This window comes from Ictidomys tridecemlineatus, chromosome 10, assembly GCF_052094955.1.
Source record: "Ictidomys tridecemlineatus isolate mIctTri1 chromosome 10, mIctTri1.hap1, whole genome shotgun sequence".
In the NCBI taxonomy this organism is placed as follows: domain Eukaryota; kingdom Metazoa; phylum Chordata; class Mammalia; order Rodentia; family Sciuridae; genus Ictidomys; species Ictidomys tridecemlineatus.
The window spans coordinates 99,749,826-99,808,578 of NC_135486.1; the positions used below are offsets into that span (position 1 = coordinate 99,749,826).

Here is a 58,753-nt window from a genome sequence, read left to right on the forward strand (position 1 = left end):
CACGCCGGTAAGTCCCAGGTAAGGTGGGACCCGCTGTTAAAAAGCGGAGGCTCCTCTATACATAAAGAGGGAGCATTAAAAGGTACCTGCTCCTCTGTAAAAAGAGAGGGCGTTACATCTCATAGCAATTGCACTCTGTATTTTCGTTTTTGTTTTCTGTGTATGTTCGTTTTGTTTTGTGTACTTTCACTTTCGATTTCTGTGTTTTCTTGTGTTGCGTTATGGGAGCTGTGACTTCAAGTCCACTCCTTCTGGCCCTCGATGGCCTTTTACGTTCCAAGGGACTGGAGGTGAAACGCAGTACCTTAGAGAAATTTTTACAGAGGGTAGATACAGCTGCACCGTGGTTTGCATTTTCAGGCAGCCTCACTACACCCAGCTGGGATAAATTAGGCAAAGACCTTGACTTTGCTCGTGAGCAGGGCATGCTAGAGGGCGGGGTGATACCCCTCTGGAAGATGGTCCGTAGTTGCCTTACGGATGGCCGATGCCAAGAAGCGCTTGTTAAAGGGCAGGAGGTTTTAGAACAATTGCATGAGGAAAAATCAGAAACAACAGAGAGTGAAGTGTCTCAGGAAGAGGGGAGTGTGCGGGGCGTGGAGAACGGGAGGAGACTGTATCCAGATCTCAGTGTGCTGCGCACGCCCCCATGCGAAAGTGGGTCAGAGGTAGAAGATAATGAAGAGGAGGAGCTGGAGACGCTGTCTCGGCAGCTAGGGAGTTTAGGTACAGGGAACAGAGATAAGCAAGGGCTCAAGAACAGACAGCCTCCCGATCCGCCTCCGTATGGCGGGGGTGTTTCAGGCTGCCGCTGCTTTCCTCTGTTCCTCAGGGCTGGCATATCATTGCTATTGACATTAAAGACTGTTTCTTTTCTATTCCTTTGCATCCTAAGGACTCACAGCGTTTTGCCTTCACCCTTCCCTCGTGTAATCACGAGGAACCAGATCAAAGGTTTGAGTGGGTCGTTTTACCACAGGGAATGTCTAACAGTCCCACGATTTGTCAGATGTATGTAGGGAAGGCACTCGCACCTCTCAGACAACAATATCCTTCCATCAAGATTATTCATTATATGGATGATGTATTATTGGCAGCCAAATTACAACAGTCAGTTTATGAGGCCTATAAAGACTTGGTGAAGTTGTTAGCTCAGTATGGATTACATATTGCACCTGAGAAGGTTCAAACAGGGGATTCTATTCAGTATTTGGGAGCGACGATTAAATATGACATATTAAAACCACAAAAAGTTACTATAAGAACTCAAGATCTCCAAACTTTAAATGATTTTCAAAAACTGTTGGGAGATATTAATTGGATAAGAGGTTATTTACATATTTCTAATATCGTGCTCCAGCCTTTGTATGCTATTCTTAAGGGTGATCCAGATCTTACTTCCCCTCGTACCCTCACTAAAGAGGCCAGAGCGGCCCTTATAAAAGTAGAAGAAGCTATACAACATGCCACTCTATGCAGGCTCCAGAGTGATAAACCTTTCCAGTTATGTGTGCTTGCCACTATGCGGCAGCCTACTGGAGTACTGTGGCAAGATGGGCCTTTACTATGGATCCACCCACATGTATCCCCAGGAAAATCTTTAGAATACTATCCTGATGCTGTTGCAGCGTTAGCACTTAGAGGGATTCAACAGAGCATTCAATTTTTTGGACAAGCACCTTCTTCTCTTATCATACCCTATTCTAAAGCTCAGACTAATGTTTTGTGTGCTACTCTGGACAACTGGGCTATTCTATGTTGCTCGTTTCAAGGGCATATTGATAATCATTACCCTTCTCATCCATTACTCCATTTTGTTAAAGAGCATCCCATCATTTTCCCTAAAGTAACTTCACCCACTCCAATTCCGGGGGCTGTTAACATTTTTACTGATGGCTCTAAGTCTGGAATGGGAGCTTATGTGATTAATGACTCTCCCCCTGTCCAGCATCAATTTGCTCCTGGAAATCCACAATGGGTAGAACTGCAAATTGTCATTGAAGTTTTTAAACAGTGTTCTTTTCCTTTCAATCTCATTTCGGACTCCATCTATGTGGTGCAGGCGCTCAAAATTCTGGAGGCTGTAGGAGCTATTAGTGACACCCATGCTGTGTCTGCTTACTTTAATCAGCTTCAACAGCTTATCCGTAGCCGTACTGCCCCCTTCTATCCAATGCACATTCGGGCTCACACCTCTCTTCCTGGCCCGTTATCACAGGGTAACGCCTGTGCTGACTCGGCAACTAGAAGCCAGTTGGTATGCTTGGCCTCCTCCTTAGAAGAAGCTAAATTGTTTCACCACAACTTTCATGTCAATGCTATGACACTGCGCAGACGTTTTTCCATCTCCAGAGCAGATGCTCGTCAGATAGTATTACAATGTCCCCATTGTGTCACATTTCTTCATCCTCCTACTTATGGTGTAAACCCACGAGGATTGAAGCCATTGGTCGTCTGGCAAATGGACGTAACTCACGTGCCTGACTTTGGTAACCTCAAATATGTACATGTTTCTATTGACACATACTCTGGAATTATTCATGCTTCTGCTTTGTCGGGAGAAAAGGCACGTAATGTTATTACTCATTGCTTAGAGGCATGGGCAGCATGGGGTGCACCTGCATCCCTTAAGACTGATAATGGACCTGCTTATACTGGCAGACAGTTTACATCCTTTTGTTCTGCTATGGGAGTACAACTTGCTCATGGGTTGCCTTACAATCCTCAAGGGCAAGGCATTGTTGAACGTGCCCACCGCACCTTAAAAGAAACCTTAGAAAAACAAAAAGGGGGAATAGGAGTTGACCACACTCCTAAAGAACGCCTGTCCTTAGCTCTTTTTACCATTAATTTTTTGAATTTGGATATTCATGGCCGCTCTGCGGCCGATAGACATGTGTCCCCTCAGCCCTCTGTGACTGGCTATGTTAAGTGGAAGGATGTTCTTACGGGCCAATGGAACGGCCCTGACCCCGTGCTGACATGGGCACGAGGATCTGTATGTGTTTTTCCCCAGGATCGCACGGAGCCGCTGTGGATCCCTGAACGCCTGACAAGAAGAGTCTCGAGATCTACTAACCAGCAGCAGGAGGTGCCACAACAGTCCCATGATGAGGAGCTTCATTCTGATGAGTTCTCTGGCTCTGATGCTGGTGCCAACGGTACAGATGGCACCAATGCAGTGGTGGGCAGTGGCACGGGCATGGCCAATGCCAATGCCAGTTCATAGTAATTCTAGTGTCCTCCCCACTCCTTTTTCTACCTCATGTGAGATGTCTGCTCCTTGTACCTCTCCTAGAGGGGACATGGAAAATATTTTTAATCAGTCTCAAGTTAATCTCACAGGAGTTTTTTGTTTCAGTCTTGGGAACACTAATTGTATTAGCCTTAAGACCAAAAATTTGACTAACTGGGAGGACCCATTGCGGTCCAGTCGAGTCTCAGGGAGTATTCTCAGTGCTGTATTGAGCCAAGTAGTTTCAGGGAAGCAATCAGGCTCAGGGACCCCCGCAACTAGCTCTGTTTTAAACATAACTACTTTAGCTATTATCTCCGAGGTATTAATCCCAATGCCTCCTTCTTCTAATAGTACTTGCTATGCCACTCATTTCAAGGCCACTCCTTACTGTACCCCTAATTTTGGTTTTCCCCCGACATTTACGCCTTGTCAGGATCATTCTTGGGAGAAACATCAAGTTGCTAAAGGTTTCTCCTTTTCCCTCCCTCTGAAGAGATATGTTTATAACTTTAACAACAATGCCAACTCCTCTACAGGAACAGGTTGGTCTTGGTTTCAATGGCTCATTTCCAATGAGAAGGGGGCTTCAGCCGATATTTCCGCATTGGCTCAATTACTAGGAGCCAAAAGTTGGCTGGCTAATGTTTCTGACACTACTAAGGAGAGTGAATGAGGTAATAGGCTTACATCTGTTTCGTTCAACTCTCTGTTACATTATGCCACATTGCCTCCTGCAATGGTCTGTATACAATCCCCGTTCTTGTTCCTTTTAGCTAATCACACCTCGTCAGGGATGCTGGATTGTTCTCATACTACCTGTTTCTTATCTGAGTGTTGGAATGGTTCTTGGACTGTAGCAGTAATTATGAAAATTCCAACTTTTGTCCCAATCCCAGTCACTGCGGATCCAGATAAATTTCCTATTGTAGAGCTACTTAGAGTCCGCAGAGATTTTGGAATCACAGCAGCTATAGTGACAGCCGTGGCGGCATCTGCTGCTGCAGCAGTTACGGCCGGAGTAGCCATGGCCAGTCAAGTACAAACTGCTGCCACTATTAATCAAGTTGTTCAACAAACGTCCACTATACTTGAATCGCAAAATGTGATTAATCAACATATTTTGTCAGGGATTTTAGCTACCAACCAGAGAATAGATTTTCTTCAAGCTCAGGTAGAAGAATTGGCTGACATAGTACTTTTAGGCTGCATTGACCAACGTGCACATTTATGTATAACCTCTGTCAAATTTAATGATTCCAGAAATGCTTCCCACATCATTGGTGGATATCTGGCCGGAAATTGGTCCATGGAAGCGGAAGACATGATCCAGTCTCAACTAACCCAGATAGCTGTCTTGAATAGTACCCGTGTCGATCCCGTGACTCTGGGTCAATTCACCAATTGGATATCTTCTGCTTTTTCCTTTTTTTAAGAGTGGGTGGGAGTAGGCATTTTTGGTGCACTGTGTTGTTTTGGTATGTTCCTCTGTTTGTGGTTTCTCTGTCGCCTTAAGGCTCGTAGTGCTCAAGATAAGGCTATGATCATACAAGCTCTTGCTGCTTTAGAAACTGGCAACTCGCCACAGGTCTGGCTTGCGCATCTTAAGCACTAAACTTTTGACATGGTCATTGCACCCCAAGTTATTATAACATTGCACTGGGATTGACATGTCTTTCCTCGTTATTCTCTTAGTGTCAGAAAGCCCTTGCACTCTGCCGGTCTTGCTACCATTGCACGCAGATGGGTTTCTCCACTAGTGCCTTTGACATGGTCGTTGCACCCCAAGTTATTATAACATTGCACTGGGTACGACATGTCCTTCTTTTGTCTTTCTCTTAGTGCTGGAAAGCCCTTGCACTCTGCGGGTCTTGTTGCCATTGCACGCAGAAGGGTTTCCACACTGGTCTTTATCTATCACTTTAAAGTCCGTGCCTTTCTTTCAGGGTGCTGCCAACTTGTTTGTAGTTGTACCTCTGCATGGCCACAGTTCGACCTCAGCTATTCCCTCTTACTCACCATCGTCACGATACAGGATGCGAGGCAAGGCACTGCACTTGAGTGATCCATTGAGAAGAGGGACCTCAAGGGGAGCATGTCCTATTGCATGCGGGTTTGACGTGTCTCCACCCCACCCCACGAAAAAAGGCGTCGGCTGATATGGTGTCAGGTCTGGGGAAGGCGCCCCCTGGGGCTGGCCCATACTATGCAGCCACTTTTGCACAGTGGGATAGGACCTCTACTCTCGCCTGTATTGTCTTAGTGAAACAAAAAGGGGGAGCTGTGGTGAGCCGTTCCTGCGGACTGTGGTCGCCATTACATGATGGCGCTGGCTCCGTTGTGGTCTGTGAAGGACAACTCCATATCAAAGAGAGTTGGCGTGTTCCCAGCTCCTTATCAGAGAAAGTTGGCGTGTCATTTTCTAGCACCCTGTGAGAAGGGTACACGTGGCAGCTTTGCATTGGGGTTCGAGGTGCTTTATTAAGGCTGGGAGGGGCATCCAATGATTATTCTGGGGATTAGAAGAATCATTAGAAGAATATCAAGGGCCTGAATAAACTGCTGAAAGAAGATTCCTGAGTCGCGTCTTCCTTGCGGGCAAGGGGGTCGAGACAAGAGATAAGTAAAAATTAAAGATTTGATTAAAGAAAACTTAAAAGCCTTTGTGAGTTAAACAAAAAATTCTCCTAGCCAAAATAACAAAACCAAAAATATTAGGTGCTGAAAGCCATTAGCCAAGTAGGTATGACAATGTCCTTGCCAGCGTACCCCATGTTGCTTAGAGGAAGGACTCGTGGAAATGGACTTGCCTTGGACATTTGCAGTGACATTGCATGTATGTTTGAGAAAGGTGACCCTGCTCAAGGACCAGGGTGGATCTAGGTTTAGGGAGGATCCTACTGGATTAGGGGGGATCCAGGTTTAGGGTGTATCCTGCTGGGAATAGGGAGTATCCCGATCCTTTGGTTTAGGGCGGTTCCAGGTTTAAGGTGTACCCTGCTGGGAATAGGGCATATCCTGCAGCCTCAGACATGCTGGTTCCTTGAGTTCCTGTTGAGTTCTCGTGGGATTCAGAGAGTATTTTGGGGGGTACAGAGCTGAGTGGAAGTGTGGATTTTCCCCAGAATGTGGATTTCCCCAGAACATGTGTAGAGTGCCGGTGTGAGTTCGGGAATAAAGAATTGCTGTTTGAATCTACAAAGCTGTGAGTGGCTTGTGATTTTGTGCCCAGCCAGACTGCGGCTATTAGGAAAAATGTTGGGGCTAGGGATGTGGCTTAAGCATTAGTGCACTCACCTGGCATGCATGTGGCCAGAGTTCGATCCTCAGCACCCCATACAAACAAAGATGTTGTGTTCCCCGAAAATTTAAAAAAAAATTGAAATTCCCTTTCTGTCTCTCTCTCTCTTTCAAAAAAAAAAAAATTGCAGCCAAAATGACAAGATTTCAATAGTGCTTTATAATTCACGGCCCATACAAATAGAAAAAACAAAAACAATAAACCACTAAGCAAATTCCTTGAGTTTATTATATCAAAACATTGAGGATTTGAATAAGTAAACTCAGCAAGTTTGATAAATTAATATAAAACCATTTGATAGTTACAGGTTTAGATTTTTAGGTTAAGACCTTTTTTTCTGAAGATAAAGGTATATATCTGCATTAAAAAAATGAAACAATACTACTTAAGGCAAAAGTTAAATATATCAATTTAGGTTATACATATACACACATATATATTATTCAGTAAAATAAAAGTGACAAAATCTTTATTGGTTACTTCAGCAGAAACTATGTATGTATGTCTATTTGGCATGTAGTATTTGCATTTAATAAGTTGAAAGGAAAATAAAAAGTTCATGGTATTGAAGACATAGGAGTGCATATTTGCTAATAGATCTATTTATACATCAAGAGTTTAATTTGCTCAAAATTTTGACATGACTAATTAAATTATCAAATATCTTAAAATTCTTCTTTCTCTGTCCCCACACATCCTATCAAAAAGGTAAGCACCCAAATAAGCAAGTACTTAATAAATGTCAAGTTAATTGGAAAATGATGTAATGAAATAAAACACAGTCCTTTAGAAAACATTTTATTTTCTTGGCACACAGAGATATAAATGACATTTGCTCACTAGATACAGCAGCATAAGACTGATATCAGAATGGATTACAATTCATATTACAATATTGATACATATGATAAGTCTCATGTTTCCTTAATTACCTTTGAAAAGTTACTAAAATATCATAGTACACTGGTGCAAGTGGCAAGTTTCATTCTCATTTTGAAAGGTTCAGATTGATTTGGATTAAAGAAAAACCAAGGATCAGACCATTGTCAAAATGTAATATAATAACAGCTTATCCAGTGTTGCACAGGAATGAAGTATTCTACATAAATGTTCTTCAGTCAAATGGCATTTATTTTTCTAAAGTCTAAAAGTGTTACTTTAACTACCATGGATGGAATAATGCAGAACATGCCTTATTCTTCTTTGTCTTTTCCCCAATGTTTGTGTGTGTGTGTGTGTGTGTGTGTGTGAGAGAGAGAGAGAGAGAGAGAGAGAGAGAGAGAGAGAGAGAGAGAGAGAGAGAGATGCAGGGGATCTAACCAAGGGACCTTGCAAATTCTAAGCAATCTACAAGTGAGCGGCATTGCTAGCTCACAACATGCCTTTTTAAACTTTAAAGCAGACCGTGCATAATATGACAATGTTCTTTCATTAATACTCCTAATTAGAATGCAATATCCAAAAGATTTACCAAGATGGGTATTTCCCCTACAGTAGATAAACTAGCATATCTATTTTTTTAAAACCATAAACTTGTTATTTATTTAGTCACATTTAACTGTCAGCTGTCAGTTCTTGCTTTAGTTACCTATGCAGGTTTTCTGTTACCTTTCTTATTTCCTGTATTGTTAGGGTAGAGCAGCATAGCTACATAAACCTTGGATGAACTAATAGTTCCCTCAATGAAGTTCAGTCTCGCCCATCCCCAGTACTGGGGATTGAACCTAGTGGTGCTCTATCACTAAGCTACATCTCTAGTCCTTTTCATTTTTTATTTTGAGACAGGGTCTCACTAAGTTGTCTAGGCTGGACTTGAACTTGTGATCCTCCTGCCTCAGACTCCTAAGTTGCTGAAATAACAGGTATGGGTTTCTAGGCCTGGCTAAGGTCACTCCATTTACCTTCAAAGTTTAGAGGAGGTTATATATTGAGTAAGGGAGGGAATGAAAAAAAAGGGAAAATCTGGAAATTCTTATTTATAGTGGTCAGATTACTATCACAAGCTTCCTTGAATTTGTAGGACTTAATCTGCTCTAGGTTAGGTACCAGAAAACTAAGCTAGTGAAAACTATTTCTAAAGCAGGGTCAGCTTTGCAAAAGGGTGGGTAGGTAATCCTGCAGTAAACTGCATGAGCCTTTCAGCATGGGCATTTGACATTTGATGCATTTATAGATTTTGGTACTCAGAAGTTGTGCCTTGAATGCCTATCTTTATTTTCATTTCTCAGTATTAGTTAAGCTTGTTTGGTATATGATCTCTTGAGAAAAGTAATACTGCATCATTATTTTATATATAAACATACATATCCCTGAATAATATTAAATAGTAATGAGAGGATTTTTACAACTAGTTTCTCCCAAACAAAAGTATAATGATATAATTAATTTACTCTTGAGAAAAAAAATAGTAAAGAAAAAATTCCATGTAGGAAATAAGTACTATTAAAAAATGAAATTTCTTATAAATATTAAAAACCTTTTCACTTTTATGTCATTTTCAAGTTTAAGGTATCCTAAAACAAAATATGTTTCAAATTATTTTCTTGGATTCAAGATAACTACTGAATTTGTATCTATAGTTTTATTATATTAAGATTGTTGTCAGCCTGGGAATGTTGCTCAGTGGTAAAGTGCTTGCCTAGTATGTATGAGGTCCTGGGTTTGATTCCCCAGTACCAAAAAAAAAAAATAGATTGTTCTCAATACTGAATTCTCAATGTAGGCTTTCATTAACAGAAACCAGTATTTATTATGCTCTGTCAATAGACTTTTGAACAGAAACTAGAGAGAGCTATCAAGTTTTAAAAATTAATATAACATTTTTTTTTGTTCTTGAAAGTTCTCATACATGTGTCCAACAATTTCTATTTTGAAAATGTAAGTCATCTCATATATCAGGAAACTGGAACTTGAGGCTAATTTTACAAAACTGTTTTTAATAAAATCAATTTCTTAATGCTCTACTTTTTCCCCAGTCTATGCATCATTAGCACAAGTCAGTTGTCTTTAATAAACTATTGACATTCATAACATTTGAAAACATATTGATACAACAGTGAAAAAATAATATCACAGTTTGAACATCTGTGTTTCATTTATAAACATATATGGTAGAAATGTTGATAATTTTACATTCATGAAGCACTTCTGAAATATATATTGAATAAGGTATTAAGAAGGCAGTCGTAGGCAGGGTGCCGTTGTGCATGCCTGTAATCCCAGCAGCTCGGGACGCTGAGGAAGGAGGATTGAAAGTTCAAAGCCAGCTTCAGCAAAAGAGAGGTGCTAAGCAACTATTGGAAACCCTGTCTCTAAATAAAATACAAAACATAGGGATGGCTCAGTGGTTGGGTGCCCCTTGAGTTCAATCCCCAGTACCAAAAAAAAAAAAGGTCATAGTATATGGTGAGGACGTTAATTATCCACCAGCCTGTTCAGTATGTATTGTTCCTGAATATATACCACAATTTAAAGATACTTTTCCATTTTCACTTTGGTAGAAAATTAAGATTATATAAGTTTTCTTTTTCTAACTCTGGATTTCAAGGAATACTTAATAAACTCAAAAGAAAATTCTGTTGGTAATCATAATTTTTGTTTTATTCAAACTGAAAGCTATCTTCATACATTAAAAAAGACAAAGATAAATCAATGCTTTTATAATCTTATCTAATTGGGCATCAATATTATATGAAATATTTTTTAAAAACTTGAATATGTATACATAGGCATTTGCATTATGATCTTGCATTGCATAATGAAGTTGTACATTTATTAAATATATCTGAACAAACTATAAATCATAAAGTGTTTCAAGAATAACATCAATTGACCAGGCTTGTGTCTCACAGATGAAAGTACAATACTGGCCATTCTCATTGGTCAGTTTTGGAAGTCCTTTCCAAGGGGATCTGAAAAATAGAAAGGATTTTTTATGAGACATAATCTAACATATTTTAACAATATAGTTAATACTTCATGTTTTTTTTTTGCCTTTTGGTACAGAAACAATCACTTGTAAAAAAATAAACCAGAATATCCTAAAGATGTCCATATAAAGAATTTAGATTAAAATTATTTTTTTCCTATTCCATCCTTAGGATTTATAACTTTCAAATACAAAGGATCCTTTTATCTATTAGAAATATACTAAACCCTCACCATTCCAGGCAATATAGGAATATTCTTTGAGGCTTAATTTCATTATTTTAGAATAAATTATAAGACTCAAGTTGTAATTATGTAGATAGTATTGTGATTTTGTGTGTGTGTGGTGCTGGGAATTGACTCTATGGCCTCATACATGCTAGGCAAGCACTCTACTTTTGAGGTACATCCCCATGTGTGATCTTGATATAACTGTAAAACTAAATAAAATAATAAACACTAGTAATTGTCACTGAGAAAACTGACAATTTTCATTTTACTAAATAACAAATTTATATAGTATATACTTATGTTATAATATTTAGTATTTTATATACATTACCTCATTTAATGCTCACTGTAACTATATGATACAGGAGCTAGAATTACTCCTTACTTATACAGAATTAAGAGGCATTAATAAAGCTTTAAAAATGTGTTCTAGAACACAGAAATATTATTGTATCTAATTTATTCTTAGTTTCAGAATACCTCCTAAAATATGAAGCAAATTTCAAAAAAAATAAAAATACAGAAATCTGTAATATTTCTTTTTTAATTTTTTTTTGGTTGTAGATAGACAACATCTATTTGTTTTTTTATGTGGTGCTGAAAATTGAACCTAGGGTCTTGTGCATGCTAAGTGAGCACTTTACAGCTAAACTACAACCCCAGCCCATAATGTTTCTATCTTAAGTGGGGTTGTGAGAATATATTAATTTCCTTGTTTTTCATTGGAACTCAACTGTGTTACAAATATTCTCCTGTACATAGGAAATATTTCATAATTAAAATAGGAAAATAATTCTATGAGATGAATATGAGTTATTTTTGATAGGTATTATCAAAGAAGCTAGGTATTATATTTATTTTTAATAAAGGTATATGTACATGAACACATACCTTTATTTATTTTTATGTAGTGCTTAGGAATGAACCCAGTGCCTCACATGTGCTAGACAAGCATTCTACCACTGAGCTATGACCATAGCCTGGTATTATATTCCTTAAAAAAATCTATCAAATAGAAATGTAAAATACAGAAAAATTATTTAAATGACTCCAAATATTAAAGTTACTTCAGAGCAAAATGCCAAATCTCTGAAGTTGGATAGTTGGGTAATCTGTAAGTGGTTGAATTATATTCTCCACATTCATGATTACTTATTAGCAGATATGATTAGTTAAGATGAGGTTATACTGGAGTAAGGTGGGCCCTAATCCAATATGACTGGCATCCTTATACAGGAGAAATTTGGACACCAACATGCACACAAAAGGAATGTCCAGTGAAGACTGAAGGTTTGATGTCACAGCTCTAATGCCTTCAGAGAGAGAATGGCCCTGCCCATGCCTTGATTTCAGATTATTGCCTGCAGAAATTGAGATAATATCCTGTTGTTTAACAGCTTCTGTGGAGTCACTCAGTTTGTGGTGCTTTGTTATGACAGCCCTGGACATAACAAAGTTCTACTGATATTATGGAACAAAATGAGGTTATAAAATTACTAAAATTATAAGATTATAAAACTATGCTGCTCACAATTAAATGCGGACACTAGTACATGGAATATATCCACACTAGTATAAAGAAGTCTCCTTTACTGAAAAATTCATACCTAAATTCATTAGGCAGGCAGAACAAAGGGGGTGTCTACAATAAGAGAGAGGAAGAGAAAAGAAGGAAAGGATAGTGTTATGGTTTAGATTAGGTGTTCTCCAAAAGCTCATGTGAGAAAATGTAAGTTTTAAAGGTGAAGTGGTTGGGTTATGACAGCCTTAACCCAATCAGTGAATTAATCTCCTGACAGGGACTAACTGGTAACTGTAGGCAGGGAGGATGTACCTGCAGGAGGTAGGTCACTGGGAATGTGACTTTGGGATATATATTTTGTCCTTGAGGAGTAAAGCTCTTTCTCTGCTTCCTGTTGTGATGTCTTGAACTGTTTTCCTCCACCACACCCTTTTGCCTTGATATTCAGCCTCACCTCAAGTTCTAAGAAATGGAGTTGAGCCCCAAGGAATAGAGCCAGATGTCTATGGACTAAGACCTCTGAAACAGTGAGCTTGCAAATAAACTTTTCCTATTTCTGCTGTTCTTGTCAAGTCTTTTTTGTAACAGCAGTGAGAAAGCTGACTAAGAGAGATTACAAGTACTTCAAAGCAAGATGTCAGTGCTCAAGAAGTATAAGAAAGGAGGTGGAGGTCACAACAGGTGTGGGGATGGTTGAGAGTAATCTGAATTCAAGTGATGTAAGGAAGGCACTTACATGTAGAGGTTGCCTAGTATGGAGTGTAAGACAATATGGGAAGGGCATTTATGTCTCTGGACATCTGTTCAGGGGATGTCAGAGCCAGAGAAGGCACAGATAGTTTGAAAATATAAATATGCAAAAATATATGTTGGTAACAAATAAAAGAAATCTGGAGTGCTATATTAATATTAAAGAAAGTAGACCTTGGAGCAGAGAAGAATCAGTGATAAGGAAGGTGATTTCATAAATGTTTATATACTTAATAACAGTGTTTCAAAACACCTGGAGCAAAAACATATACAACAGCACACAGAAACAAGTACAGCAGGAGATTGCAATATTCCTTTGTCAGTAATTTATAGAATAAGGAGATGGAAATCCCTTAAGAAATTTGAACATCAACCAACTTGAACCAACTGACATTTCTACAACATGCCACCTAAGGATTGCATAATATATATTCTTTTTTTTTTGAGAGAGAGAGAGAGAGAGAGAGAGAGAGAGAGAGAGAGAGAGAGAAAGAGAGAGAGAGAGAGAGAGAGAGAGAGAGAGAGAGAGAGAGAGAATATTTTTAATATTTATTTTTTAGTTTTTGGCAGACATAAAATCTTTGTTTGTATGTGGTGCTGAGGATCGAACCCGGGCCACACACATGCCAGGCAAGCGCGCTACCACTTGGGCCACATCCCCAGCCCCAGAATATATATTCTTTGCAACTGAAAACAGATGAATTACCTAGACAAAAAATTCTGAATCATAACTACTAATAAGTTTATAAGGATTTGAGTAACACAGAGTATACTCCTTGACTACAATGGACTCAATTTTTAAAACAATAATAGAAATAGCTCTGGAAAATTCATGAACATTTGAAAACTAAATAATGAATTTCTAAGTAACCTATGAGTGAAAGATGAAATCAAAGGAGAAAACAGAAAGTACTTCAACCAAACTTGGAATAGAACCATGATTGGACCCAGTTATCCCACCCCTCTGTATATACCCAAAGGATCTGAAAAACAGCATACTACAGTGATATAGCCACCCCAATGTTTACAGAAGCTCAATTCACAATAGTGAAGCTATGGAACTAACCCAGGTGCCCTTCAACAGATGAACAGATAAAGAAAAGGTGGAATATATACCCATAGAATATTACTCACCACAAAGAAGAATGAAATGATGGCATTTGCCAGGTAAATGGATTGAGCTAGAGACTTATCATGCTAAGTGAAATAAATGAATCCCCCAAAATCAAAGGCCAAATGTTCTCTCTGATAAGCTAATACACAATAAGGGTTGGAGGAATAGAAAGCCATTGGATTAGATGAAGGGGAATGAGGAAAGGCAAGGAGGGTGGAAATAGGAAAGACAGAAGACATTTTTTTCTATGTTCATATATGAATACACAACCAGTGTAACTCCACATCATATACAACTACAAGAATGGGAAGTTATAATTCATGTATGTATAATATGTCAAAATACATTCTACTGCTAAGTAAACCTAAAAAGAACAAATAAAAATTTTAAGAAAAGGAAGTACTTCAACTAAATATGTATACAACTTATCAGAATTTGTGGAATATGATAAACTGATACTTTAGGGGAAATGTATAGCACTAAACACCTGTATTAGAAAAGACAAGAGGCAACCAGGGTACACGTCTGTATCCCAAGCTATTTAGGATACTATGGTAGGAAAATCACAAGTTCAAAGCCTGCCTGGGCAGGGGATGTAGTTCACTAGTAGAGTGTTTGCCAGACATGTGTGTGGCCCTGAGTTTAGAAATCAGTATTGCAAAGCAAAAATATTAATAAAAAATAAGCAAACAAACAAAATCCCTTAGATTTTTAGAGAATGAGCACATTTAGGTGCTTGAAATAAAAGCCAGAGAAAGTGTAAACAGAGTTAATAGTGCAGTTAAGAACACAGCCTGGAGGACCTGACTGCCTGGATCTTAGTAAAAGCTAAAGTAGATTACTTGCTGTTTGACTTTGTCCAAGATACTTCACCTTCTTAACTTTGTTTATAAAATGAAGATAATTAATGATAGCTCATATCTGTCTTATTATCTTGTCTATGTAACATATGTTAATATATCAGTCCTTGAAACAATCCAACCTCCAAAGATCCCAACTCACCCTATGCAGATGAGAAAACCAAGCTTTAGAGAAGTTAAACAACTTCCTCATGGTCACACAGTGAGTAAGTGGACAAATGGATAACAACAGTAATATGTGATGGTGGTGGAGATTATGATGATGGTAATAGTAGCAATTTTATATAGTTGTTTGGATTAAATTAGTCATTTTACACACATGCATTTAGAATAATGCCTAGAACAGGGTTAAGTAGTCAATGAATATCATTTGTTGTTATTACCATTAGTTCTACCATGTAAACAAGGGAAACCTAATACTAATGGTACCATAAGGTTTTTCATGAAAAAAGGAAAGCAGTAGCCAGCTCAAAGTAGAGAACTGAAGGGAAGTCATGGGGTCTGGAAACTAGGAGAGATCTGGTTGAGTGCCTTTGCCAGAGTGGTGAGAGCGAAAGCCAGATGAAGGTGGTAATGACTAAGTGGGTGGTCAAAATGGAGAGAGAAAAGAGTTACTCCTGAAGGGGACAAGGGCTGGTAAGAGAGACAGGACCAGGTTTGAGTTGATAACTATATGAAGGGATTTTGTTTTAGAATGGGCTGACAGGTATCTCTGTAGCTTAAGTAGGAAAGATAAAGTGGAATATCAAAGAAGATAATTAATTAATGGAACAAGGTCTCATAACAGGTCTGAAGTGGTGAGATGACAGGTATAAGTAGAATGATGCCAGGAATGCCAGATAGTCTTACTTTTAACAGATAAAAGGGAACAAAGAGAAAAGAAATGCAAAACCCCTAGAAACAGTACAGGGCAACGACAGAGTTGGGTTTTCTGTGAGTATATTGAAGCTAATGAAGACCAGTTTTCATGCAATGTTTGCCAGATACATTGAAGTCTCTTATGTTCTTGAAAGAGAGGTGATACAATTTATACCAATTATGCATAATTAGTCTGAGCAATAAGATGAAGGCATAATCTAGAATTTGAGAAATTAAGATAGATTTGATGAAATTTTTACCATTTTAGAAAAATATGTAATTCTGACACTGTTAATCTGCTAATATTTAGGACAGAGGAGGTGAGAAACTGTTTTTGAAATAACAGTCAAAAGGCCAATTCCAATATTTTAACTATAATTGGAACATTTTTGAAAATTGTTATATATATATCAACTAATTCAAAAGACCTGATTCAAATATTTTTGTTTTTTGTAATTATTCTTTGCTCACCACATTCTAAAAATATGAGCTAAATTTTGAAAATCAAGGACTATTCCATATGTTCAAATCATACAATATGAAATCCTTAGCTTTAAGTAACTTACTACCTAAAGTAATGAAGGAAAGGTAAAATTTCCACAATGGACTCTGCCATGTTAAACAAGAAAGGTTTCAAGCTTCATTGCGATACTTAGAGCACAGAGAAATGAATCCTAAGGAAACCCAACTTACCTAATATCTAATGAACTGAGGACACACCCGTTATAGACATTACATGCCCATGACAACTTACCTCTCAAGATTAAGATAATGTCGAGAAAGAACGTTTTTAACCAAAAACGTTGTCTTTGCACTACACTCGGACCCATCAATTTGGAAAAATATAACTTTGCATGAAGAAAATATCCAAAAGGCCATAGCCATTCCTGAAAAAAAAGATAATTTAAAAGTAAAGTAAAGAAAAAAACTGTGAATATCTACAACTATTTAAAAAATAACTGAAAACTCAGAGAAAAATGAAATTCGTACAGGTCCTTGGTGATAATTGAAACCTCTAGCAAGATTGTAGTTGTCATTGTCTAAGGCATTGTCATATATCCCACAGTAAACCATATCACTGCAAAATAATTGGAACTTAAGTTTAATAAAAGAAGCTCAGATATCATAGAAAGCATTAAAAACATTTCAATAGCAATGTTAAGAAAAATAATCATGTTATCTTCCAATTTATAGAATAAGCTCAGCATTAAAACATAATTTAACCTTAAATAAGAATATAATGAGTCTAGAGGATTTTAGCAATGTGTTCAGAAATAATTAAAAAATACTGACTAATATAAAAAATATTAAATATTCACATATCTTGCCTTCCAGAAGTGAGCTTGTCCATTGGTTTAAAGTCAAGTATTTCAAAAGGTCTCTAATATATGAATAATAATTGATATGGCCATATAATAAATTGAATTACTAAATATTATAGATAAGATTTTACTGGTTATAGATTATAAAGGTTGTTTTTGAAACTTCTCCATGACATTATTTTAAAATTATATTTGGCATATCATCACACTACAAATAGCAATTCAACATACATTCTGATAGTATGTAGAATTTATAACATATTTATGCAGCAAACAATATTACAAAATTATTGTAACAGAAAATACAAGGGCTATGTATACTTGATTTAATTTAAATACAGAGGTTTTTTTTTTTTTAAGATACATGTGGCCACAAAAATAAACTTTGTGTTTTAGTTTTGATCAGTGCGTCTTAACTACTCTGAAAATATGAGAATCTCAGAATGTAGTTAAGAAAAAACACAAAATTTTGCATCTCATGATGGAAATGAGTTCATAGTAAAGTAGGAAAATTCTTCAAAAGTGAGATTCTGTCATCAATTCATACAGAAAGCAAGTTAATAACAACTATCAAGTTTTAAAGAAAAATTATAAAGGAAAAACAGAAGGGTTATTAGAAACTCAAGGAAAAAAACAAAGTTGGAAAGGACAAGAAATACATGATAGCATAAACCCACAACTGTAAAATAAAAATGAAATCATTTATGGATATAAGTAAAAAGAGTAGTATAATTACAAAGAAAAGATGGATAAGACTAATATTGAGAACAGAATTAAATCCTCACCTTTCATCACTATATGTGAATAATACCTAATACTTAAAATATCATAAAATAGCAGCATATACTTTTTTTTTAGAAATGTAGAAACAACTATTAGTAGAAACAATATAAAAAATAATGACCACCTTTGAGGAGTAGAATTGAGGTGAAGAAAGGAAGCAAGGGAATGAATTATTTTTCTTTTTGTGGTGCTGGGGATTGACCCCATGTAATGTTTTCCATAAATTCTCTTAGGTATATGCCCATATGGTCCAAATTGTACAAAAATGCACAGATAGATCAGATGATAATGATGCTTATTTCTAGATAAAGGGGTTTCAAGTAATTTTATGTTTTTCTTTATATATCTGTAACTTCTAATATGTATAATAATCATTTACCACCAGTAAAATGCACATCAGAAAATATTCATGACATTAGTTTTCTAAACTAAAACTATAATTGATTATTGAATACAGAATAAGACAGAGACATTCTGAGTACTGATGCTTAATGAAAGTACAGATGACACTTTTAAAAACTCAATCTGAATGAAATTTTGGAGATGTTATCTATAAGAAAAATTGATAGCTGATGTTAAAATATTTGGATTAAATATAATACTAACAACATTCTTAATACTTAGATTCCAACTTAGTCTGGATCTAAAGTTTTCATGCCAAGGGGACCAAGTAATTTTTTTTCTGCGATCTCCAATGCTCTCCATGCTTTTTCTGTAGTAAACAGCTCAGGGGCCTATTGAATGGAAGGAGACCCTCAGAGTTATACAAAGTTACATACAAGAGGAAGTGAGGGGAAAGGGAAAAATAATACAAGGGGAAGGAATGAATTACAGTAGTGGGGGTAGAGAGAGAAGAGGGGAGGGGAGGGGAGGGGAGGGGAGGGGGATAGTAGAGGATAGGAAAGGCAGCAGAATACAACAGACATGAGTATATCAATATGTAAATCAATGGAAGTGTAACTGATGTGATTCTGCAAGCTGTATACGGGGTAAAATGGGAGTTCATAACCCACTTGAATCAAAATGTGAAATATGATATATCAAGAACTATGTAATGTTTTGAACAACCAAAAATTAAAAAAAATTAATAAATATACAACTTTTTCACATCACAGAAGAATTACTTTCACCTACATATACACATCATCATCTTGAAAAAGAATGAATATATTTAAAAATACAGTGTGAGCAGAATTTAAGAGTAGATGCCTAACCAGATTTAATTCCATGAGGCTAACTTGGAAGCACTGTTCTAGGCCTTAGAAGTTAGGAAAATGTGTGGATATTCTTAAAAAATGTATTAGATCAAGAGGAAGTTGTCATAGTTATTAGGAATATAGAACTCACTTCAACTCATGTAATTTATTCTTTATAATATTTACAAGAGTTTCCTTTAAGGCATATCTGAACACACTTTCTGCTTCTAGGATCATAATAAAATGTAGAACAATATAAAGTCACGTGTAATACAGAGAAGAAGGAGAAGAGGATCTGCATTAATTTTTCACAGATTAATCAAATGCACATTGAATCAAAGCTGTCCTGTGTGTCTGTGTGTTTTTCATTCTACTGTAATTTATAATACCATGTTTAGTTATGTTTTTGACAAAATGGAAACAGCTAGACAGGCATGGAGAAACACAAACCTCTATTTTATTGCCCTCATAGTTTAGGCAGAATTTTAAAAGGAGAGACTCTTGAATCTTTGGCTGTACATAATTTATTAATTATCAATAAAAGAGCATGTGAATTTAAGCTATTTCTGGTAATTCACTACTCCAGAACTTCCTATCTAGCATGCTGAGGCACTGGTTGTGGCACAGATGATTGAAAATACAGACATCTTTAGCTTCCAGGACAACTGAGTGGGTCAGGGGCTCATTGAAGAAGCTGGATTTGGCATAAACAGCAAAATCCAAGCACAGTGTCTTGCACAAATATCATTTTCTATGTGTATTCAGGATGTGAACAATACATCAGGAAAACACTTCACTGATCATCTTCCATTGTTTTCTATTTTTGATACTGATTGGTAAATGTTAAAGGTGATAAGCAGACCTTTTTAATTATAAAAGACTATATAAAACTACCTTGTAAGCAATATCCTTTTCTGCAGTTCAATGAAAACAGTAAAAAATTAAAAATAATAAAAATTAAGTAAATTCTATTACAATTTAGATAGTAACAAACATATCATTTACCACGACCATTACTATGGTAAAATTAGGCCTGAGCTGGTATTCACTCCAAAGACTTGAAGCTCCATAACTGTCTTTGTATATGCCACGTTTGTGAACTAGATTTGGATGCTTCTCATTAGAATCAGAAGGATCTTCTGAAACATGAAACAGTTTTTCAAAGTTGTCTTGTATTTTTCTGTTCCATTCTTCATATGAGACTGTTACAACTTTCCCTGGAAAATGATGAAAATACATGGCAGTTTCAGACATTTAAAGCAATTCAAACCTCTAATAAGAGCCAAAAAGTCATATTTAGTACACTTATTAATTTTTATCTACTAGGGAAAAATAAATTGGCCATTTTTTGAAAATGTAGCTAGCCTAAATTGAGATGTGATATAAAACATTTACTGTATTTAAAAAACTCAGTACTTCCCAAAATATAAAATAGTTCAGGAATAGTTTTATATTGACTACATATTGAATAATATTTCACAAACATTATCATAAATGAAACATAATTAATTTCATCCATTTCTTTTTACTTTTAACAAATGAATTAGAAAATTTTAAATTATTTATGTGGCTCAAATAATATTTCAATTGGACAGAATTTTCTCAAAAAAGATATAAAGATTTCAAAATTGTTCATGAAAATAGAACCTGTTCACAGTCACACTAAGATAAAAGAAAACCACAATAAGGCAGTAACTATGTTGTTTTTCTTGCCTCAGTTTAAACTGCTATCAAAAATATGGTTAGTAACTAGATTTGCTACAATTTCCATAGAGTAGATTAATGATTTTTCTTTCTTCTTGAAATTTATGGTTTTCTAATATTAGCTAACTGCATCAAATGATGAGTACATAGTTAAAAATACAGACAGTATTAGAAGTTTCTTTGTAAATAAAAGGAAGAGCTTACCATGTTTTTTTACTCTAACTTCATGATAAGGAAAAATTTTTTTTGGATAATTCCAGCAACCAACAAATGGCAGATTTACACAAGCCCACAATTTCCACAGCAGACCCATCTCTAAAATTAAAAATAAATTTTATTCTCTAAGTAGGATTTGTTTAGGCATTATTTTAAAAAGATATTCAATAAACAATCCTGATAAATAGTATAACCAATTCATTATAAATGCAACTATCTACTAAGAAATCCTAACTTTATAAGGAATATATAATTTTGCTGGGGACTGAAACCAGGCCTCACCCAAGTTAGAGAAGTGTTCTACCAGGGAGCTACACCCTTCAGTCTAGTAGCAACTATTTAAAAACTATGTTTTAGATAATTCTTACTGAAGATAAAATTTGAAGAAAAGAGCATCTCAGCTTAATATAGTACAAGAAGCTATTTGTTGATAGCTTCTGAAATTAAAAAAAAATGACAAATTCTGGGACAAAAGTTTAAAGAATTATGAAGAAAAAAGATTCCCTTTTTATGAAGTGAAAAGACTATAAAAGACAGAACAACTGATGGTTGCTCATATTTACAAAAGATATGCACAATGAAATATTAACCACTGGGATAATAGATCACAAGACTTGATTTTTAAGTACTTGCAGAGGCTGAAACCATGATAATTTCTGAAAAAAAAAAAAAGAACAGACAGCTTTGCTATATAACATATATCAAAAGGAACACATCTGCATGACAAGGAGAAAGAACGGATGAGTCAGAAAATAGAAAAGAGGAAGAGAGGCAGATTTTTATTGATTTACTATGAAGAATACATCATCAATAGAGTAAAAGATTCGACAAGTATGTGTTTTTAAAAACTAAAATGGTAAATTAAAAGGGCATAATTAGGGGGCTGGGGCTGTGGCTCAAGTGGTAGAGCGCTCACCTAGCATGCCTGAGGCACTGGGTTCGATCCTCTGTATGACATAAAAATAAAGATATTGTGTCCACCTACAACTAAAATATATACATATATTTTAAGACATATTTTTTTAAAAAAGGGCATAATTACAAAAGCACTTTAAAATAAACACTACCTTGCAGTGACTGGAATTCCTCTGTTTCTAGCTCTGTCACTTTCTCCCATTTTATCCATCCATGTGCCACAATTTAAGAGATTTCCTCCATAAATAAATCCTGTATTGTCATCAACCCCTGCAGTTATATTAAAACCTAAAAAAACCCAAACATGTATAAAACAAATGTTCTATAACCGGTACATATTATATATAGCAAATGAAAATTAATATTGTATTTAAAATATTTATACAATTTATAGGAATATAATAAACCAGGACAACTATTCTGAAGATCAACTTGGTAATATCTTAATAATTAGAGACATAAAATTGAACAGTAATTACATTTTTTTCTAAATATACTCTAGGGAAATCCTTACTTCTTTGCACATGGAGATCCTTATAAGAATATTCATCATTACATTGCTTTTATCAGCAAATAAATAAACCATTCAGTAGAGGAATGATTAAATGCTGTTTATATATAGGGAAACACCCTATATCATATAATATTTAAAGTAGATTTATGTAAACAAAAATATCCAAGACAAAATGATTGAGTAAACAAGTCATAAAAAGAGATATATAATAAAAACTTTTTCTGTAAAAGCTTAAAACACAGATAATACTAATGTATACAGCTATGCATGTCTATCTGGTCTATATGAAACTCATAAAATTATACACGTATTTGTGTATAATTTTAAAATACATCAAATATTTATACAGTGTATATGTTATAGTACACTGAATATATACAACACAACATCGATCACATGTAATTCGCATATACTCAAATACACACAAAAGTCTAAAGCATTAAAAATATACATGGAAATAGTGAACCCTGATTATAAGATAGTCATTAATTCTAGAGAGAAAAGGAAGAAAAGAAGAGATGAAGCTTTGGATATACCTGATATGGTTTATTTCTTTTCAAACAAAAACAGAAAGATCTGAAGAAAATATAACTGAATGTTAATATCTGCTTAATTTGAGTACTAAGTTTGAGGTTGAATTTATACCACTATCTGTAATTTGAAATAAAAAATGAAATTAATTCAAAGATATCACAAAGTATGTTCTTTAAATATAAAATCTATTTCTATTGATTTACTGAAGGATAAAAGAACTATAAGTGATTGTTAGAAACTAACTTCGGTTAGCATGGTAGGTATTTGGATGTTTCTGCTAGAAATAATAAATTAATGATTTTAAATTAGTATATACAATGTAATTTTGAGTATACAATATTTGCCAATGAGTGCAGTGAGTTACCTAGAAACTCAAATGTTCATTACATTATGTTATAAATGGTGCCATTATATTAACATATTAATATATTTTAAATGTAATATTATATTTTAAAATCATAAATTATAAAATCATAATCATTTTAAAATCAAAAGACATATTTCCTTCTAATGTTTTTATACAGTAATTTTTTTTATAAATGGCTTATATCAAATATTTTTTATTTACTAGATTTCACATTTGTGTGTCATAGGTATAATTTTGTAATTTTTTTATTCTGGTCAATGTAAATATTTTCTGTTAATTGTAAAGGCTGTTTCTTCTTTTTATGTAATTATAAATGGTGGTATGATCAATATCATCATATAATATGACTTTTTTGTGTGTTTTAGATTATTTCATAGGCTAGATACCTAGGAGCAGATTAAATTAATGAAAACATAAATATTTTATATCTCTTTTTTACTTATATATGACAGCGGAATGCATTACAATTCTTATTACATATATACAGCACACTTTTTCATATCTCTGGTTGTATACACAGTATATTCACACCAATTCATATCTTCATACATGTACTTTTATAATAATGATCATCACAATCCACCATCATTAATAACCTATGCCCCCTCCCTTCCTTTCAAACCCCTCTTCCCTATCTAGAGAGGGAATGGGAGCAGGAATATGGGAGGAATATTTTATATCTCAATAAATACATTTGTAAATTTTCTTTTTCTTTTCTTTCTTTCTTTTCTTTTTTTTTCTTTTTTCTTTTTTTTTTGAGAAAGGGTCTTGTTAAGTTGCTTAGAACCTCACTAATTTGCTGAGGCTGGCTTTCAACTGGCAATCCTCCTGCTTTAGTCTCTAAAGCCATGGGATTACAGGTATATGTCACCATGCCTGACGGGTAATTATTTTTAAAAAGGAATGCCATCACAAATTGGTGTGAATATACTTAGTATACAACCAGAGATATGAAAAATTGTGCTCTATATGTATAATAAGAATTTTGATGCATTTCACTGTCCCATATAAATAAAAAAATAAAAAATAAAATAAAAAAGAAATGCCATCATTAGTATATAAATACTTCTCAAAACTAAACATTTTTGATTTTGTTTGAATGGATCCCTCCCCACAAATTTAAAATTGTAATCCTGGCCTCCAGTATATTTGAATGTGACTTTATTTAGTAACTAAACTTCACAAAGGTAATCAAGTTACAATGATCATTAGGGTGGACCCTAATCCAATCTGACTGGTATCTTTATAAGAGGACATTTGGGCACAGACATACCCAAAGGGAAGATGATGTGAACTACAGGAAGAATGCCATGTGAACATGAAGATCCTGTACTAAATAAAGAGAGAGGCTTGGAACAGATTTTCCCTCACTGCCTTTTTGAAAGTTGCCTTTTCTCTTCACCCTTAAATAGATCCAGTATTTGATGAAAGTGGGTGGCAACTGTTGTGCCCCTTCTCTTTTCTAGGGTGCACTCTACATGTGACTGTGATTTCCTAGGAAATTTGTTGCTATTTGCTGGGGTTTTTTGGGGGGAGGGAATTAATCTCTAACTCTTTCCACTGATAAATAAACCACATGAATTGTGTCTGTAATTAAAAAAAAAAGTTTTCTGTCAGTCAATGTCTTATATACTTAGCACAGATTTGTAACTCAAAATTGTATGGCCTTTTTGGAACACAGCTGTAGACTTGGTACATAGTGGTGTGGTGCCAGAAGACAGATGCCTACAAAATGACTGGCATCCTTTCAGGTTTGAGAATGTGGCCTACTTTATTAATAAGCCAGGGATGTGGAGAGAATACTTACCAACAATGGGAACAGCCAGGGGAAGTCCTTTATTTCTGTTTGGCACATAAAGACCCTCTATCCCATTGAGATTCTCTAATGATTCTCTAATAAAAATCATGGAAACAGTCTGGAGGAGAATCTCTGTAAGTGTTAAGAGGGTTTTTTTTTCTTCCAGCTTATTTTGTTTGTAATTTCTAGTTTTTAAAAATGTTGGATGGAAAAAAATGTTGGATGGAAAATTTAATTTTAGAAATTTTTATCACAAAAAACCTCAAAAAACTAACAAAAAAGAGGAATGGAATTCTGATACACATACAACATGGTTGAAACATAAAAAAATATGCTCAATGAAATAAGCCAGAAATAAAAGGCAAATATATTATTTTTTCAATTATATGAGATGCACAGACTATGATTTAGATGTTCTGAAAGCTGTAAGAGGTGTGGCCTGATGAAGGTGGTTGAGTCACTGGAGACATTACCATTGGAAAAGATCAATGACGCCTTTCAGAGGGGGTTAGGTTCCAAAGAATAAGAATGTCCTGACCTCTAAATCAATGGCTTTCTTTATTGTCATGGGATCTCCCCCACACATAATCTCTCCCACTATGAGAGTATCTGGCATGATGTGATATAACCAAGAGGGTTCTCACCAGAGACCAAACTCAACAGAGATGCTTCAGCTTATACTTTCAGCCTCCAAACCTTTGAGCTAAACAAATCTTTTTTCTGTATTAAGTGGCCTGCCTCAGGTATTTTGTTATAGTAACAGACACTGGACAAACACATTCAAATAGTTAAATTCATAGATACAGAAAGTAAAATAGTTACATTCATAGATACAGAAAGTAGAATAGCAATTTTTAGGAGCTGGGAAAAGGCTAATGAGTACTTATTATTTACTGGGTAGTTTCTGTTTGGGATGACAAAAAAGTTCTGGAGATGGATAGTGATGATGGCTACACAAAATGTGAATGTAGTTAAAGCCCCTGAACTGTACACTTTCAAATGGCTAAATTGGGACATTTTATAATAAAATTTTTAAAACAATATTTTTAAAATGCTTAACAGCCAAAAAATCAGCAATCCAATTAGAAAATAAGCAAATTACACAATTAGGGGAGATGAATGGCAGATAAGTATATGAAAAGATGTTTAACATTAGAGATATGCAAATATTGTATAGCAGTCTACACAACCATTAGCACTTTTTTGAAAACAAAACAAAACAAAACAAAACTCCATAACAATAAATGGTGATTCAGTGTGGATGAAAATCAAAACTGGTCCTCTCCAGATTGTTGTAGAGGAATGTAAAATGGTACAAACATTTTGGAACATTGTCTAGCAATTTCTTATAAAATAAAACAGGCACTCATTATAGGACTGACTCATATACTTGGCCATTCCCTGAGAAATGAAACATATGTGTCATGTAAAAATCTACATGTGAAATATTCATATTAGTTGTATTAGTAAAAAAATAGAACTACTTATATGTCCTTCAGTGGATGAAAGTTTAAATAAATTCTGACATCCCTAAGAGGAAATACTATTCAGCAACAAAAAGAAATAAACTACCAATGCATGTATCTGCTTGGATGGATCTTGAGGGCATTATAATTAGTGAATAAAACCACTCAAAAAGTTATATGCAGTATGATTCAATTTACATAACATTCTCAACATAATTAAATCATATATAGAGAGAAATGATTAGCAGTTGTTAGAGTTCAAGTGTGGCAGTAGAGTGGGTAGGTGTGAACTATAAAGGCAGACACAAAGACCTTTGTGGTGATGGATTAGTTTGGTACCTTGATTGTGGTAATGGTTACATGAAGTTATACATGGAGTCATATTTCACAGAGCTACATGCATACATACATGCAAATGTGAGCATGTATGCACAAACACACAGACACACAGATGAGATAATGTAAAAACTAGAAACCAAATCAGGTCTATAGGCTAGTTAACAGTAGCACACTAATGTCAATTTCCCAATGATACCATACTTCAGTTATATAAGACACCCCCATTGGGAGAAGCTGAGGGAAACTGGGTGAATGGTTCATGGTTCTCCATGTATCACTTTTTTGCAAACTTTTATGAATCTTAAATTCTTTCTAAACTATAAAGTTAAAAAATTGATATGCATGGCATTTGCTATTAGATGAATAGAACTGGAAAACAGCATCTAAGTGAAATAAGACAGATCCCCAAAGTCAAGGGTATACTGTTTTCTTTCATATTCAGAAGCCAGAAACAAGGAAAAAAAGAAAGGGGTACAGATCCCATGAAAATCAGTAGAGCAGAGGGGGAGGGAGACAGGATGGGAAAAGAGAGGAACGATAGAATGCAATTGACCAAATTATGCTATGTATACAGATGAATATACCACGGTGATTTTCATCTTTATGTGCATCTATTAAACACCAATTAAAAATGGTGTTTAAAATTAAAAATGTGTAAGTAAATAAAAGGCCAGTAGAGTAGAGGAAAAGAAATATGGTGAGGTGAACATGGGTGGGGGAAAGAGGGGAAGAAAAGAAGAAGTACTAGGGAGTGAAGTGGAGCAAATGCTTGTGTGATTATCTCAAAATGAACCCAAAATTATATATAACTATAATGCACAAAGAAAACATTAAAATGACATATACATGAAATAATATATGTTTTATAAAAAATAAATATACAATAAATGCATTAGAATAATTCTCTAAAAGAAATAGGGGAAAAATGAAACAATTACCCTTGCATTGGCTGGTAATTATTGTGTGTCATAAAATAAGGAAGAAGAAGTTAAAAGTTTATCAATTTTAACTTGATATACATATATCATTTTTGTAAAAACTGTTTTATAGGGGTATAAGCCAAAGAGAGAGACCAGGGAAAAAATCCTAGTTTGCCACTTAGTAGCTCTTTAGCTCTGGGCAGGCTACTCTTAAGATGTTTTCTCATTTAGTAAAAATGAAAACAAAATAACTTGTTTCAAATGTTCTTTGGAGTATTAAATTGGAACAACATAGGTTAAGTATTTAGTACAATGCCTACCAGATAATGACTCAATTTGTGGCAATTAATATTGATGCTATCATTATAAATTGTAACCAACAATATTATTGTTAATATTGGTTGACTGAATGATATGAAATTTCATATTTTCTCTAGAAACTAAAAACTTGATGAGATCAGAAACAGTCTTATCTTTCTCATTGTTATATTTTAAGGTTTTTCATCCATTACTGCAAAGTGAAAGAATGATTACAAGGTTTAATTTCTCTGCATCAGTGAATATTCACTATAAAGTTAAAGTTCCATACCTTCATCCTTCATGTTTAGATCTATCAGTGGTCCAGCATTTCTTTCTCGGAACTGCATGCCCTGCATGTGTCTTTGCATGGCTTCCTGTATTACTGCAAACAATGGTTGATCCTGTTTGAGACAGAATGGATGTGACCTCTATTAGAAACTACATACTGATCTTCTCCTAAATCCCACAACTTAAGTAATGTGAAAACACATACGTTTCCTTGGAGGGAGAAATAAGGATTGGAGTAGGCCCAGGGAAAAGCAGCAGCTCCTACTACACAAAATAATACAATCTGTCATATGAATATTTAACATTAGTAGTTTTAACTATTTGGGCTTGTGACAAAATAATTTGTAATTTTGCAGGTAGGTGAAATGATGAGCTTGAATAGTTTCTAGCAGAACAATAAACAATAAATGAATTTAGCTTATCATTTATCACCTAAATATTCTTACTCCTCTGCACACATAAGTAATAGTGATTAAATTATGTGCAAAGTGGTACTCTCAAACATGGGAATCTATCATAACTTCAGAAAATATCCCCAGTGAATGTAAAGAGTCCACAGATAATTTTCTTTGTCCATATTAATAATAAAGTAATACTTAGGATGACAATAGGGAGATATATAATTGTATTTTTTAAAATAAGTTGAAGCATGTAAACTAAAAATGAAATTTAGAGTCCTTATATATTTGATTAAACTTTATTTTTTAAAAAAACCTGGGAATAAATCTGAATCTATCATATAAAATTCTTGATATAGTTTTAAAATGTATGAAGCACACAAAAATACTGTGCAACTTTTACCAAATTGTGAGAAAATAAATAGGTCTAAAATAAATACCTACTTGATAATATAAACCCATGTAGGACAATGGAACATAGATAAAGAATTATTTTTTGACAATTTTTTTTGATTATTTCATGATAAATGTAAACATCATGGGGACACAAACATGCTAGCCCTGAAGCAGTTTTCACCACCCCTGAAGTCTTATACCGAACACATGATAACAAAAGCAGATCAGAAATGACAAAAACGTAATATTATTGTACATTCCCTATTGGGGAAAAACACTCAAAAATGTGTATCAGTTCAACATTGTTCATAAGATGAACTCTGAACTACCTGGATTGGTTGCTGAGGTTCTTTACACCTGGTTCACCCTTTCAATATTCTCTCACTACCCTCAGGTGTTGTATACAGAAATTAAAATTAGGCTGAGCAGTATGTCCTAAACTGTGCTTCAACTCAATATGCTTCACTGTACCTTTCATCTTTCAAGTCTTCCCATATTCCCCCACAAACTCTCCTAAAATCCTACTCACATTTTCAGAGGGCATTTGGGTGAAATTCTAGTTACTTTATAAGTGTTCCTCCCTGAGTCCCACCTACTACTCCTCTCTCCCTTGTATGAGACTGCATAGTACTACTTGTACATCTTTGCAATGACCATGTTTATGTGGACACACCATCTCTTCTACCATGTTACAAGCTCTTTAATCAAGGAGCAGTTTTATGTTGACTGTGTATTAGCAAATAAGTTTTAATAAATTCTCTTTACTCATGTGCCAGCAGGCAAAGAAACAGAATCATCTGTTGGATACATTCTGGAAACTGGGCACTTGAGAATCTCTACACCATTTGGAACCATTTTACAATAATCTTGAATACATTGCAACCACCACCACACAGCATCCTGGCAATTGTATCTGGCATAAGTTCCTTCACTGAGGAGATTAGGAATGAGATCATGCCTCAGGGTACCAGCAAACGCTAAAATAATATTCCTAAACAACAGGATTGAGTGGATTGTTTAAAATGAAAACATACTCTTAAAAACTGAAGACAAACATGGTCACTTTTGGTGACTGTGTCATGGAAATATTTTCTCACTTGTCCTTATTTATTTTTATATATATTTTTAGAAAGCAGTCATAATATGATAAGCAAGCACTGAATTAAAAGTAAGAGATTTTGGTTGCAGCTTTGGTTTTTTCTCTAACAATTTGTGACTTTCTCTTTTTTCAACAGTTTTTTCATCTGTGCAGTCAGGAATTGGGCTGGGTGATTTTTAAAGTTCTTTATAGCTATAGATTCTACTTTTGAAATCCATAGTATTTCAAAATCTAAGTAATTATTAGGCATAAACTTTTATTTTATAATGTACCAAAAGCAAAGCAAATATATAAGAAAACAAATGACTAAAAGCTGACTTTAAAAAAAACACTCAATTTTAAAAATTGGTATTTAAAATTTAAAAATAGAATTCTACTATAAATATATTCTACTATATTCTACACCAAATGAGATGGAAGATTTGGGGCATCTCATTTGTAAGATGGAGTTGTGTTCTGGAAAGATGATAAAATTAAGAAGTAAGATGGCTGAGGACTAAATCCTAGCTTTGCCACCTGTATGACCTTGGAATAAGTCATTTAACAACGTCTAGACTTTAATGCTTTTTAACTAAAACATTCAGAAATTTTATTAATTCTATGCTTCAGTTGAATGTTTGTCCAGTAATTGTACATAGGAAAGTTTTGTTTTCTAAAATGCAAAAGGGTCTGTATGCACATGGCATTCCCAATTAATAAAAGGTAAGAATTCTAGCAATCTTGACCATCCAGATAAATGTCAAAAATGTGAAAACGGAATAAAAAGATTTCTGATCCATGAATACCTCTACAAAGGGAGGAAGGAAATCACCCCTCTGGTATAGGTATTCAAAATAGTTGTTCCATTTCACGTTTCCTAACCATACTTCCAGTTGGTGATTGCTACCTAGATGATTTGAAGACAGTTTCTCCTACCAACCTTGCCCTCTCCATCTCCAGATTAAGATTCAGGGGTCTGCCATAGGCACGAAAAATAGGCATTTCTAACAAGTTCTCAGATGATGGTGTTAGTACTGATTTATGGAAAATTCTGAATCACACTGCTGCAGAACTTTCTTTTCAACCTCCAATAAATTCTTTTACATTATTGTGTGACATAAGAAAAGATCATTTGAATCTGGAAAATGGAGCTTGCAAGCTTGCAACAAACAGAAGGAAACCTGCTAACTCTCTTTTTTTTTCTGTAAGACTCAGCAAGCCAGCAGTAACTTCATTATAAAAGACATAAAATGATCAAAAATTTTATCTTATAAAAATAAACTTACAAATTCTGAATATAACCTAACCTATAATATGAATGAGTAGAACTTGGCATATTCAAAGATTTTTACCTCCTTTAAATTTTTATTATATTTTTCAATGAACATTCATAAAAATACCATTGAAATATTTATGGAAAACATACCTCTCAAATGTTGAGACTAGATGGATCAGAAGAAATGTTTGAAGAACATATAGAAAACATTAAGACATAAACTTGCATTGTAACTTTTTAGATGATCTCTTATCTGGCTTCTAGATATCATCCAGTAACCAGCAGTAAACCTTTAAGTGAAATAAAAGTATCTCTTCACCAGCAGCAGAAAAAAAACAGAAGAAAAATGAGGTAAGCCTAACAGAAAAGATAAATGTGTCAATATAAATGTATGATAATCACATATGTCAATCATAAAAATCATATATGTCAATCACAAAAATAAATACAAATCCATGAACTGTATTATCACACAATAGTTACTCTAAACATGGCGTAGAAGAATAAGTTCAAATGTGTCTGCAAACTGTCTAAAATTTATCTGCAAAATGTATGTTTGTTATGTCAACTTTTATGGAATAAATTATATGTATAAAAAATTATATAAATATATATATACACACACATATTTCTTTTTGTAATGGGGATTGAACCCAGGGGCACTTAACCACTGAGCCAAATTTCCAGGCATTTTGTTTAATTTATTTTGATACAGGGTCTCACTACATTCCTTAGGGTCAGCATGCCTTAATTCCTGAGACTAGTTTTAAACTCATGATCCTCCTGCCTCTGCCTCCTGAGTCAATAGGATTTATAGGCATGTGCCACCACCCCCAGAGCAATTCTTTTTTTTAATATTTAGTTTTTAGTTGTAGTTGGACACATACCTTTATTTAATTGATTTATATGTGGTGCTGAGGATCAAACCCAGGACCTTACACATAGCAGGCAAGTGCTCTACTGCTGAGCCACAACCCCAGCCCCAATTCTATATTTTTATCAGGTTATTTTTTTTGCTTGTTTGTTGGAGATAGATTCTTTCTATGTTGTACAGGCATTCTTCAGTTTCAGCTTCTGATGCTCAGAATACAGTGTGTACCGCTACATCTTATTTACCAGATTTTTAAAAGACCCAAAGGAGATTAAAAAACAGTGCTAGATTTTTTTTTAGGTTCTGGGGATAGTACCCAGGGACTCCTGTATGCTAGACCAGCACTTTACTACTGAGTTACATCCTCTGTCCCAAGAACAAGTGGTAGACAATTGATTTCAAGATATCTTTAAACAGACAAAAAACTTTATTTTAATGAATTAAAAGCAAGAAATCAAATATTTAACATATAAAGTAATATAATATGATAATTATAGGCTTTAAAGATTCTACCCTTCCTTAAGGATAATAAATAAATCTAAATATGAAATGATTACCTGAATGATAACCAATTATATACATATATTCCTCTATTATTCTGGAGTTAAACATATTATCAAATTTCCTATTAATTTAAAATAAATTAATACTGTTACACTTTGTATACAATGAATAAATATAATGTTTGTCAACTGAAAATAAATATATTTTGGCTAGATGTTGTGGCACAAGCCTGTAATCCCAACAATCTGGCAGGCTGAAGCATGAAGTTCACAAATTTGAGGCCAGTCTCAACAATGTAGAAAAGCCCTAAGCAATTTAGTGAGATCCTGGCTCAAAATTAAAAAAAAATAAAATAAAATAAAAAAGGGCTAGGATGTAGCTCCGTTATAAAGCACCCCTAATTTCAACCTTCAGAACTGCCCCCTCAAAAAAGGAAAGGTAAAAATAAATGAATTTTTAAAAACTGTTATACTTTCATAAAAATTTTTGCAGATGAAAACGGGATTTTGTATGCTAAACAGTAAACATTTGTGGTAATTACAACTTTTATGTATAAGATATAAACAGGATATATAATAGAAAAAATTCTAAAATTTTACTTTTAGATGGATTTGAGTTTCTTTGTTTTTTCTTTTTTCCCCTGTGATTCAGGGGATTGAAGAAAGGTCCTTGTACATGTTAGGCAAGTGCTCTACCACTGATTTACATTCCCAGTTTAATTGGGTATTTTTATAAAACATTTGAACAAATATGATTGCTAGCTGTTATTTGTACTGAAAAAAATAGTCAAAAAATGGTGAAGCAGCCAGGTACAGTGACACAGGCCTATACTCCCAGAAATTCAGGAGATAGAGGCAGAAGGATCACAAATGCAAAGCCTGCCTCAGAAATTTAGTGAGGCCCTAAGCAATTTAGTGAGACCTTGTCTCAAAGTAAAAATTTAAAAAGGGGTGGAGATGTGGCTCAGTGGTTAAGCACCCTAGGTTCAATAAAAAATATTAGAACAAAGGCAACATTATACATATTTTCTCTGCTATCTCCAAAATGATGGTACAGAGTTTCCCTAAACACACTGTGTGTTTTTTTTATATGTTTTTTAGTTGTCAAAGAACTTTGTTTATTTATATGTGGTGCTGAGAATTGAACCCAGTTCCTCACTCTTGCTAGGCACAATCCCAGCCCACACTCTGTATTTTTAAATAATGGTTGATATACATGATTGATGGCTACAAACTTTGATGATGATGACAATGACAGCAGCTAACATATATACATATATATATATAGCAGTCTGTGTCAGAAAGCATTTCTATAGTTTAAAATACCCATTCAACATTTTGTATGAAACGTGGATAGAGAGATTCAAAGGTGACTTTAAATTTGTATATGCTAAAATATTTACAGTCTGTCTTTGTTAAAAAAATGCTATAAAATCTGTATCAATGATATGTGGAAATATTTATATTAACTTTTTTATTTGTTCTTTTTTAGATATACACGAGAGTAGAGTATATTTGGACATATTATACATACATGGAATATAACTTCCCATATAACACACTGATAATGTCTAAAATTTATCTGCAAAATGTAAGTTTGTTATGTCAACTTTTATGGAATAAATTATATGTATAAAAAATTATATAAATATATATATACACACACATATTTCTTTTTGTATTGGGGATTCATTCTATGGGCTTCCTATTCCCATCCCTGCTTCTGTTCACTTCCCTTTGTCTAATCCAATGAACAAACTTTTATTCTTCCCTCCCCACACACCCATATTAACCTTTTTATCTCTGAAAGTATACAGCTTATAGATTATATATCTTTGGAATAATTTCTGCTTTGTCAATTATTATAGACGTTTATAATTATAACATGTTTTTCAATAGTATCACCAAAGAAATGAATTCCCAGCCATTTTAAAATGCACCTCCAAAAAAACTACTTGCAAATCTGAGTTTATTCTAATTTTGCCAGTAAGCATTAGGCAAAACATTCTATGCTAGAAGAAAATACCAGAATTAATATTTACTTACTATACTATACTTGGTATGTAAGTGTATCAGGTACCATTAACATATATTGGTATACAGTTTATGAATAAATGTATATATTAGGGGTATTTAACAGCAACAGCATATAATAAAAAGACTGAGATTACTATTTGATGTAATAGGCTTCTATAAAATAGGCTAAAACCTAAAATTCTTCATATCAGCATGTTTTTCCCCCACAATGGCTCAGTTCAGTTTTATGAGTATTTTCATGGATTCATTGGGAAATGACAGGAAATAGATGATCAAACAGTCAAGTGAAAATAGGAAATAATTATAAAACTAAACCAAAGTTTTAATTTTATTCTTTTATAAAATTGTTTTATTTTTTATTTTTGTGGTGATAGGGATTGATCCTAGGGCCTCACATATACTTGAACTACATCTCCACTCCCAAAAAAAAGTTTTATGATTTTTTTATGATCATTCTAAATGAAAAGGTAAATTTTATTGTAGTTGTTAGGTACCATGAAGCCTTTTGATTTTATCTGAGCAGATACAAATTTAAAGGAATATAAATTTAACAGAGAGAGCCATGAATATATATAATACTTTCTACAATTTCACATATTTCAGGTTAGTTTTGAGAATTCTCAACTTCAGTGACCTCAAGTATTAAATATTTTCTAAAAATATGATGGAAATTTTTTTAAAGGAAAGCCTGTTCTTTAACCTATTTTGCTTACTCATACTTGTTATTTGATTGAAGTTTTTAATCTACTTTCAGGAACAGACACCAATAAACATGGCTGGAAGTATTTTATGTGCAATTGACAGCATCTGTATGCACAATAATAATAATTTCTTAAAACTTTTATTACTTGTGGCTGGAGCTATGGCTCAGTGGTAGGGCACTTGCCTGGCATGTGTAAGGCACTGGGTTAGATTCTCAGTACCACGTATAAATAGATAAAATAAAGGTCTATCAACAACTGAAAAAATATTTAAAAAAACAAACAAAAACATTCATTAGATGTTGATGGACCTTTATTTTATTCATTTATTTATATGCAGTGCTTATAATTGAATCCAGTGCCTCACACATGCTAGACAAGCATTTCACCACGGAGCCACAACCCTAATCTCCAAAAATAATTATTTAAAATCAGTTTTGTGTTTTGTAACTGATAGGACACCTTTAAATGATCTTTAGGTAAGTTTATTTTAAAAACTGGGAAGAGATATAGGAAAATGGGTAGTAAAATAATGATTTAAAACATATATTTTAAATATGATTTAAAGTAATATCATGAGTTAGAAGAAAAGGATTAACCAGACACAATAAAAACACACATAAATGCCTCATACACAATTATAACTAAATAATAACATGGTTAGTATTTTATGAGTATCTAAGATATTTTACTAAGCAATAACATACAGTCTTGGATAACTTTATAAATTTTTTGAAAAAAATCTTTTTCTTGTAAGTTTTTCTTTTGAATACTATTGACTTTTACATTTTAACCTTCTACAAAATTCTTTACCTGCTAAAAAAGCACAACACTGCTGCTTTTCCTTTCTGATCTCATTCAACCTATATGGTACATCCAGAAAGGAAGGTGAAAGAAGTGGCAGAGTAGGGAATTTTCCTACTCCACACATTTGGACTGAACCCAGTGAAAGGTGTTTCACAAAGGTTGAACCATTCTGAACAAAGTTGTGATAAAAGTGATAGGGTTTAAAATATAATCTGTAAAAATACAAAACTTTTTAGCAGTTTTATTCTGTTTTCCCCCTTCAAATGATTTTTCCAAACAATATATAAAAATAGTAACATAGTAGGAAAAATGTTAAATTTGATTAGATTTCAAAACTGCTTACATGTCATTCATTATTTTAGCTGGCTTTAGTCCAGGCATTGTTGTAACACAAATGGCAGAATTGAAGTGATTTTTCTTTCTGAAAAATCTGAAAACATGCCCAAATCAACTTGCTGGCTCTCATAGTTCATTTCCATTTGTAGTTTCATTTTAGAAAATTTCATTGTAAAAGGCAGATTACATTCATAATAATACCAAAATACTTTTCTTTTAATCTATGAAAATTAGAGAAAGAACTATATATACATATTCTAAACATTATATCAATTAAATTTAAAAAAATCAATGAATAAATAAATAGAAACAAATAACATAAAACAAGTTATTTTCCCCAAACATATTTTATATAGAACAGAATTTATATGGGTTTGTTTTTGTATGTTTCAGACTAAAGGATGTTAATAAATTTACTCTCCACTTAAAAACTTTTCCAGCTCTGAGTCTCCAAAATTCATGCTTTGGTCTTTTAAGAGCATGTGTAAAGTAACACTGTGTATAGTTTCTATGTAAACATACCTATTTATGTAAGCTTTGTTGGATAGACCTTGACATCTGCTTTCATGCTGCATCCAGAAGAGTGGTGTATGCACCAATTAATATAGCATCAAAGTAACATGGGATAGTATTGTGGGATCTGCTTCAAGTAGAAGAACATAGCCTGCAACCTTTTACCAACCTGTTGTAAAAATAATTTAAAAAGTTAATTTGGTGTGTTCACAGGCTACACATATTTTAAAAGATAAATCATAACATGAAACTGTGCTATCCAATAATTCATAAATCAAATTTCCATGTATTAGAACTAGAAATACAAAGAAGGGAGGAAAAAAGGTATACATTATATATCTATATATAATAATTCTTCTTGTGCCTTTGCTTATTTTGAACTAGAACACACCTTACTTATTTAATACTTACTTCAGCAATATTTCCTGATCATGAAATAAGCTGGTTACTGACATAATCGATCATCCTATCTCCAGATCTCAAATGTTCAAAAAAAGGATGCCCCATGTTATTCTTTGGTCTTATTTCTGCCAATATGGACATTAGCCCTGAAAATTCAGATATGCCATGCTGCATTACTGGTAGAGTCAAAATGTTCCCATAGTTGAGTTATAGCTAGTCCCTGATGATTTGACACGAACAAAAAAAGCAGACAAAATGGCCACTTAGTCCTACTATGGCATTCAGCTTAGTAGGAGGAAAATGTGGCTGTATGGACTGGAACCAGATGCAAAGGCATGTTGAGGGAGCCTACTGCCACATTTCATACAAAGGTTCCCCAAATTTATAACTTGTGGCACTGGTCTACTTTTTTTAATGTTATAATATTCAAAGTCACTTGGCATTTTTATTTCTGCCTTAAGGCATAAAGGAGAAAAAAATTGATAATCCTGTATCTTTCCATTTTAAAAAGTAGTATATTTGTTATTATTCAGGAAAGATTTAAGAAAATCACAAAACTGGTCACAGAGAAAGCAAGAATACATATGGTGATAAGAAGAGTAAAGCTTGCTTTAGAGGGACTCTGAGGAGGCACTTCAAATTAAGCAAATTATCAAAGTGAGATATTAGGCAAATTCTCAATTAGGCAAAATTATTGATTATTAGGCAAAATTTTCAAATAGATGCATTAAAATGTCCATATGTACATCACAGAGTCTGTTATTTCAATGAAAAAACAATTGCATTTCTTTTATCATTCAACAAGATAATCATAGCTTAGCTACTGTGTGTTATGCTGCTATAATGTGCCTGCATGACTGTATTATGTGATTTTAAATTTTTTGGATATATGCTAAGGAGTAGGACAGCTGGGTCAAATGGTGGTTCCATTCCTAGTTTTCTAAGGAATCTCCCTCCATACTGTATTCCAAAGTGGTTGCACCAATTTGTAGTCTCACCAACAATCTATAAATGTACCTTTTTCAACATATCCTCCCCAACATTTATTATTGTTACTTGGATTCTTGATAATTGCCAATTTCACTAGAGTGAAATGAAATCTCAATGCACTTTAAAAGATGAATGGATTAAAAAATGTTGTATATATACACAATGGAGTATTACTCAGCCTTTATGACATTTGCCAGTAAATGATGGACCTGAAGACTATAATGCTAAGGGAAATAAGCCAATCCTGAAAAACCAAAAGTTTTCACTGATATATGGATGCTAACCCACAATAAGGCAGGATGGTGAGAAAACAGAAGTTCAGATTAGACAAAGGGGAATGAAGGGAAGGGAGGGGGAATAGAAAAAGAAAAGGTAGTGGAATTAATCTTACATAATTTTTCTACGTACATGTATGAATAACCCACTGTTAATCCCACCAAGGTGTACATCCATAAGAATGATGTCCTAATTAGAATAAAATACATTCCCTGCTTATACAATTATATAAAATACACTCTGATGTCATGAATAACTAAAAAGAAGTAATAAAAATAAAAATTAAAAATAATCATTCCCACCTTATTAAAAATGTTACTTTAGTTTCAGTGATATCAACTAAATTTAGTTAGAAATGAATCTATGAACTATGTATATGGTATATTATGAGAAATAAATAAACTTAATATTAAGTTTTTCCTTCAAGGGAAGGAAAATTTGGGAAATAAAGCTTAAATACAAAAAATCTGGAAAGCAAGACAGTATAAAATAACATTATACATATGTCCTAAAACTTTTGTGAAAGGTGAATGTTGCTCAGTAAATATTGGTACCACTGTTGAATAACGAAATATGATGGGAACAGTGTTTCAGGAAACAGATATGACAGTGTCCAAAGGAATGGAATTAAGTGAGGATGAAGGAACAACAGCTCAGAGTGAAAATGGAATAGAATAACTGCTTACAACAAGTAACAGATACATTTACTTACTACTCATAGAAGAAAATACTTTTTTTGGCAATAAATACAACAGGTCTTAGAAAAATTTACTAGAACTTCTGTGATTGCTTTAGTAGGAACAACATCTGAGTTCAGTTCAAGAGCAGCCTGAGCAACATAGCAAAACCCCTCTCAATTAAAAAAAAAAGAAGAAGAAGAAGAAAAGAAAGATAGTATAAGTATAAAAGCCAGGTGTGGTGGCACACACCTGTAATCCCAGAAGGTCATGTGGCTAAAGCAGAAAGAATGCAAGTTAAAAAATTCAACCCCCTCAGCAACTTAGTGAGATCCTAAGAAACTTAGTGAGACCTTCCTCACTTTTTGAGACCCTGTCTCAAAAATTTAAAAATTGAATAAAAAAGACTAGGGATATGGTTCAGTGGTTAAGAACACTTCAGTTCAATAGAAAGTACCAAAAAAAAAAAATAGGAACCATTAAAGTATTGATTGCTAAAATAATAAGTTTGACAGAAAAGTTAAAAAATATGTTTGAGGAAAGTTCCAAAAAATGTTGAGTAAAATGACATTTTAATAAAAAAAAACTTAAGAAAAAATAAAATGTATAGATTGTGTGATGTTTAATTTTATGTGCCAACTTGACTGGGCTAAGTGATGCCCTGTAGTTGGTTTCATATGTGTCTCTATGAGGGTATTTCTAGAAGAGATTAGCTTTGAATGCATAGATCCACCATAGGTGGGCATCATCCAACCATTTGATTGTCATCATAGAACATTAAGATAGAGGAAAGCAAATTCATTCTATTTTCTTGAGCTGGGACATCTTTGTCTTCATGCTCTCAGAATCTAAGGACTCAAAGACTTATGCCAGTAGAGTCACCCTTCACCCCAGTTCTCAAGTCTTTGATCTTGGACTGAGAGTTCAACCATGGTACTCAGGCCTGTGGATTTGGACACTAGCAGGTATTCTTGTTCTCCAGTTTGCAGAAAGTACATCACAGAATTTCTTACCCTCTATAATCACAGGAGGCAATTCCTACTATAAATCAATTACCCCCTTTTTCATTCAATGAGGCACAGGACTGAACACAGGTGAAAAAATATGCACACTGAAAAAAAGTCTTGTGCCCCTTTCCCCTTCTTTGATTTCAGAATATCTGCAACCAAGCACACTTGCTTCATCTCTATTTCTGTAAAAATTAGAAAGAAATGTGTTCTTCCATGGATCAAAAAGGTAAAAATAGATAGAGATTGTTGCTAGAGCCCCATAATTTCTGCCTTAAGTACAACATGGAAAGAGTGGAAATCCTTCCTCTCCCCTTGTCACAGTGACATCACCAGACCCATAGAAACTTGGCCCCAAGGCACAGGCAAACAATTTAAGTTATGGCCTACTTCAAAGGGACCACAAACAATTACAGGTTCTTTCATATGGTAGGGAATAAAGAGTGAGTATAACTCCTGGACCAGTCTCTGTCTCTTCATGACACAATTTTGATTCTCTCCATGAATCAAAGTATACTGTATGTTTATCACCCATATCCAAATGAAATGAGAGAATTCTCTAATTTTGCCCCACCCTAGAACACTAGTGGTAGATAATAATATTGTCAATTATAAATTTAAAATAACTAGATTATCATGTTTATGACAATCTTTACATTACCAATTTTTAAATTAATCATTTTTTAATTGAAAACAATTTATGTAATATGGAATACAAAAAGAATATTCTTTCAATTTCTAATAAATATTTTTAGCTATGGCAAAACTCAAATCAAACAAACTACTAATGAGCTAGTAGCTATTTAATTGGCAATAATGTCAAAGTCTCATTAGAGTTCAAGATCTAGTGGATGGCTATGTTATCTTCAGTCAGAATATACTTTAACAAAAATATATAAAATATATAAAACATATTTAAAAGAGTTTTGTTTTACATCTTGACCTATAGTGGAAGTGGTGAAAGTCTGATCATTTCCACATAATACCTAAAGCAGAAAATAAGTTCTGTTATAAATGTACCATAACTTGGGATTTTTGAGGGGATAGAACCTGGACCCAGGAATCAGATAGAATCAAATCCTGACCTCCCTAATCCTAACTGAAAATCTCCTCTGGGCCTCGGTTACCTCAAATGTGAAGTAGAAACAATACTAATACCTTCTTGGTAAGATTATAAATGACAAGACAGGTGCAGTTGTTCACACCTGTAATCCCAGGCTGTACTAGAACTTGTGCTTCCCCTGCCTCAGTCTCCCAATTACAGGTAAACCACAGCACCCAGCAATAACACAGAATGTTAAGAAAAAATTAAGTGTTGAAGAAAAAAAAAGGTAAATTTCACAAAAAAACAACAGACATCACAGCTTTGAAATAGCAGTTTCAGTTCAAAGTCCTTTACTTTCTACTGGTAATCATAATAGCTAAAAAAGTATGGTGCTTAACATGTCAATTGTTATTCTAAATGCGTTTCTTTTATTAATTACTTTAATCCCCACAATGACCTAAGGCATAGGTCACATTGACACATAATTTTATAGACTGTGTTACATTTTTATGCCCATGACATAAAATAAACAAATAGTAAAAAGAGACTACTTACAGTAAAATGATTCTAGTAATGAACAATTTCCTCAACATTTCTGACAGTTTTCAATAGGAAATGCTTCTTCCATTCATCCAGATCCACTGTCATTGACCCATCAAGATTTGTGCTATACATTTTTTAAGAAAGAATTTGCTCAAATAGAAATTGTGATTTATAAATTTCAAAAACATCAAAATGACATCAAGTCAGAAAATCTGGATTATAGTAGAGCTCTGTCCATTGTTACTTTTGTGATATGGAGGCCACCTAACAGCCCTGAACCCCAATTTATGTGGGAATAATTCATACAATAAGAAACTATTCAGAGTATTAAATGAGATGGTACATACATTGTCACCATAAATTATAAAGAACTGCAGAAATTTAAGTCGGTATTATTATATCCCAATCTGCTAGTGCTTCTTCTTCAACATTTCTCCTTCTTTCTGCTTATAACCTTATCTTATAACTTCTTTTCATTGCTAATTTCTCTAGCAATAGAGTCATGCAGACAAATACCCTTTGTGGTTGCAGATCTTAAAATAAAATTTCCATTTTTATGGATCTAAAATATCTAATATCCAAAATATCAAAGAAATCTGAATAGCCATGAAATTATAATTCCCATTGAGATGATACTGTTCAAGCCAATTTCATGAATTTTTAAAATTGCCATCAGAGTCAGCACAATGGCACAAGCCCATAATCCCAGTGTATTGGAAGGCTGAGGCAGAGGGATTGCTAGTTCAAAGCCAGACTCAGAGAGACCTTATCTCTAAATAAAACATAAAAAATGGCTGGAAATATAGCTCAATGGTTAAGCACTCCTAGGTTCAATCATCAGTACATCAGTAGAAAAAAAATTCACATCAAAGAATTTCTCAAATAACTAAATGAAATTAAGAATTTGAAGAAAGACAGCAAGATACATTGCTTTACTAATTTTGGTTTCAAATTCTTGCCTCAGCCAACTTCTGTCCTCATTTTTTTTTTCAGGGATTATTGCTAATACTAAAGCATCTCCTCAAGCCACCAGTTCAATTCCTAACACTCATTCTCAGGCCCCAAGTCATCCCAATTCTTCCCAAAACATGAGTGCTCAAGCAGTCTCATCATAAATAAATAAAAACAAAAAGACTCTTGTCTCCACCTTCCCCACTATCACTCTGTTTCTGTTCTGTCCTTGCAAAATACTTAATCAACAGTTACCTCCCTTGTCTCCAATCTCTCCTTGCCATTTTTGAACCCACTAAGATCTTACCACCATTACTCCACCAATGGCTTCCACAGGGCTCAATCCAGTGGTCTATCCCCTGTCCTTGTCTTAGCTTATCAGAGTCATTTGACAGAAAGAACTATCTTCTCCCAAACTGTCATCTGTATTTGGCTTCCAGAACAGAATATTCTACTGTTTTCCCCTTTTCTCTCTAGTTGCTCCTTCTGGGTCACTTTGTGTGATTCTACCCATCTCCCCTGTGCCACAGTCCAGCTGCAGCAAAATAACTGGGGGTGACTTGTGTACATTGATACAGCAGGAGTAGGAGCCTGTTATTATAGCATAGGAGGGGTATATATACATTACACACAGCTTATCTTAATTAACATAAACGAGATACAGCAGTCAACCAATAAGGAATATCTACACTTAATATCTCCTTGTGTTACTTCACAAACCACTCTCTCTGGCAAAATGCCAGGCGCCATCCTGACTTGTTACAGACTCTAACATTTCCCTCTTTTGTTTAATTTAAATAACAACCCTAGTGGTTTTTACACAAACACCATAAATAATCTGCTACAAGCAGAAGGGGAGGATACCAAATACCACAGTACCAAGCCAATTGATGGCTCAATGCAAGAAGCCCTTGGAAAAATTATAGCAGCAATGACACCATTAGCAAAGATACTGAGTTACAATTTGTTGTAGATTACAGTTTGTTGTCTCAGTCCAAGTAAAGCAGTGTCTCAATAGATTATCTCAAGGTCCAGGTAAATCACAGTCCAGGTAAGTTCTGCAGGCAGCTAGCCTAAGCTGTAGCAGCAGAAACAGCAACAGCTCAGAAGTCTTGTCCATTTCTCAGCTGAAGTTTTGTCTGGTTTTCAGCAACACTGGAAATTTTTCCATCCTCATCCTAACCAGCACTGGGATGAAGACAGGAACTCTGGCAATGATGCTAAAAAAAATCCTGTAGTATTCCACTAAGAAAACAACCTTCTGAACAATTTAGTACATTATCTCAAGGTTATTTACATTTGAAATAAGCCTTAATAGTGCTCATTACTCATTAGCTTCCAGGTGTGGGAGAAGCATTGTATTTACTGGCCTTGGAAATGATCAAACTTCAGGGATGCCAGCTGGGCCTTATTCCACCTGCAGCATCCTGGGCAGCCCCAGATGGCCCTGGGGAGAGTCTGGGGAGTGTTCCAGACTCAAACTGTAACTGGGCACAGAGAGCAAGAGCCTGAGAGAGGAGACAATGCCTCCAGGTCAGGTTTCTATCTGGGCTCTCACAGTGGCATCCCGCTCCCCAGGCAGGGGGGTGGGGAAGAGCCGCTGCCACCACTTGGAAAGTCCTTGCTGTGCCATTACCGGCTCAGGCACGTGGCAGCTGCCGCACCAATTCATGCACCCTCCAGTAATGAAAAGTATTCATTAATAGCCTTTTGCTGCAACGTTTTTTTCTGATAATCCTTCCTCCTCTGAACTTTCTTCTTTCTGAGTAGAGTACCTGGGCTTCCATCAACACATGCCCTAACTATTCTTGGTTCCACTGGGGCGCCTTCTTCCTTTAGTAATTTACTTAACACCCCTTCCATATTTTCGTCAGAAAGTTAATACAATACACTGAGACAAAACAAGACACAAACATACTGTATCAATCTTCTCCATTTTCTCAAAATGACCATTTTTCCTCTCGCCCTATCTGCCAAGGGACGAGCAGATTTTCTCCCGTCATATCTATGGATGGGCAACTTCAGTTTTCATCACTTACACCCAAGTGTCCCGGGGCTCCCCGTATGGGACACCATCTGCCACAGCACGGCTGCAGCAAAATAACCTGGGGGGAGGGGGAGACGAGCAACTTGTGTACATTGATACAGCAGGAGTAGGAGCCGTTTATTGTAGCACAGGAGGGGTATATATATATGACACACAGTTTATCTTAATTAACATAAACTAGATACAGCAGTCAACCAATAAGGAATCTCCACACTTAATGGCTTGCTGGTGTTACTTCAAAAACCACTCCCTCTGGCAAAATGCCAGGTGCCATCATGACTTGCTTACAGACTCTAATATCCCTGTCTCTTAACATTGGAAAATATTAGGACTCGGTATACTGTATTCTCTCTCCCTGGTCATCTCTCCCAGTCTCATGGCTTTAAAGACTTTCTGAAAGCTGTTGGTTCCAACCCCTCCCAGTCAGCTATAAGCCACCTCCTCTCTCTAGCTAGGGTGTTTTTTTGAACTCCAGATTACTAGTTCAATTTGCCTACTTGACATTTTTACTTAGATGTCAGATTAGCATCTGAAACTTAACAAAAACAAAACTAGATTCTGATATTCACTCTGTCCTAACCCAGTTTATCTCACAATCTTTCTATCCCACTACATGGCAGCCCCAGTCTTCTAAGTGCTCATATCAAAACTCCTGACTACCCTCTTTTGTATCATACACATGACCCAGAAGAAAATCCTGACACCATTTCAAAATATATCAATAATCCAAACAGTTCTCACTTCTTCCATCCTAGAACAAGCCACCCTCAAATTTTGTCTGTGCTGTAAAACTACTCTAATTGCTCTCCTTGATTTCATCCTTACCCTAGCTACTCTCAATACACTAGCAAGATTGAGGGTGTTACAACTTAAGTTATATCATGTCACACACTTGTTTAAAACCATCCAATAATATATCAGTAAAAGTCCAAGTCCTTACAATTTCCTGCAAGACCTCATGTGATCTGGCCTGCTACCTCTTCAATCACACACCTCTTTCTCATGTATTCTATTCCAAACTCCCTTCAGCCCTTACCTCTTCCTATTTTTTTTCTGGAAAGCTCTACCTCCCCAAGGATTCATCAAGTCCATATCACTTCCTTCAGATCTACTCAAATGTCACCTTCAAGGTCTTCTCTATTTACCATGGGTAAATTGTCATTTCCACCTCAACACACACACACACACACACACACACACACACACACACACACGTCTTGAGCTGTTGGTTCCAACCCCTTCCTGTCGTCTATAAGCCACCTCTTCTCTCTACATCATGTGCAACATGTCCTTTTCTGACAGATATTCTTCCTCAAAGCTCACCTATCCTTAAAAAAATAAATAACATTTAGACTTGCTCATTGGTTTTCTTTCTTTATCTCAATATTTCTAAATCAATAAACCACAATAACAGACCTCATCTCCTCACCTCCCTTTCATTCAATAGCAATCTGCAGTCTGATGTAGCCCTTTGTCACACTGCTGAAACTGCTTTCACTGAGAAATCTCCCAATGGACATTTTTCATCATTGATCCCTTCTGTTAAAAAATGTTAAGGTCTGTAAACAAGTCTGAATGGCGCCTGGCATTTTGCCAGAGGGAGTGGTTTATGAAGTAATGCCAGCGAGCCATTAAGTGTGGAGATTCCTTATTGGTTGACTGCTGTATCTAGTTTATGTTAATTAGATAAGCTGTGTGGAATGTATAAATACCCCTCCTGTCCTACAATAAATGGCTCCCACTCCTGCTGTATCAATCTACACAAGTTGTTCGTCACCCCTCACCCCCGTTATTCTGCTGCAGCCTGACTGCAGCAGATGGTGCCCTGGGACATTTGGGGGTAAGTGACAAAAAAAAAAGCTGCCCTTCCCTAGATAGGACAGGAGCACATATGCTCGTCCCTAGATAGGGCTAGAGGAAAAATGGCCATTTTGAGAAAATGGAGAAGATCAATACAGTATGTTTGTGTCTTGTTTTGTCTTGAAATGTTGCATTGTCTTTGTGATGAAAATATGGAAGGGGTGAGAAGTAAATTGTTGCAAAAAGAAGGCACCCCAGTGGAACCAACAATAATTAGGGCATGTGTTGATAAAAGCCCAGAAACTCTAGTCAGAAAGAAAAAGAAAGTTCAGAAGAAGGATTATCAGAAAAAAAGTTGCAGCAAAAGGCTATTACTGAATACTTTTCGTTACCAGAGGGTGCATGAATCAGTGCAGCAGCTGCCACGTGAGCCAGCCGGTCATGGCGCAGCAAGGACTTTCAAAGCAGTGGCAGCCCGCTCTTCCCCACCCCCACCCCCAGCCCGGGGAGCGGGACGCCACTGCAAGAGCCCAAATCCAAACCTGACCCGGCGGCATGGCTGTCTGGGGATGCGGGGATGCAGCAGAGGGAAGACAGCCCTAGTCCCTGAAGTTTGATCATTTCCCAGGCCAGTAACTACAATGGTTCTCCCACACCTGGAAGCCAATGAGTAATGAGCATTATTAAGGCTTATTTTAAATGTAAAAAACCTTGATATAATGTACTAAATTGTTCAGAAGGTTTTTTTCTTAGCGCCTGCTGGAATACTACAGGATTTTTTTTTAGCATCATTGCCAGAATTCCTGCCTTTATCCCAGTGCCAGTGAGGTAAAAGAATTTCCAGTGTTGCTGAGAACTGGACAAGATTTCCGATTAAGCTAGTTGCCTACAGAAGTTACCTGGACTATGATTTAAGCTAGCTGCCTTTAGAACTTACCTGGACTATGATTTACCTGGACTGTGAGTTAATCTATTGAGACACTACTTTACCTGGACTGAGACAACAAACTGTATCTTTGCTAACGGTGTCATTGCTGGTATAATCTTTCCAAGTGAAGCCAGATTTAAAGTTAGGTAGTTAGTGTAGTTAGGTAAATCGGGTCTAATACTGAGTGAAATCTAAAATGGTGGCCATGCTGGGAATGACTCAGGGAAAACACAGGACAACTCATGGAATGTTAATGAAGTCCCAAAGAGGCCCTAGGCCAAAGTCCACCTGGAAGAAGTATTAATGAATAGCCCCCAGCAGATTTGAAGATAGCCCATCACAAAGAAGTGATAATGAAGTCCTTCCTGCTCAGACTACTTCTTTGGCCCACCTGTGTCCCACCCCTCGGGCCTTCTAACCTACATTCCATCACCAAAACTATAAAAAGGGGAAACAACCACACTTCCACGGATTCACTTCCACAGATTCCACCTCTTGGGTCCCCTTCTTCCTCCGGGAGAAGTCTTTTCTGCTGTCCTTTAATAAACTTCTAATTTCTACTCTGACCTTGCCTCGGCGGTGCTTCTTTGGTGTTATTCTTCAACATCGGGGAGCAAGAACTCGTCACCGGTCAACAGCGGTAACACAAGGGCTTCTTGCATGGAGCCATCAATTGGCTTGGTATTTTGGCATTTTGTATCCTCCCCTTCTGCTTGTAGCAGATTATTTATGGTGTTTGTGTAAAAACCACTAGGGTTGTTATTTAAATTAAACAAAAGGGAGAAATGTTAAGGTCTGTAAACAAGTCTGGTTGGCACCTGGCATTTTGCCAGAGGGAGTGGTTTATGAAGTAAAGCCAGCAAGCCATTAAGTGTGGAGATTCCTTATTGGTTGACTACTGTATCTAGTTTATGTTAATTAGATAAGCTGTGTGGAATGTATAAATACCCCTCCTGTCCTAAAATAAATGGCTTCCACTTCTGCTGTATCAATCTACACAAGTTCCTCATCATCCCCCAGTTATTTTGCTGCAGCCAGACTGTAGCAAAAAAAAATCTAGGATTTAGCTGGGCTGCTGTCACAGTTGTTGCCACTGCCACCACCTGTGCTGCCACCAAGGCTCAGTACAAGGGCACCCCAAGAGAGGCAGGATGCGCCAAAAATCTGATGAAGAAATGGGAAGAGCAGCGGAAGCAGATGGAGCAGAGGAAGCAAAGCATCACAGAAGAAAATGTAATAAAATCTAACATTGACAAGAAGTTCTCTGCACACTACAATGCTGTGAAGGCAGAGCTCAAGTCCAGCACCGTCTTGTGACCCTGAATGACATGCAAGCCTAACAGGAAGCACTGGTGAAGGAGCAGGAAAAGCAGCTGGCCAAGAGGGAGCAGTCAAAGGAGCTGCAGCTAAAGCTGGAGAAGCTGTGAGAAAAGAGCACAAGAAGGAGGCCAAGAAGAGGATCTCTAGCCTGCCCTTCACCTGGGAAAAAGAAGAGGCGGGAGAAGAAAAGGAGGAGGAGGTGGCCATGCATGAGGAGGAGCTGGAAAGGGAAGAGATGACCACAGAGAAGGAAATTGGGGAAGAATTCAGATGTGGACACCAGCTTCTTTCCTGACCAAGAAAGGGAGGAGGAGGAAAATTGTCTCTGGGAAGAGCTGTAGCAGGAATGAGAAGCCAAGCAGGAGAAGATTAAGAGTGAAGAGATTGAAATCACCTTCAGTTACTGGGCTGGCTCTGGAAACCAGCAGACAGTCAAAATGGAAAAGGACAATACAATGCAGCTGTTCCTCCAGAAGGCACTTGAGATCCTGCGTGAAGACTTCAGTAAGCTCAGTCAGCAGGGGTGGAGCAGTTCATGTACATCAAGAAGGACTAATCATTATCCATCATCACAGTTTCTGTGACTTCATCGTTACCAAGGTATGTGGGAAGAATTGGCCACTCTTTAACTTTGATCTTCATGATGATGGGTGGCTACTCAGTGATGCCACTGTGGAGAAGGATGAGTCTCATACAGGAAAAGTGGTGCTTAGGAGCTGTTATGAGAAGAACAAGCACATCTTCCCTGTAATCTGCTGGGAGCCCTATGACCCTGAAAAGAAGTGGGACAAGTATAAGATCCAGATCCAGTGAGCATCCAGAAAGTGGTTTGGCCTGGGCTATCCCTGGTTAACCCCCATATCTCCAGAACTCAAGGGTCTCACTCCCGTCCAACTGTGCTGCTGTGTCCTAGCAGGATGATAGCCACTCATCCCCTGGAAGTGTTATTGCTTTTTTCTTTTACAATAAATAAGTGCTCATGTTAAAAAAAAGATCTAAATAAATGAAGATGTAATTTTTTTAAGAGGTAGAGAGAGATTTTTTAATATTTCTTTTTTAGTTATCAGCAGGCACAACATCTTTGTATGTGGTACTGAGGATCAAACCTGGGCTGCACGCATACCAGGCCAGCGCACTACTGCTTGAGCCACATCCCCAGCCCCAAGATGTAATGTTTATGAGAGAAAATTTAATATTATAAATTTGCCAATTTACCAGTAAATCATTGTACAAATTTAATAAATTATAATCAAAATCCAAAAAGGGAGTATATGTGTGTGTATGCTTATGTGTATGTAACTAAACAGGCTGGTTCTAAAATGTATATAGAATTTATGAAAGTATATAAGATAATAAGAGCAAAGGACCAAGAATAGGATTGATGCTATTGAAGATTAAGAAAGTAAGACAGGACCTTAATTCTAAAGTGATTATAAAGATATTGTGTTAATTAGCTTCCATTCAAAGTGACAAAATACCAGAAATATTTAACTTAAAAAAAGGACAGTCCCTTGCCTGTGGGTCTGGGCAGCAGAGGAGGGTATTTGATAGTGGCTTTGCTATGGGAAGTTGTCCCTTTGCTCTCTCTGGGCCAGCCCTCCCCATTGGTTCTCCTCAGCCACTGTCTGAGGAGTGCACCTGGAGGCCTAGGCTACAGCTGAGGCTGTTTCTCCCAGTCAGGGCAGCTGCGCCACTTGGCAGATGCCACCTTTCTCCTCTGCCTTGCTGCCTAGCTGCCGCAGTGCAAAAGGGGTGTTGGAGGTAGATGGGCTCCAGACCCAGGAGGCGGCAGTGGATATGGCGCTGGGCAATAGCAGCCACAGATTCCAGCTACCACGGAGCCACAAGCCCCGCCCTGGGCATCCCTGCGAGCGCCCCCCCCCGACCCCTGGGAACCTCTGCAAGCAGCAGCACAACCCTTGCCTATTGAAGCCGCATCACCTGCGGAATTGGAACCACTATGATCACTGGCTCCTTCCTCCTACTTAGATTCCTTAGCACCACCATCATGGCTCAGCCAGAACCAAGGCCCCAAGTCTCACTGGCACATACTGCCATGTTGACCATGCCACTGGCCAGGTACTAACCTGTGACAAGTGTCCAGTAGGAACCTATGTCTCTGAGCATTGTACCAACACAAGCCTGCGAGTTTGCAGCAGTTTTCTTCCAGGGACCTTTACCAGGAATGAAAATGGCATAGAGAGATGCTATGACTGTAGTCAGCCATGCCGAAGGCCAATAGTTGAGAAATTACCTTGTGCTGCCTTGACTGACCGAGAATGCACTTGCCCACTTGGCACATTCGAGTCTAATGGTACCTGTGCCTCCCCCATACAGTGTGTCCTGTAGGCTGGGGTGTGCACAATAAAGGGAAAGAGAACGAAGATGTCCAGTGTAAGCAGTGTGCTAGGGGTACCTTCTCTGATGTGCTTCTAGTGTGATGAAATGCAAAGTGTACACAGATTCAGTCATAACCTGGTGATGATCAAGCCTGGGACCAAGGAAGCAGACAAATGGAGTAAGGGAAATAAGACAAAGTGTAGAGCTTGCTCTGTCAAAGACCTTGACTGAAAGTGGAGCAGAGAGTAGGAAAAGGGAAATATGGGAGAGCCAGGATCAAGAGAGGATCATTGTTATGAGACAGGAAAAATTTGAAAATATAGGATAAAGAAAATAAAGTTGACTAGGGACCCTGGAACATTTCTATAATCTCAGCAACTCAGGAGACTGACACATGAAAATCAGAAGTTTGAGGCCAGTCTGGGCAACCTAGCAAGACCCTCTCTCAAAAAAAGAAAGAAAGAAATGAAAAGAACTGGGAATGTATTTCAGAGGTAGAGAGACACTGGGTATAATACTCAGCACTTTTTAAAAAAACAAAAACACACCAAAAGCATTGAAAAACAAAAGAAAGTTTTATTTTTCCTCTTTTAAAGGAGATAAGAGAACATAAGGCCAAGAGGTACCAAACTTGAAAAGGAGAAGAAACACTTCACTCCCTGAGACTAAAGGAAAGAAAGTAAGCACAGGCATAAATAAAGATAAACTAATACTTGAAATATTTAATATATAGGCTAATTATCTGCTTAAATCTCAGCAAGCAATTTTAAGCATTTTCCATATATTTGCTCATTAACCATCAAAATAATCCTAAGAGGTAAGCACCACTATTGTCCCCATTTTACAACTGAGTAAATTATGAGAGTACCAAAAGCTTGAAGAGGTTTGTTCAGGCCACTTCCATGTAGTCAGTGAAGTAATTGGTATGTTCATCTATTGGGAGGAGCAAGGAACACTAGGAATTTGCAGTTAAAATAAGTCAGGGTACCTCAATGTCAATACTATTGACATTTGGATTCAGGTAATTCTTTGTTTTCCTGTGCAATATGACATGTTTAGCAATATTTCTGGCCCTTTGCACACATATGTGCATGCACACACACACAGGATCTTCAAAAATGTCCAAAAACAATGCAAATGTCCCTGGGGAACCAAGTCATCCCTGAGGTGGAGGTACAGAAGACAGTGCTAACTCTAGACAGCCTGATAAAGAAGAGGAGAGGATCCAGCTCTTGCTGAAAAGATAAATGTTATTGTAAGATTCTACTGCTAAATTCAGTCGGGAAGAATGATATAACCACTGGGGAGGGTGTTGCCATTTTTATTTGTTTTGATTTGTATAATGAAAAGTGAATGCAGAAAAACTAGAAAGAAAATGTGGCCTCCCAGAATCCAGTGTAACCAATGCATACTGACTATTATTAACACTGCCATCTGTGGTTTGATAGGCCTTAGGGAACAAACAATCCATTTCCATAAGTAAAATGTGATATAGCATTATTCATACTACATACTTGTCTTATTTTCTCTGGCATGCACTTTGTAAATCTTAAGAATGATAGTTAATGTTGACTGTTACTATGCTAACATGTTTTTTTTCTGGACTCAGAGACCCTTGCCTTCACATCCATCATTTAATTCAAGTCTTCCAGAGAGAAATTTATTAGAGTTCTTATTTCTTTTCTCTTTCTGAATTTAATTCTGTTTCTTATCTTGAAAATATATTTCTAAAAAATCTGGGGTCACAGTCCTTTTTAAACATATTTGCACCCCAAAACCTCTCTCACACTGCCCATTGGGCCATGTAGTCTCTTAGAGAAGCTTAAAGTAAAACACTGCTGTTTTTTTTTTTTTTTTACTTTATTGGGTCAACTGGTTAAATACACAGCTATAGAAATGAAGAGACTCTGAAAATACAATAGTAATTATACTGTCATTTGTTTATAACAATTCTATGCCATAGTGCACAGTATTATAGTATAGATGTCTTTAGTATATGGTTGTGCTGTAAGTCTGTGGTTGTAATTAATGCCCCCTCCCTGCATCAGCCAAAAGGTGACGGCACAGGGGAAAGCCCAAGACATACTCCTGCTCCCTGATGAGCACTTGCCCAGGGATGGGCCTCAGGAGCAACTCCTCTGCAGGGGGGCAGGCCCCAGTTTCCAAGCTGGGATGGCCTTGAGGAGAGCGCTTGGATGAACCATCATCAGCCACCAAGAGGGGCCCTCCACTGGCTTAGTTGGTTCATATTTCCTTCTATGTATTTGGGAGGTGGTGGCCCCTCAGGCAGAACAGTAAGGTTCCCTGTGCATTTTACAGAGCAGCTCACTAATAGAACATGAACTTGCACCAAGTGTTCCCAGAGCCCCATCATTTGCAGGAAGCTGCTCACTGGGAAAGAACGTCTGAGTCCCTGAGGAGAGATGGGAAGAATGGAGAGGCCTCGAGCGGCCTACTTCAGCCCCCTGCCATCCAGACGCCACCGCGTCCCACCTTGCTGTCCTCCATCAGAGGGACGCCTATGACTTCCAGGCCTCTCGGCAGTTCCTCGATATCCACCATCCCTGACCTATGAAGGTCCAGCTTCCGGAAGAGCTCTTCACAAACTCTGTAGGTTTCATCGTAATCAAGCCCGGCCACCGTGGGCAGCAGAAAGCCCCACACCACGCGCAGCATGGTGACAGAGTGCCAAAGAGCCCGAAAAGGAAGGAGAGCCCCAGCCCTGTAGCTGGGTAGTGGGCACCAGGGGGCTTCTGCAGCGCTGCAACCGCCAACAGAACGCAGGGGTCAGGAGGCTGTGGCCCTGCCTATCCTGAGGCCACTCAGGTGTCAGCTGGGGACCACATTGTTCTCCCTAGTTGTGTTTGGCTGGAGAGTCCCACACAATTTTGATTCAGCCTCTAAACTGGCTGAGTGGTTGTGTTTATGAGGTGGCTGTTTTATTCAGTTGTGCTCAAAATCAAGGTTGCTGTAGATAAGCTCCCATTTGGTCCTCCTGGGCCAAGGGAGAAATACATATGCACATATAATACCAAACAAGTCCTAATGTTGTTTTCTCCTTGGATGTGTGTGTGTGTGGGGGGGTGTGTATTACATATATATGAATATATATGCATGTGTATGTATCTAAAACAAAATCCTAATGTGCGTGTGTGTGTGTGTGTGTGTGTGTGTGTGTGTGTATCTGTGAGCCTGTTCTTGTGCATCTAAGGGAAAAAATTAACTTTCTGATATGTAACATGAATTGACAATTGCAAATGTATTCAATATATAAATATATATTCACACATTCAGAGTAGCTGAACAAAGAAATTTGGAGCCCATTCTTCAGTTGTGTCTTCTGAATTTGGAAAAAAAAAAGCATCAGCATTTTTTTAAGCATCTTTGATGAACTGATGGGACAGAAATCAGTTAATGAGCATTAAGGACTAGAAATAAAAATATATTTCAGTTGAAGATCTAAATGTAAAAAGGTGAACCTTTAAATTCTAGGAGAATTTTAATCTCCTAGATTTAAATTAAACCTTTAAAACCTCAGTATAGAAAAGGAGTTCAAAATTCAAACATAAAAAAACAAATAATAAAATATAAATTCGGTAAAGTTTAAAACATCTGTGCATCAAAATATATCATAAAAATTTGGGGGGAAACCCCCAGATAGAATAAAATTACAAACCTTAAAACCAACAAACGATGGTGGTCAGAACACACAAGGAATTCTATAAATCAATAAGAACACAAATAACCTAATACTCAAAGAAAAAGGATCTCACAGGACCTACAATTTATTAATGTTTCCATATTGTCAAAGTCCTCACTTCATATGTCCTCATTTCTCTCTTTAGTACCACTTAGATTCCATGATCCATCATCTTAATCCATATCTTACACATCCCTTTATTCCCTGCTCTATAATTCATTTATCTCACTTATTTTCAAAACCCTGTTCTTGAGAAAATCCAATTCTCTGTATTCACACCTGTAACTGACTTCGGCTGTAGATACTCCTCCTTTAATGCAAAAAAAAAAAATAGGTGCAAATTCTATTGAGAATTTGGAGATATGACAGTAGAAAAAAGATATGACCTTTTGGAGAAAGGGCCCATTCAGATTCTTAAATGAAAAAATGAAGAACTATGAAAAAAATGAGGATGTAAGAATGTAAAGCAGAAAGTATCAGAAGGTCAGGGTGTGAGGACCAGAAATTTGAGGAAATAAGAGATTCAAGATCATTACTGTGAAGAATGAGAAGGCTATTTTACAAAAGAAACAAGATATTTGGGCCCTATGAGTACTAATTTAGGGCTATGAATTCATAGGTTATCAATTTCTGAAATTTACTGGGCATCATGTAGCTCAGAATTGAGCACACCAGCCCTGACACATGCCTATAATCCCAGCATCTTGGGAGGCTGAAGCAGAAGAATCACATGTTCAAAGCTAGCCTGAGCATAGTGAGGTCCTAAAGCAAATTATGAAGACTCTGTCTATAAATAAAAATAAAAAAAGCATTGAGCACACCAATCTTATAGAGTGGTAATGGACCATTACATCACACCTTCTGTCAGTATACCCATATGCCAACCTCCACTCTGATTTGGCATACAGACATCCTAATGTACTCTCACAGAGGCTCTGTGTCTTTTCGTAACACTTAGTACACATGGCTTATACAAGACAGAGCTATAAGACTGAAGGAGTCAGGATACTGTGGACAATGGAAACTTCATGTCAGACCTGATATGATAGATTTGTGTGTAACAGAAACAAACTCAGATCTTAAGTCACTAGTATTTTCACATTTTCTGCCTCCCACAGTTGATCCTAACCAATCAGCAAAAAATCTCTAATTAACTAAAAAGAATAAATAGCTACAAAAGTACTCATGTTAAACCACAGTCAAAATGTCTACAAATAAAGGGTTTGAAATGGTGAATAATATCAATGTTAAGATAAATTTAATACTTTATGGAATTAATATATTAGAAATTTTTTTACTAATTTTATAAATATAGGGTAATGATATTTATAATAAAGAATTTCACAAAAAATGATAAATGAAGACATGAATAATTGCACAGATTGCCTCAGCATTTTCTTTACCTAACATTTATTGAGTACACAACCATGCTAAACAGTATATTGGCTGCCAGGGATATGAAGATTAATCAAGAAGTCCTTATCATTGAGGAGTTCACAGAGACATAAACAGATGATTTTATGTATTCTAATTTTCAGTATTATTTATTTATTTCTGAACATAAGTAGTTGATTAGGCAAATGGACATTTTTTTTTCTTTTTTTTTAACCTGTAGAAGGTTCAATATACAGAAATCAATAAATGTTATTCATCACATCAATAGACTTAAAGAACCATATGATCATCTCAATAGATGTAGAAAAAAAATTCAACAAAGTACAGCATCCCTTTATGTTCAAAACACTAGAAAATCTAGGGATAATAGGAACTTACCTCGACATTGTAAAAGCTATCTATGCTAAGCCTCAGGCTAGCATCATTCTCAATGGAGAAAAATTGAAGACATTCCCCCTAAAATCTGGAACAAGACAGGGATGCCCTCTATCACCACTTCTATTCAATATAGTTCTCAAAACACTGGCCAGAGCAATTAGAAAGACGAAGGAAACTAAAGGCATAAAAATAGGAAAAGAAGAACTTAAATTATCACTATTTGCATATGACATGATTCTATACCTAGAAGACCCAAAAGGGTCTACAAAAAAACTACTAGAACTAATAAAATGAATTCAGCAAAGTGGCAGGATATAAAATCAACACTCATAAATCAAAGGCATTTCTGTATATCAGAGACAAAACTTCTGAAACGGAAATGAGGAAAAACACTCCATTCACAATATCCTCAAAAAAAATAAAATACTTGGGAATCAACCTAACAAAAGAGGTGAAAAATCTATACAATGAAAACTACAAAACCCTAAAAAGAGAAGTAGAATGAGATCTTAGAAGATGGAAAAATATACCCTGTTAATGGATAGGCAGAACTAACATCATCAAAATGGCGATATTACCAAAAGTTCTCTATAGGTTTAATGCAATGCCAATCAAAATCCCAAGGGCATTTCTTGTAGAAATAGAGAAAGCAATCATGAAATTCATCTGGAAAAATAAAAGACCCAGAATAGAAAAAGCAATTCTAAGCAGAAAGAGTGAAAAGGCGACATAGCGATACCAGACCTCAAACTCAACTACAGAGCAATAGTAACAAAAACAGCATGGTACTTGTACCAAAACAGGCGGGTAGACCAATGTTACAGAATAGAGGACACAGAGACTAATCCACAAAGCTGCAACTGTCTTATATTTGATAAAGGAGCTAAAAGCATGCAATGGAGGAAGGAGAGCATCTTCAACAAATGGTGTTGGAAAAACTGGAAATCTATATGCAACAAAATGAAACTGAATCCCCTCCTCTCACCATGCACAAAAGTTAACTCAAAGTGGATCAAGGAGCTAGATATCAAATAAGAGACTCTGCGTCTGATAGAAGAAAAAGTTGGCTCCAATCTACATATTGTGGGGTTGGGCTACAAATTCCTTAATAGGAAACCCATAGCACAAGAGTTAATAATAAGAATCAACAAATGGGACTTACTTAAAATGAAAAGTTTTTTCTCAGCAAGAGAAGCAATAAGAGAGGTAAATAGGAAACCTACATCATGGGAACAAATTTTTACTCCTCACACTTCAGATAGAGTCCTAATATCCAGAGTATACAAAGAACTCAAAAAATTAAACAATAAGAAAACAAATAACCCAAACAACAAATGGGCCAAAGACCTGAACAGACACTTATCAGAGGAGGACATACAATCAATCAACAAGTACATGAAAAAATGCTCACCATCTCTAGCAGTCAGAGAAATGCAAATCAAAACCACCCTAAGATACCATCTCACTCCAGTAAGATTGGCAGCCATTAGGAAGTCAAACAACAACAAGTGCTGGCGAGGATGTGGGGAAAAGGGTACTCTTGTACATTGCTGGTGGGACTGCAAACTGGTGCGGCCA

At 35.9% G+C, this 58,753-nt stretch overlaps 1 protein-coding gene and 1 pseudogene across 1 annotated transcript; one reads left to right on the forward strand and one right to left on the reverse strand.

Annotated features, from left to right (window-relative positions):
* Window positions 1–10,329: 10,329 nt before the first annotated feature.
* LOC110597346 (amylo-alpha-1,6-glucosidase and 4-alpha-glucanotransferase) lies at window positions 10,330–37,952 on the reverse strand. The gene is given in 17 exon segments (XM_078024696.1): window positions 10,330–10,447; window positions 16,553–16,616; window positions 16,619–16,685; window positions 16,789–16,893; window positions 18,536–18,637; window positions 20,105–20,316; window positions 21,008–21,042; window positions 21,044–21,118; window positions 22,087–22,222; window positions 28,462–28,573; window positions 30,020–30,248; window positions 31,865–31,932; window positions 31,934–31,965; window positions 36,534–36,706; window positions 37,414–37,491; window positions 37,493–37,545; window positions 37,788–37,952. Coding segments are annotated over 17 exon segments (1,824 nt in total).
* A 9,603-nt stretch (window positions 37,953–47,555) lies between these two features.
* LOC101965235 (protein FAM50A-like) lies at window positions 47,556–51,351 on the forward strand (annotated as a pseudogene).
* The last annotated feature ends 7,402 nt before the right edge of the window (window positions 51,352–58,753 follow it).